This window comes from Hydra vulgaris, chromosome 11 (genome assembly GCF_038396675.1).
Source record: "Hydra vulgaris chromosome 11, alternate assembly HydraT2T_AEP".
NCBI classification, from domain to species: Eukaryota; Metazoa; Cnidaria; class Hydrozoa; order Anthoathecata; family Hydridae; genus Hydra; species Hydra vulgaris.
In genome coordinates, this window is record NC_088930.1 from 26,757,101 (window position 1) to 26,829,189 (window position 72,089).

The 72,089-nt window shown below is 28.4% G+C and overlaps 2 protein-coding genes across 2 annotated transcripts; both read right to left on the reverse strand.

The window, feature by feature from the left end:
- Positions 1–13,370: 13,370 nt before the first annotated feature.
- Positions 13,371–15,908, reverse strand: LOC136086948 (zinc finger MYM-type protein 1-like). The gene has a single exon (XM_065809450.1). The coding sequence runs from the start codon at positions 15,906–15,908 to the stop codon at positions 13,371–13,373; it is 2,538 nt and encodes an 845-aa protein (XP_065665522.1).
- An 8,154-nt stretch (positions 15,909–24,062) lies between these two features.
- On the reverse strand, positions 24,063–55,071 carry LOC100214446 (protein CDV3 homolog B). Its single transcript, XM_065810620.1, has 6 exons — positions 54,889–55,071; positions 50,108–50,187; positions 28,093–28,160; positions 27,947–28,012; positions 24,584–24,752; positions 24,063–24,503 (listed from the first exon to the last, which is right to left on the reverse strand). The coding sequence occupies exons 1-6, from the start codon at positions 55,024–55,026 to the stop codon at positions 24,380–24,382; spliced, it is 645 nt and encodes a 214-aa protein (XP_065666692.1). The 5' UTR covers positions 55,027–55,071; the 3' UTR covers positions 24,063–24,379.
- Between the last annotated feature and the right edge of the window lie 17,018 nt (positions 55,072–72,089).

Genomic DNA, 72,089 nt, shown 5'->3' on the forward strand with positions numbered 1-72,089 from the left:
CAACAATGAATTAGACAGTAAATACGATACATTTTAGGATGATTTTAAATATATAAAATCAATAAAATGTCAATATACAAAGTTGTAAATGTTAAATTTTATTTTCATCAATATGAGACCCCTTGGAGCGTATAACAGCAGCACATAATCTTGGCATTCGGGCTAATAATTTATTCATGGTTTCCGCTGTTATCTCATTCCAAGCTTTTTGCAAACGTTCCCATAGCATTTGCTGATTAATAAAAGATGTTTCACCTGCTTCTCTGATCTTCCGATCCAGTTCATCCCACAACTTTTCGATGGGTGATAGATCTGGTGATTGAGGAGGCCAAGTCATAATTTTGCAAACTTTTCCCCTTTCTTTTAGTTTCAAATAATTTTTGCTTCATCCAGATGCATGTTTTGGATCGTTGTCCTGCTGCATGATGAATCCTTTCCCAATTATACGAATACCAGATGGAATCGCGTGCTTAACCAAAATATTATGGTACATGTGTTTATCCATGGTAGATGTGATTTTAACTAAATCTCCAGTTAACCCATTGTCAAAACATCCCCAAAGCATAATATTACCACCTCCATGTTTTACAGTACTTTGTATACATTGAGGAAGCACTCTTTCATTAGGTAAACGCCTAACATGCACGCGACGTCGGGTACCAAAAAGTTCGAACCTACTCTCGTCTGTCCATAGAACTTTCTTCCAATCTTCTAATCCCCAATTTTTATGCATTTTTGCCCATTCCAATCTTTTCTTCTTATTTACTGCCCTCAACAAAGGTTTACGTGCAGCAACGCGTCCAATTAAGTTGACTGATCTTAGTCTTCTTTTTACAGTATCAGTTGATACTGGCTTTACCCTTGTTTTGTTGAGTTCTGCTGTTAAAATTGTGGCTGGAATTTTTCTATTTCTTTTGCTGGACACAACAATAAACGTATCTTCTTGCCGTGATGTAACTCTTGGTCTTCCAGAACGTGATCTGTCACTGTTGGAACCAATATCATGCAATCGTTGTAGAGCATATCTCACACCTGATTCGGATATTTTTAACCTGGAAGCAATTTTTCTATATGAATAACCTTCTTCACGTAAAATACATATTTTGCCACGAAGTTCTTCACAATATTCTTTCTTTACTTTCACCATTTCTCAAATTCTTTATTAAATTCAAGACATTAAATGCGCACACTAATGCCATTTTCAAGTATAAATATAAACATAAGTCTATTAAAAGCAACCAATTAAAATTACTGAAAACATCCTTACCATGCCGGAAAGTATCATTCAACTGTCAAACCTAAGCTTACAAAAAATATTTTGGTTAAAACTTTTGTGCAGTTTTAAATTTAATAAAGAATACTGAAGAACTTTATATGTATTTTACGTGAAAAAGGTTATTCATATAGAAAAATTTCTGCCATGTTTTTAGCAGCAGAACTCAACAAAACAAAGGTAAACAAAATTATTTGAAACAAAAAGAAAAGGAAAAAGTATGCAAAATTATGATTTGGCCTCATCAACTTTTTATATTAACATTTTATTCTTTTTATATATTTAAAATCATCCTAAAATGTATTGCATTTACTGTTCCTTGCAAATATTACACATGAGCAGAGACTTTTGCACGGTAGTGTATATATATATATATATATATATATATATATATATATATATATATATATATAAATATATATATATGTGTGTGTGTGTGTCTGTGTGTGTGTGTGTCTGTGTGTGTCTGTGTCTGTGTGTGTGTGTGTCTGTGTGTGTGTGTGTCTGTGTGTGTGTGTGTCTGTGTGTGTGTGTGTCTGTGTGTGTGTGTGTCTGTGTGTGTGTGTATGTGAGTCATAGAGAATTATTCATTTCAGAATAAGAAAACGCGTTAAAAAAAATCTTTTAATAAAAATATATTTTGCTTTGTTTCTGTTAATTTCGCTGTTCAAGATGGTTCTCAGAAGTTTCTTGTTCAAGAAGTTTTTAAAATAATATTAGATAACTATGTTAATTCAGTACAAACATTATTTACAGTGTTTAAAAAGTTAGAGAATATTAACGAGCTTGATAAACATTCAGAGTTAGTTTTAACAAATACATTTAGGCAGTTCAACAACCTAAAAAAATCAATGCTCAAGTAAAGCTCAAGTAAAGGAGGTAAATAAAAACTTCAAACATATATGTAAATTAGATAATAAAATGACATAATTATTATAGAATATTTTTCAATTTGTGCAGATATAACTGCATTTATAAACAAAACTCAATTTTGTACGTTAATGACTTTTATTATTAATAATGATATTAATTAAAAAATTTAACGTTGTAATTTCCTATATAGGTTTTGCTGTCATTTAATGAAGATATGATGAACCAAGAAGATGAATACAATTCAGAAGATGATATGCAAAGAAAGAGATAAAAAGGGGGTAGTATTTCTCGAAAGTCAAAACTTTGGAAAGCAGAAGAACTCTGGAAAAATGTAAACAAATTTGCTGAGATCAAGAATATTGATGTGAAAGAGGTTTGTGATTTTTTATTGTCTAGACGTTCATCCTCTAGCTGTGTCATAACTACCCAAATAACAACTGTGACAGCTGTTTCAATCTGCTGGGATTGATTGCTGGGTCTTTCAGCATATAGAAAACTGAGAAAATTTGCTAAGAGCTAACAATATTGATTTTTCCCCATGCTGGAAAGAAGTACAAGACTTCAAAATTCTATTACTCCTCTAAGAACCATTCCCCTACCTAAACCATACATTAGAGTTTACTCTACCTTTACAAAGTCTAACAAAATCACAGTGTCCCAAATTTTTAAGTCTGAAAATGTCCATATTACAAATAAACTAACAAATTTAGTTCTTGAAATCAAGTTTGATTATGATGGCAGTAGAAGACATAAAATGTGTAATCCGCTACGCAATGTAAATACCAATAATATAACCATGACAACTCTAATGCTGATGGAAATAACTTAATATGGGAACAAATATCCCCAAACTCAGATTTTTCTCAGAAGCCTCTGATGTTTCAAATGGGAAAAGAATCACATGAAAACGCACATCTTTTAACCATTTTTAATGCGGAAATCAAAACAATGAAAAATTAAGGTTTCATTACTATCTTCAACGGACAATATTTGAATATTAAAGTAAACATTGCTGCAAATAGTTATGACAGAAAAGCATCATGTATGGTCTGTACAAGTACTCCATGCACTACTCCATGGATTTGAGTACTTCATGAAGATGGTGGTGGTTCATATGGCTGCAGGAGTCCACGCATAGACTTGGAGTCTAAGACAGCCAGTTTTACCAACTTTTTTAAAATAGAGAAAAAATATATACAGGAGTTAATTGGCAAAAGAGAAAGAATCAAGTGGGATTTTTCAGATTCATCAGGTCAAGGGGGTAGTACTACAACTGGAAATGTAGCTAGAAGTCTTCTTAACAATGAGAAGAATTGAAAACTGATTACTGATTACATTTCAAATAAACATGACAGAATATTAGCAGAGCGGTATGGTTTATTGTTGTCTAACATTATTCGTGCTATGTCATCTAGTCAAAAAATAAACATAAAGAAATATAGAGACATATGTAAGGAGACAAACATTTTTCTTCAACAAGAAACCCTCTAGGTTTGACACCGACTATTTATTAGTTATTAGGACATACTTGGGAGCTAAATAAGTTAAATAACAACACAGGTCTTAAATCATGGAATAAAGAAGGCATGGAGGTCAACAACAAACAACTGAGAATATTTAGAAAAATATCAAGAAAAAAAAATCAGTTGCCTAACTTGGAAGATTGTTTTAAAAGACTCTGGGTGGGTTCTGATCTTTTAGTTACCGAGCAACGGAACAAAGGTCGAATACAATGCAAATCGTGTAGTGGATAGGGCATAGTAAAAAAACATGCTTCAAAGTACATGAAAATGACATTGCTAATAATTTGTTAATGTAAAATGAAAAAATAAAACTTGAGCGTTTTTACTTTGTCTTTTTAAAAATTTACATAAAATCTCTAATGCAATATGTTAAAAAAACAATAAAACATAGTTTTTATAACCACAAATAATATTATGTTATTGTATGGCTCTATGATTAGTCATATAATAAAATAATGTTATTCGTGTAAAGTTTTAAAAAAGATATCAAAAGTTTGCTAAGGTGACTACAAGTTTGATGTCATGTGAATGACTCCAACTTTAATCATAACTATGAATTCAAATGTAAGCCTTAATCATGTCATATCACTATTGTTTGTAAACTACTATTAGTTTTCCATAATTACTTTTTATTTACTATTTCAGTTAATCCTGATTGTTAAAATTAAACATTAAGAGTAAAATATTATTTTTTAGGTTCCCCGTAGTAAGCCAATACGTCAAGGGTCAAATACGAATTTGTATTTGAAATTGTATTTGGTATTTATGAGCGTAAATTGTATTTGTATTGTATATTTCTTAAATATTTGTATTTGGTTGACATGTATTTCAAACGGTGATTAAATCCAGGAAATAATGTGTAATTATTTTCGTTATATAGTGTCCAAGGTTGTATAACAGAGTTGGTATTTACAGAAGAATTGTATGCACCATACATGCGTAATCTTGATTCCCACCAATTTCCAGATCCACCAATAATATGCATTCTAGTATATTTAAGATAAACACCATTACTAGCACTAGTGCTTGTAGTGTCTAATAATATATATTCTTTACCATAAGTTGTGTTCATATATCTAAATTTTGATGAGAATAATTTAAGAGATAAAATTGATGGGGGTATTGATGAAAATCTTGTAATAAAAAGTTGTTACCAATAATTAACTACATTACTAGTTTTATTGAATTACTAGACTAGTATCAAATGGTAAATCAAGTGTAAAGTATCCTCCTAAATCATTAGCAGTATATGCATTATAATCTTTTAAAGAGTTTGCATAAAATGGTCCACCAAGTGGAGAAAGTAAAAGATCACAGGCTAAACCTATATCATTTATTCCAGTTCTATCTGTAGAAGTAAAATAATCTCCTATGCAAAGTGTATGATCTGCAAATATTTAAAAAAATACGTGACTTGGTGTATTTTTATTATGATCTGTTCCATCAAGTGCTAACCATAGTTTTCTGAGAATACCAGGACCGGAAGACTGAACAAAAATTGTTGTTGCATCAACACCTGTATTTGGTGCAACAGTCAGTGATTTTACTCCAAGACACGTTAAACTTGAATCTTGTATTATTCCTAAACTGCTAAAATTAGGTGATTTATTATCAACATAACTTTTTGAAGCAGCATCATGTGAGTTAGTAGGTTCTGCTACATTTATTAATTTATTAGAATTCATATTAATATTAATAGTTGCATGATTTTGTCCATCTCTCCTAATAAACAAACTATTAGCTTGAGACGTTGTTAATCCATTTGTTATTTGTTTTGTAGTTGAACCAGTAGTGCGTCTGAATTTATCAACAGGCATTTTATTAAATATAGAAAATTTTTTTAACTATATTTAAAAAAAAATTACCATAGATTATTAATAATATTCTGAAAATCATATTCTTTATCTAGTTTTTTTTTAAATATATAGGCACAAATGTCCACAGAATAAGGTATTTCCAAACTGAACTCTGTCACTATTATAATAAAAGAGACTTTTTAAATAATTTCAATTGGTGGTGGTGGAAATCCCTGCGTATTTGAACCTCCTGTATTTAATATTCCACATTCTTTTTTTGTGTGTATTTTTAGGTAATTCATCTCTTACAAATACACCTTTAAAATGTTTTATTTTTAGTTTTTTTGCTGCATTGATCAATTGAAAATTTGTTAGTAGTTCATTTGGTAAAATTATTCCTTCAACATTGATAAGTTTATGATAATTGTTATTAACCGTTTCCATTTTTTAATTGTAACTTTTTTTTTCTAAAATAACTCTTTGACCTCTTTGACCTCTTTATTAACTTCTTTGACCTATTTGACCTATAAATTATTTTTTTTCTTCTTCTTTTAGTTTGTAGTGTCTATATGTTAATGTGTATGCCATCTTCTAAAATAACTCTTTTATTGTTTTCTGCGCTTAATGCTAATTTATTGATCTCTTCTGTGTAAATTTCATGTAAATGGGATCTTATTACATTCATTTTCCTAATATGATTCCTCATACTTAACAAACAATCTTTGTAATCTTCATGTGTTATATATTTTTTAACAACATTTTTCTTTACCCCCTTACATTTTTTGTTATCTTTTCCGTGTACTTTGTAAGAATACAACTTTGATCTGAGTTCTACAAATTCTTCAATTTTCCTGCTGATTCATCTTTAAACATTCCTATTCCTTTTTTATTAACACCAACTTTAGAATCGACATTATTAATTGCTGGGTGCTTTGAGTCAAATTCACTTGTATCAAATTTGCTTTCAATATCTTTAGAAATATCTGCGAAAAAGTCTTCTGTTTTAATTTTGTATGCTAATGAATCTGTATCTGTGAATAATAGTTTTGCTTTATCAGAATATTTATTCTTTATTTTTTGCTTTATCAGAATATTTATTATTTATATTTTTTTGGTGGTAGTTATGTCTCAGAAAATTTATTTATAGAATCAACCCAATCATATGGGTACACACCTTTTCTTAGTAACAAATCTAATTTTTTACCTGAATATAATTTTCCTACATTTTTACATTGATTTTTTGTTAAATTCTTTAATAAACTATCTAAATTAGAAGGCATAAATCTATAACTATCTAATAAACGGAGTTCACGCTTAATTTTTACTTTTTTACCATCTTCATGAAAAAACTCACCAACTTTAATTTCTCTAGAAAAGCTAATATACTTTTCTTCATTATTTGGTATACAACTCAATTTTTCTCCTAATAATTTCTTTATAAACAAGTGAGAATAATGACCAGATAAATTTTGAAATATAACTGAAAAAGAAATTTGGAATTTTATATTTTTTATAACAACTTTGATGAGCAGTACCTCTATATTTTCCAGTAAAATGACAGTGGTCGTTTACTTTATCTTTTTCAAGATCTTCTCCACAAATGTGACATGATATTGCCGCATTAAAATCATGTTTGTTTTTAGGAGTAAATATCTTTCTTTTCGGAAATTTAATCTTGTTATAAATTTTCTTAATATCTTCTTCTAATCGATCAGCAAAAACTTGTGCAACATCATCCGTTTCATTACTCAAATACATGTAACTGGACTGCTATAATATAATAGCAGAATGAACTTGGAATATGTCTTTGATATTGCTTAGTATATGAATCATTCGGATTTGGTTCACAAGTGTTAATTGGTTTGATAAAACTTTCAAAGTCGGCATATACTACAAACGGTACTCTCATAGGTTTGTTATGATTATTGAACTGCATTGTTGAATTTGGTGGTGGAAGTTCAATACGTACTGAATCATATGTGTCACAATACAATTTATGATGAGATAAAGATTCTTCAGTATTAAATCCTAATAAGCAATTCCTACAATAGTATATATTATACTTTTTTTTAGATGTTTGAGAAGAAAGTAATCTGCTAAAACTTTTTATTAAACAATAATGATTAGTAACACCATTTGAGATTAATAATAAATCTATTAAATGGTTCACGATTATTATTTTTCGACACACACAAAATATTGACTGATAAATCTTCATATCCAAATACATTGACATTGATATCTGTATTATTCTCAAATTATGTAATTTGTTTTAATGATACTAGAAATTCTATTTTATCCCAATTATTTTTTTTAGCTTGATTTTTAAATTCCTGATCTACTCTTACAGGATGATTATCTGTTGGATTTAATGCTCTTGCAATACACCACACTTGCAATATACCACACTTGCAATACACCACACTTGCAATATACCACATTTGCAATACACCACACTTGCAATACACCACTTAAAACACTTTTTATCTTTATTTTTTTATATTAATTATTGCCTTTTTAGTTGCTAAATTTTTATCAAGTGGAATGTATGATTTAATTTTAATAGGATTACTCAATAATATTTATATCCATCTCTTTAATTGAAACAAACCTCCACTTTGATCCTACCTGTTTAAATGATGATAATGATTTTAAAATTTTGTGCTCAGCTCTTTCATATAATTCATTCAAATCTGTTGATTCTAATACAACTTGATTCTTAGTTTTAAATAGAGCAGTTGAGATTATAGTTTCTCCTGTTTTAATATCAGTACGCTCCATTTCACAATGGAAAACTATATAAACTTTTGATTTTCTATTTTTATTTAGTATTTTAATCGCACTATTTTTTACATGATTCATAAATTATAAAGCATCATAACCTTTTTCACCCATAACAGTAAATTGTTTTGTCACATTTTTAACAGATGATTGCATTAATTTAAATTTTATTGGTTTTCTTTCTTCAACTTTATTATCCGGTTCATTTTTACTTCTAACTTCCAATTTATTGTATAAATTTTTTAATGAGTTGATGTTTTGATTGACTTTATTCTAAATTGTATTAGGCACATATGACACTATCCAATCTGCAATAGAATTAAATTTACTTTTTTCAGTTGATTCTTTTTTTAATTTCAATGTATTCACTGTATTTTTATTTGTATTAGGCACATATGACATAAGCCAATTTGCAGTAGATTGCATTGGTTTTTGTTCAGTTGGTATGTTCCCAACTGGTGTAAATTGCGTTTAAGTGTGCTCAACAGGTGTGTGCTCAACAGATGTGTGCACTAACGCTTCTAATAATTCACTTTTTCGCATTCTATAATAATATTTAATTTTTCGCTCAGAAGAGAATTCGTTCATCAACAGTTGGGATTTCTGTAAAATACTTCAGAAGTTGTCATTTTGTTTTTTTATATGCAATATAAAAATATTTTTTTATTAGACAATTCTAAAAGACTAATAATTGTATAAAAAATTACGCAAGTCAAAGACCGCGTCCTTTTTATACTAAATCTTCTTACTTTTCATTTGATAAAGTTTTTTACTAATCTTATTGCAGACCCCATCATTATTTTATTTGCTGTTGCTTCATCAGCTCCATTATTTATCAAATTTGAAATTATTTCTTCAATTTTTTTATTAATAGGTGTATTTGGTTGTGAAACCACTTTTGAAGATGCTTTATCAATTAATTATTTTCCTTTTTCAACTGCAGCATTTCTAGCAGCTTTTATTGCTGATGTTGAAAGTTCTTTTCCTGCTGATAAAGCATCAGTTATTGCAGTTTTTCCTAAATTGCTAGCAGCCAACTGCTTCAACATAGCTGATGATACTCTTGTTACTTTTGATGCCGCAATACGTTTAATTTTTCATAGAATCAAATATTTCACTCCAACAAATATTTTTTCACATATTTCTTATTATGAATAATTAGTATTTTCTATGTGTTATATATTTTTTTTTATATGCATTAAGATATAATTATAAATTATTTTGTATTGCTGTATACTGTGCACTATTCTTGCAACAGCTTTATTTTTTGAACTAATTTACCTGCTTTCAATGCAGCTATACGTAATTCAAGCATTTCAATTAGCTCATTAGGGTTGCTCGGAAGAATTATCGCTTGTAATCCTGTTCCTTTTGATTCATGATTTCAAATTTTCTTTATATTTCTCCAAATTGGAGCTATTATTACTCTGTATTTTCCACTCCTAGATGACTTTGGTTTGTATTGGTTTTCAGTAGTAATTGCATCTGTTTGTATTAATATGTTTTTATAATTTTTAAGATCATTTTCTGTATATATCGCCTTATTAAGATTAAACTTTGTTATCAACTCCCAAAGACCAGGAGTAATATAATATGTTTTACTATCAATAGTTATATCATCATCATTAATATATATTTGTTTTTTTCCAATGTATAACTTGTCATCCTTAGAATGTATTCCAAATGTAGTATCTGTAGACTTTTTAATATTTGTATACACTCTTAGATAATCTGTTGCAATTTTTCCGAGCCTCAAGTCCTTAGTTTTTTTATAAGAAGGAGTTGGTTCTTTATATGCATGCTCAGACATTATTTCAGGATAAACATTTAAAAAAGTGAGTGCAAATTCATTAGCTTGATCGTGCAATTTAGATATGTTTTCTTTTATTCCATCTTGACTATCAATTAATGGCTTGTACAATTTTGTCAAGTCTAACTGTAAATTAGCTTCACCCATCTTTTCATATAAATTATTCTGCTGTATTCGTTTTTTACTATCTAAGAATTCTTTAACAATTTGATCTCTATTTTCAGAATTTTCAATTTTTAGAAATGACATTTTGCTTTTTTTATAAAAAATAAATAAAAAAAATGAATCGTTATGTTGTTTTTTATGTTTTACGTTTTATGTTTTACGTTTTATGTTAAACGTTTTATGTTTTATTTTAATAAATTATTTTGTGTTTTTACGTTTACATTTTTACTAAATCTACTTTGGAGTATATTAATTGTCTCATCTCTTCCTTGTTTAATTATTGATTCCTTAGTTTTTTCATCAATTTCTGTTTTTGTTTTTGTTCTAATTTGTTCAAGAATGACTTGAATTTTTTCAAGTTCACCAAGTATTAATTCACATTCATTGTCATTTATATGTCCATCTACTAAAGCTTTAGAAATATAATCACTTATTGTATTTAGTTTTGAATCAGCAAGTACCTTAATCTTTTCATGCTTTTCTGCTTTTAAATTTAATTTTTTAATAACTTGTCCACCTATTATTGATAAAACACCTGCTCCTAATGCTACACCCTCACATGCTATAACTACTGGAGCTGCAATTATTGTTGCTAAAAAACCAATTCCAATAGCTCCAAGTATAATAGTGCTTGCTAGTAATGCATTATCAATTGTTGAAATTATTTTTACAGCTCTATGATACTTTTTACTTAACATAGTTCTGTTTTCTCTCTCACGCTCTATTTCTTTTTGAATCTCATTAATTTTTTGTAGACGATATATATGTCCACTAATCACCTAATTTTTAGCAGGCGCATCTGAAAGAGTTGGGTATATTTTATATTCGGTTTTTAATAAGGTAAAAAAATTTTTTTTTCCAAATATTTACAATAAATTAATAAAACATCTCCTTTTTTAATTAATACATCATAATCAGAATTACTAACAACATTTACTACAATATCATCAACAGACTCTGTGATTACAGAATCTTATAAACTTAACATTTTTAATTTAAGTTCTTATTTTAGTGAAACTAACGCAACACCTTCATTAATTGTTGCACCAAACATTAAAAGAATATTTTGATGTGATAGAGATTTTATTGTAATGTCATGTTGCGCAAATATCTTATATCTATTCTCATATATTCATACTGAAGGGTGTTCTAAATCTTTATGTGGCTTAAAAAGCATTTATGTACTGGCAGATTATATCTTGACATTTTATATATGTAAGAAAGATTTTCAAAAAATATTCAGAAAGTCATATTTAAAAATGGAATATTAGCAAATGGTGAATTTGGTCCTAATAATAAACCTGATCCTGTTACTGTATATCCATTTCCACTACGTAAGTAGAATCCATCACCTGCAGAACCTCCCTTACTCCATGGTCTCAAATATAAACCAGATCCTGCAGCTGTCACTTTAACTCCTGAGATATTACTACCGTTTTCTGACATAATCAATTAAATATATTCATTCATATCAGTAATTTCATAACACCCTTCTGGTATGTTTATATCATGCCAAGTTGATATATATCTGCGCTATATTTAAAATTGTTGTTTGAAGAATCAGTATTAGGAAAACTGTAATATGTCTCTAAACTAACTAGAGCCATTTGATATTCTTTATCCTTGCCAAGTTGAATAATAGGAGCAAACGTAGTTTTTATGTTATTGCCACTTATTATTATACAAGGCATTTTGTTTTTTTATATTCAAGATAATATTTCAAAACTCACAAGTTGGTATATAAAAACAATTTAATCCACTTCTATATTTTCCATAATCTCTTTTAGAAGATAGATCTATAATAACAAATCCATATGGCTTTGACCAAGCTTTCTTACAAAATCTTATAAACTCGTCTTTTGTCATATCACTTGAAACATGATCTTTATAAATATGATATAATTTCTTTGAGTCTTGTGGAAATAAGCAAATAAAATTTGTATTTTCTCTTAAAAGCTTTTCTAGGTAACATAAAATAATTTTGCGCAAGATCGAAACAATTATCATTACTATGTCTTCCTCTTATATAATAATGTACTAATTTAGATGAAAGATTAACTTCTACTGATGCATATAAAGAATGGAGTAAACCTGTAGATAGAGTTGATAATGCAGCTTACCATTATGATCTTGCGTATAAATATTTTCAAGACACTGCAATAAGAAATCAAGCTGATAAAATTATGCTCGAAGAAATGGGTTCCATAAAAAATCTAACAATACGTGAAAGAATTGAACGAGGTATTATAAAACCAATTATTCAACTAAAACAAAGTTTGGGTTGGGTGTTCAAAAAAACTACCAACGATCTGTAAAAAAGATGAGGATAAAGAATTAAAGTGGAGTGACAAACTTGCAAACGAACTTCATAGACCGGTTGTAAAACATTTCAGAAAAAGAAAAGTTATTGTAAATGGAATCGATGAAATATGGGCTGCTGATTTAGTTGACATGCAATCTTTTTCCAAATTCAATGACAGTATAAAATACTTATTAATGATGATATATGTTTTTCAAAGTACGGATGGATTGTTCCATTGAAGAGTAAAACTGGAGTTGATGTTGCTAATGCATTAAATAAAATCTTTAAAGAAAGAAGGTGTCAAAAAATGTGGGTGGATAAAGGCTTAGAATTTTATAATAAGCATGATAAAGCGCTGGGGGCTTAGTTATATTCAACTGAAAATGAAGAAATACATTGTGTAGTTGAACGTTGGAATAGAACAATGAAAGAGAAAATGTTGAAAGTACTTTTCAGCTAATTCTACTAGAAAATATATTGACGTTTTAGATGAAATGGTAAATAAATACAACAACACAAGACACTCTTCAATTAAAATGACACAGTTGAAGCTAGCGATAAAAAGAATGAAAATATTGTTTGGTTAAATCTAAAGAGAAATGCACAATCAGAGCCTATTAAACCAAAGTTTTCAATTAGTGATAGAGTCAGGATTGCTAAAAAGAAGGTAACATTTGAAAAAAGATACACACCGAGATGGACTGAGAAAGTTTTTACTGTGTCACCAGGGCCGTCTTAAGGCCATCGGGGGCCCTAGGCTAGACTTAATTTGGGGCCCCCTTTTTCCTTAGTAAAAAATTAAATCAAATACTAAAATAGGAAACATTTATTAAAGCAATGATAAAATTTACATGTGACGTTTACGTGATTTTTTTCTTGAAAATTCTTTAATAATATCATCAAAATCAATGGTTAAAAGAACATCTGGTTCAATTGACATTAACGACAAACAGTTCAATCTTTCTTGCAGCATGGTTGAGCGGAGTTCATTTTTTATAAGTTTTAGTTTTGAAAATGATCGCTCGCCAGTGCAATTTGAGACCATCATTGACAGAAAAATTCTAAGGGAAATTTCAATATTTGGAAAAGTTGATTCCAAGTGGTCTCTTTTTAATGTTGAGTAAAATTCTGTAAATGAATGTTCATCTTTTGAAATGTAATATTTAAATTGCTGGCACTCAAAAAAAAGTTCATTTTCATTTATGTCCTTCTTATAAACTTGTGCTAGGTTTGAACAATGGTCTTTTAGTTCAACATTGGCAATTGTTTGAATGTTTACTTGAAATCCGAAATTGTCATTGATCTTCTCATATGCTGATGTTCTTTTTTTTAAATTTGATGTTAGTGAATCAATAACAGGAAGGTATGTTTCAATTTTGAATTTATAACTTCCCTGAAATTCCAATTCTTCAGCCTCACCATCAAAGAAGGCCATACGTCGGCTTCTTTTTTTTGTTCTTTTTGAAGAATCTCTGTAGTCAGTGTTTGGAAGCAAGATTTTGGCTTTTTCCTGGTAATTCTCAAATTGACTCCTCAAATCTTTAATGAAATGCAACAATGACTTTAGAATCCGAACTGCAACATCCAGGTTTAAATTTTCTTTCTGTAAAATCTTCGATGTTTCATTAAAATGACAAAGAATATCATTCCAGAAAATTTTCGTGATGAGATTTTGAGCATCATTTTGAGTTTTTTTTGACTGACTTATGTCCTTGATCAAAAATTCAAGTGCTTTTTTAATCTCATCATAACTGTCATGCAGACAAGTCACAGCATCTGCACGTGATGACCATCGAGTTCCAGAAAACTGTTTGACAATTTTTTTGCCTTTGCCAACAAAAGACAGAAGCACTTGCCAACGATGAGTTGATGCAGAAAAAAAGTTGTAGAGGCATTGAACAAAGTCAAAAAAAATAATTGCTTCTAAACAACATCCAGCTGCACTGTTGCCAACCAGATTTAAAGAATGTCCAGCACAAGGAATAAACAATGCTGATTCACTTTTGTCTTTAATCTTCTTTTGTCGGCCTGAGTACTGTCCTGCCATATTTGATGCATTATCGTATGACTGCCCACGACAGTCAGATATTGAAATTTCATTTTCTTGTAAAAAATTCAAAACCACTGTTTCTAAATGTTCAGCTCCATGCCCGTGAATAGGAACAAATTGCAAAAAACGCTCAACTGGTGCCAAGTCTTTAACATATCGAACTGTAAAAGTTAATTGATCTACATGTGACAAGTCTGGAGTTGAGTCAACGCTGATTGAGTAGTATTTTGCTTTTTTTAATTCAGAAATTATTTCGCTCAAAACTTTATTTCCCATTAGGCATATAAACTCCTCACAGATATTGGCGGAGAGGTATGAAGTATTACCTTTTCCAGAATTTCCATGTTTTTTCATGTGTTCATGTAGGAATGGGTCAAACTGGCTAAGTAACTCAAGAGTTCCTAAATAATTACCATTTTGCTCTGAACCAATGGTTTCATTGTTTCCACGAAATGGCAATCCTCTTGATGACAAGAACTTTACAACTGCAACAATTCTTTTCAGCACATTTTGCCAGTACAATTGTTCGTTATGTAACTGTTTTAATAATACAGAGTCAAGCTGGCCACTTTCTCTCTGCCGACTGGAGTAAGTAAGCATATTTTTGTGATGTTCAGAACCATTCTCGTGTCCAGATATACATTTTAAGGCATTTTTCCAATTGTCATCAAATTTAGTTGTGGAAAAATTAGAGTGTTTGCTGGAGAATAAGGTACAAGCAAAGCAAAAAACAGAACCTGTTGAAGGTGAGTATAATAGCCATTCACGATTGACAAATTCGCCATTGTGTAGTTCACGTCTAAAGCAAGATTTTGATAAGTACTTTTTTTGTCCGCAACTCAACCTTTCCGAATTTTTGAAGCTCCCATCATTGTTCTGGCACATGGACGGGCCATTAGAAATCCAAAATGATTTAGCTTCTTGGGATAACTGATGCCACAATGCTGGGTCAGTTTCTTGAGTAGTTTTTGTTGTTGCGTTTGGATAAGTTTTAATTTGATTTGATTCTGGCTCCTGTGCTGGTTCTGGCTCCTGTACTGGTTCTGGCACCTGTGCTGGTTCTGACTCTTGCTCTGGTTCTGGCTCCTGCTCTGGTTCTGGCTCCTGTTCTGGTTCCAGTTCCTGTTGAATTTCTAGAGTTTCATTTGGCAACAAAGCACTATCAATGCTTACGAAATTTGAAGTTGGACAAAGAAATACATCTTCAGACACAACAGGCTTTGACTTTTGTACCAAAAGAAATGATGTCAAAGGAAGATATTTTGAAATGTCTTCTTTTGCTTTAGCGGCTTTTTTCCTCTTTGCAGCACCACTTTGATAAGTCCGATTAGACATGTTAAATGACTTTTTTTCAAAACAGATGTTTTAAGTTGATCACAGCAATTTCAAATTCAATCTAATGGGATATTTTAAGTGCTTGTATTTAACACTTCTTATCGGAAAATTTATGTTTATTTTCGGACGCATACATGCATTTTTGCTTATCAAGAAAAAAAAAATTCCCTAGGGGGCCCCCACACTGAAAAACTGATACCTTTCTAAAAATAATTAAAAAAAATCTTATCAAGAAAAAAATTATTCCCGAGGGGCCCCCAAACCATGATTTCTTCAAAAAATTTAGAAGTATAATTTTTTATTTATATAAATTTGAAAAAAAATCCAGACACATTTTGGGGACCCCTAAAAATCGGGGGCCCTAGGCTGCAGCCTACCTAGCCTATGCGTTAAGACGGCACTGTGTGTCACAGATTCAGTTCACAGACCCACCGACGTATAAAATAACAGACGATAATGGTGAAGAAATAAAAGGTACTTTTTATGAACAAGAACTGCAAAAAACTAATCAAGAAATATTTAGGATTGAAAAAGTTATTCATAAACTCAAAAACAAATCATTAGTAAAGTGGTACGGGTACCATGAGACGTCAACTCATGGGTTGACAATAAAGAACTGATAAGTCTGTAAAATCAGTTATTTAATAAGAGTACTTTACTATTATGCGTAGCTATATTACATTTACTTTTGAGCTCACCTTATAATTATTATTTCTTTGTTGAAATAATAATTATATTAATATCATATCATGCTGGTTGAAGAGATCTATAATGTACATGTTGAAAAATAGTTGAGACGCATCATACTTTCTAAGCCACACACATGGTTTTTATTACTTTTGATAAACTCGACAAAAATTACAACAACCACTATTTATATTTAGCTACATAATAATGAGTGAAGCTTTGCTACTTTTTGTTCGTTCATCTTGTGAAAAAAATTTGTCATTACGTCTTGCTTCACTTGGCAGTATGGCAAAATATTTCTTTGCATTCGAATAGATAAACTACGCTCGGATTACTCCATTGTATTTGGCAACAATGATTGAACTTGAGTCTAATAATTTACAATCTTAGAACTATCTAAGAGAACTTTTCAATCAGTAAAAGTAAAATACCATTCACAAGCATTGGTTTTGATCCCACATTCAAAATCCTTCTGGTTTGCAACGCTTTTTGCAGTCTTACTGCAACAGTACTAAATACGTTGTCTAAATATTTCTGTAATAAAACTAGCATTAGTTCTTAAAGTCAATTTTTCAGTTTTAACTAACTGGATTCACTTGTAACAGGTTTCTTCTAAATGTTCAAAAATTATTGGATGCATTTAAAACGTTTGATGTCAGTTTTCAAGGAAATGAATCAGTGATGAACATTATTTCTAAAACAGTATTACCTATAGAGTATACAAAAAAGTTGTTTTAACATACAAAGATTGGAAATTATTTCTACCAGAATTTCATTAAAGAGCGTTTAATTCAATCTGAATCAATTCGGTCACCAATTAAGAAGTGTGCGCTGCCAACATTTAAAACACAAGGAAAAGAGATTACTATTAGTGTTGAGAAGAATCTTGTTCAACTAAAAGAGATAAAAACATTACTTTCACAATTTCTTGTTACGGCATGGAAACGACCAGAGCTAGAATTGGAGCATAATATTGGCAACTACAAGTTTCTGCTGTACCAAAATCAATTTTTACAGATGATGGAGAGCCCCTACTTTCCACAGATAAATAGATAATACAAAATGAGATAGAATCTTTATCAAAATAAAAGCATTCAGTAGTACCTAACCATAATTTGACTAGCAATACTCAGAGAGTAATCATTATTGACGGAATGGCGCTGGTAAACATAGTTCATAAAGGTGCTGAAATAAAAATGTGCAAGGCAGAGTTTTTTATTCTAAAAATAACATTAATAACAAAAAAGACAGTACTTACTAAAATATTTAAACATAAAAGAATTATTCAAGATTAAAACATTAAAAGGGAAGTTGTTAATTATAATTTTTCTTTAGGGCATTGCCAAACATTTTGTTATATCACTTTTAAAATTGCAAATAGTTACAACGAAATTTGACTTGTTTTTGATTACTATATCGGTCAGTCTCTTAAAATATTGAAGCCAACATCTGGAACCAATATAAAGTACAAGGTTTCCGATAAAGAAGATATTATCAGTTTGTCATTAAAGCATTTTTTATCTAATATAGAAACTAAGCAAGACATATCTATATACCTATCAGAGTATACTTATGATGCACTATAAGATCAAAGAAAATATTTTTCAATTACATATGAATTAAAAAACAGTTACAAATATATCCAGTTTTGATATTAGGTTGCTTAGCCATAATCAAAAAGAGGCGGACACTCTTCTCGTGCTCCATGCTATTGATATTGCAAGATGTAATTCGTTTTTAGAATGCTATGTTTTCTCCCCAGATACAGACGTACTTTTGTTGCTAATATTTTACTGTAAATATCTATCTCTTGTAACAAACTTACGAATTGGAAAAGGATTAGAAGAATGCGACATCAGTATCAAGAATTATTTTGAGGCACTTGATTCCAAACTTTCAAAAGCTTTATTGGGTTTCCATGTTTCCAGGATGTAACTAGACCAACCGCTTCTATGAAAAATCTAAACTAACACAGTGAAAGTCATTCATGGTTGCTGATGACAAGATTCTGTATGCATTATCAATTTTAGGCAATACTGAGTCATTGCAGAACCAGGTTACTTTTCAAGGTATTGAGCGTTTCGCCGTCAACACCTATAAATTTGAAAAATATATCCGATAACATATCAACCTTAACAAAGCTAAGGTTTTTTTTCTCAAAGTATCATCAAGATGTTGCTCAGTTACCATCTACCATGAGCGCTCTAAAATACAAAATATTTAGAACTCAGTCATAAGAAGATCTCACAAACCTTCCTACAAAATCACAAACCTACCTTACAGTTTCTTCCTTCTCCTGAAGGCTTTTGCTGGGAGATCAATGGTGAATTCCTTGATCCAATATTAACAGATTGTCTTCCTGCTCCATTGGCTTTAATTTAATTGAGTGTTTGCGTTGTGTTATTTAAATGATTTTTTTATAAAAAATATAGTTTATTTATACCTAAGTTGTAAAAATGTTTTTTGTTTTACTGGAGGAATTCATTCAAATTACATTTGTCTGAATAGGGAAGGAAGGGGGAGGGGTATATGGTTTTTCTTTTTTGATAAATATGCAGAAGTGATACCATCGTGGTATCCATGCCAATACAGTACCGAGCTTTTTTAAAAAAGATATACAATTTTAACTTTTTAATAAAAAACATTTAAAATGACATTTGTTAATAGGAAAAATTGAACGAATAATACAAAATCAAATTCAATTAAAACAATCCTTCATACATATATTCAGTAGGTAATTTCTTTGAACATAAATTAACATTAATAAAAATTCTCTAAGTAAAACTCATCTGGATATATAACAAATTGTAAATTCTGGGTCTGTAAATTCTGGGTCTGTAATTTATATACTCTGTAAGGTATTGTATCTTGAGAAGGAAACGTTTTCAGCATATGATTTTTACATATTGTTCCGCTTTATAAGGTCTTCTGTATAACATATACTTTTTAAATTTAAACATTTTTTTTTGTTGACTCTAATAAGTTTGACGTCATAGGTCCCGGCCCCAAATGTAAAAATATTTTGTACCCATGTTTTTCTTCTTAGTTTTAATCTTAAAAACAAGTTAAAAGCAAAAAATTGCTTCTAACACGCCTGTGCACACAAAGTTCACAGTGACACTCACTATTTTTTCTAAACCTAACAAACAAATTTCTTTATTTGTATTTGTTAAATTCTGATACATACATTTGTTTTTAAATTTGTATTTGGAAATCTGAAATTAACATATTTGTATTTGTATTTGATCAAATGTATTTCACCCCAACCCTGGTGTAGATTGCATAGATAATTGTACATTTGTTATTGTAATATTGTATTAATAATCATAGTTTTATTTATAATAATAAAAAAATTACCTTCAACAAAGAATACATTTTATTGTTTACGTTGTGTTTGAGAAATTTTTTACGTTGACTTTGAGAAATTTTTTATATAAGAGCTTTAATAGTATCTATGTTTTGTTTTTAGAGTTGCTTTGTGTTGATTAATGACTACCAACAGAAAACATATTACTTTAACAAACTTTAATTAAAAATTATAGCATTATGTGATTTTGATAAATCTAAGGTAAAATGGTTGACTGGGGTGATCACATAAACTTCATTTAGTAATTACATTTTTTAAAACAATTTTTATTTACATATTTATTTATCAGTTGATTAATAGAATAATATATACATATTTTTCTATTTAATATGTATATATTAAATAGAAAAATATGTATATATTATATATATAGATTTCTATCAATAATGCATATATGGTAAAGCATGTATGTTATACAAGCAATATCATTTCAATGAATTTATTAAATAGTGTATTGTAGCATGTATTTTGTCAACCACACTGTTGTAAAGTTTCAAAGTTATCTATAATGATTTTTTTAATTAATTTATTACAGGGTGTTAAGTTTTTTTTTTTAATTTGCTGTAAAATAAATTCCAAATACAATCATAAAATGTATCTTAAGTGCAACATGAAATTAAAAAAGAAGTTTTGGTCCAAAATAATTGAAAATTCTTATGTTTGAATATAATTGTAAGTAGATTTTCATTGTGATAAGTTTACAAATTTCTTATTGTGATATAAGTCAAAACTACAGTTGTTTTTAATTTTTCTAAATATGTTTAGGTTGTAACAAATAATTACATTTAAGTTATAATATTGTTTAATTAGCTAATTAATCTAATTAAGCTCATTATCTGATTCTCTAATTAAGCAGTTATGACGCAGTGATTAGAGTTCTGACTCAGAACCAAGAGGTTCGTCAGTAAGCATTTAACTAGGAAGAAGGCATGAACTTCCTTGTTAAATGCTCTTCTGCAGTGCTCTGTGATTAGACCGTAAGGACTAATCACAGAGCACTGCAAAAAAAAAAAAAAAAAAAATATATATATATATATATATATATATATATATATATATATATATATATATATATATATATATATATATATATATATTCAAAACGTTATTGATATTGGCTATTCTTAAATTTACAAATTTATAAAAAAAATATCAAGCCAAGTTGACTAAGGATTTGATGTCATGTTAATTTGAGTCAAGACTTAAAAATTTAAATGTTTACATGGTAGTCTTGCTATACCATCATCGTTTACAAGTCTATGTCATGTCAATCCTAACAACATCAAACATTAACCTTAAAATAACATTGTTTTAGATTCCTTGCAAATTGAACGTCATCACTTGATGAATGTCATCACTTGATGAATTTTATCACTTGATGAATGTCATCACTTGATGAATGTCATCACTTGATGAATGTCATCACTTGCAATTGCGTCTTATAATAGCAACTGAAGAAGTTGAAACAATAAATTGCGTCATAATGAGGCTTCAGTTCTCTAATATTTATTTTTTAATTTTTATTAATGTTTTCTTTTAAGCTATTCTAATAAATTATTTGTTTAAAAGATATAAAGGTATTAATATTTTGTTTTTAAAGTTGCTTTGAACTGATTAATGCGTAACAATAAACTATAGTAATGAATAGTTTTTCTTGCCTGGGTTTCTACTTGAGTATATTGAGTTAGCTTGTGTTTTTTACTCGTGTTTTAGGTTGTCTAATGCTTTTTATGTGCAAGATATGGAACACTGCATGGTCTGTCCTAATTAATGTTGTTAATAAATATTTCTAATCTATCTTTCTTTGGAAATATATATTCTAAGAATTATTATATTACTCAAACTTTTATTTTTATTTAACAAAATAAAAAAAAAGTAAAAATGGATGAAAGCACTAAAGAAAGAAAACGATACAAATTAAATCAAGGCGATATGACAAACATGGTGGCGTAATGAGAGAACTACTGAGGCAGAATATAACAATTGCCAAACAGTTTTGAATTAAATCAGTACATAATAATAGTTTTTGTTGCTTAAAAATATTATGAAGTTCAAATCTGTTTTTTAAACTGATTTATATAAATGTAAGACCAAATATTCATGCGCCTAATACAGCTCTTTGCCTTTACAGGGAATTTAGTATAAATATTACCTTAACTTTTTATGTTAAATAGAAAATGCGACCCTCGAATCTGCGAAAAACAAACTTTAAATAATTAAGAAAACGCGCACTAAACGGAATAAATATCTGGGTTCAAAATGGGATTTCCCATCAAAAACCGAGAATAATTCCAGCATTTTCGGTTGCACCGGGTGGTATATTTTTTCAAAATAATTGATAAAACTTCCAAACTTAATAATACAAAATTTTTAAGACCCGAAAGATTTCGCAGAATCCGCTCTAACAAAAAAAAAAAAAGCAGCTCTACCCCGCAATCCCGATTGGATGCCTCTTTGAAAAACGGTTAAATAAGCACAAGTTTTCAACAGGGCTGGACAAAGTGAGTTTTTTAAAAAAACCCAATGAAATAGAATTTTTTGAAATGACAAATAATTTTGAAATAGAAATTTTTTGAAATGATAAAATTTTTGATTTTCTTTTTATATTAAAACTTATATTTATAATAAAAAATTTCTTTTTATATTAAGTTTTATTTACAAAAAACATTTTGAGTTGCTTTCGAAAAGATTCTCGTTCAGCTTCATTTTGATAATGATATCTAGCATTTAAAAATAAAACCCAAAAAACTCTTTAAGAGCCCAAAAACTTTGAAATAATATAAAGTGAGTTTTTTCCTGCTCTGATTTTCAACAGCACCATGAAATCATGACAGAATTGCTAAATCTTGAAAAATGGCTGAAATTATGGATGAACATATAACAAGATTATTGTTACATGTATATAGCGAGTTGATAGAGTAAAGAAGTGCTACTCAATATTTCTTGAGTCACCCGGAAGTACCTGATTGGTACTCGTTGAAAATTAAGACTTTAAAACTGAGCAGTATTTTTTGGACTTTTTTAGTTGATATGACCACAAAAGGCTTAGCAGAAGTATTGAAAAAAGAAACCCAAAATCAAGAACTAAAACTATTTGATTGCTGAGGAAAAGACAATGGAGCTAATATAAAATGTCAGGGAGTTAAAGCACTAAATTTACGAGAAAATCCACAATCATTTTGTGTACCTTGCGATTGTCACTACCCGAACTTGGTACTCGGTGACACTTGTTATTCAAAATTGAATACTTATTAGTAATCGTTGATAACACCCTCATTTCTCACTCAATGCATCCGTTTAATAAAATCATTGTTTACAGCTGATATGATTAAACGGTGCATTTCCTTTTTTTTTGTTGCAATTGCCTTGTTGGTTTAAGTGTCATACTTCAAATTCATTTTATCACCAATACTTTTTTGTTCCATCTTAGTTTCATTGTTCTAAACTCGATTTATAATAACTTAAAAATAAAAGTAAAACCTTAGAATTTTGTTTTCAACTTTTCAAAGAGATATTTAAACATAACAAATTTAAACATCTAAAATATCAACTTTATTGGAACAAATTTTAAGTTCAGTTTAACACTTAATTTAGCTTTAAAATATAACACTATTTCGCATATTCTTCTCAAATTTGTTAACATTAATATTAGATTAGGTAGGGCAAACAGAATAGAAAAAGAAAATTAGTGTACAAATTCTTTTAAGTAAAAAGTTATAAAAAAAACAACATGCGTGCTTAAAAATTACTCTTTTTTTTGGGAGGGGGGGGGGAAGAAGGAGGAGAGTGAGGTAGGGGATGGAAACAGAATGTGTAAGAAATAAAAAGTGACTAACCTGTCTATATTACCTATGCAAGTTCGAAACTGCATCATATTGATAAAGAAATAAAAATTGCAAGAAAATATATTTAAAAAAAAACAACAAAAACGAACTGGCAATAAATGTAATATTAATTGCAATAATAATAATAGAAAATGAAGCAAAGATCTTCCTCCTTGATATAATAAGAAAACATCTTTAATAAAACTACCACAAACTTTGAGCAAAAACAAATTAAAGAAGATTTTAGTTTCATTACGCGACTTTAACGCCAAATAGTGTTATTATTTATATCTATATCAAATAAGTCGAGCTTTAAAAAAAAATATACAAAAAAATACTAGAAAAAATTTAAACCTAGTCAAATTTGATCATAACCATAACAAATGTTACATATTTTTTTCAAAAATATTTAACAATAAAATAGTTTCTTAATAAAAATTACTTAAATTATTAAGCTGTCAAAATTCTGTTTTAAAAGATAACCGTAATACGAAAATTAATTTCTGTTGTGATTTTCTTCAATTGTTACTGATGGTCAATTCTTGTACTACTTTCGGCTAAATTATTTTAGCCCAACATATAGTTCAAAATGATTAGTTTCGAAGACCGTCGTATCTATTACCTAAGTCTAAACCTGGTCTATTGTCAACCACATGAGCATCATTGGAGCGAGTTCCTCGCTTAACTACTTCAAAATCATTAGGAGTTCTTTCAGATCTACAATATAAAAAAACAATTTAAAAATAAAATTAAAAACCAAAAATAAAACAAAGAATTAAATAATAACATCAACTAACGTTTGGCTAGCAGCACTAAGCGAAGGAAAAAGAGCTTGATTGGATAGATCTGGCGGAGCACCATTTCTTAATCTAGGATTTTTTTGACTTTCTTGCATTCTTTTTATCATGCTTGGAGGAATATATTTACCATCTTCACGAGTTGCTTTAGTTGCATTATCATTAAACACTAAAATTGTAAAAAATGTAAAAAAAAGTTACCAACCACAGCTTTTTCCGCATTATGTTTATATAATTATAATTCAAACGACTGAATCAAGAAACCATAACAATTAACAAATTCAGAAAAAAATATTTTAAGTTAAAGAGTAATTAAAGAAGAACAATTGAACAAAATATTAAACTTTTTTTTTAATATAACTTTTTTTAACTTGTTCTGATTTAATAATACAAAAGTAATATTAACTTATTGTTTTGTTATTTTAATTAAAAAACTATTTTTTTTTTTAATATAGTAAATTCACTTGCATTAACAAGGCCATGAGAAATTTTGGAGTTGCAAGAAAGTAAAATAAAAAGAATTAAGGACCATGAAAACTTCAGAATAAAAAATATATGAATTGCGTGAAAATTTGAAAAGTTAAAAGAATTTCAAAGCATTGATGTCCGAGGAAAAAAACTAGACAAATCAGAATTTCATGAGCAAGAAGGAACTGTTACGGTAAAAGATAACTCAGGTATCATTATAGTATTTGTAGAATAAAAAAAAGAGACACCACCTCACAATGATGGGACAGAGGCTAAAGCTCGGCAGCCTCTTCTTCCTTTAGACAATGTCAAAAAAAATATGCATTTTTGGACATTGTCTAAAAGAGAAAGAGCATCATTTAAAGGAATAGTGCAAATATGATAACAGTATTCCATACAAAGACGGATAAGATATTCATAATGATAAATATTGAAATCAGGAGCAAGCACGATAAAGAGAGTTGATAAAGACCGTAAAACATTGCAACCTTTGCAGATGCTAACTTTGAAATGGAATGGATATATGGTTTCCATACTCTTATGGAATCATATACTTCTTTCACTAATGACCTCTGTCAATAATGAAAGAAGAAAAAAGGTCAAGCAGAGGACTCAGTAAGAATGTTCATTTTATCAATGAAGAATGTTACACAGATCAATACAAAAAACAACTGAATTTTGTTTGAATTAATATAATCAATGCACTGAGCACCAGCCCCAAACTGTCACAAAAAAAAGATCACATTTAAAATCAGCTACCTGTTTTTAGCAATCAAAAAATGATGACATTTTGTCAAGGTTGGAGAGTATATTTTCATCGGAAAATAGAGCACTTCAAAAGTAAGGTCATCAGAAAGACCATTATTACAGATGAGAAACAACACATGAACATTGACAGAACCTCATGGTACTTAAGAGATAATAGGAAATGAAGGAGAATTTTGTCCATTAAATAGGACATAAATCATGACTCAATACTTACTAATAAAAGTAAAAAGACTAATTGAAAAATAGTTAGAGTGGTTAGAGCAATCTACAGAATTTTCAAAAATTAGAATGACAGATGCCATTTTCCAGCAGGTAGGTCAATGAAATTCAGTTAATCCCTTTATTTTTAAGCAATAGTTTAGAGAATATTGAGTTAAACAGTTTAGAGATTGTTTTGTACGATTATGACAGGAATGTTTTCAAGACAACAAGCTGTAGAAAAGTTCAAGAAAGATTTAAGTTTAGCAACGAAAACATGAGTGACTTGGATGTCTAACAAGGGATTAATCTGTTTCTCTAGGATACCCATAAAAAAAAACACATACAAAAACCTTTTAACCCCTGTGAAACATTTATTTCTGGCTGTCTTGCAAAATTCACTTTTTTTATGCCAAAGCTATGTAAAAACAACTCTGAAATAAAACCCTCCCCTGCATCAAAGTAATTGGTTAATAAAAGTTGACTTATACCAACTTAAACTCGTAAATTTAAATAAATTTTTTTTTTCCATTTAATTTTATTTTCTCCAAAATTCACAAGATTTAATTGTTAATAAATTTGCAGTAATTTGTTGCACTAAAACAAAACAGTGATTTGTACCAGCAATATGTTCAAGTCATTTGGTTCAAGTAATGTTGTCATAATATATTGCAGTTACATGTTCATTAACCAATTCCAGTAATTTATTCAACTTTTCAATACCTTATATACCTTCCAATAAATCATTCTAGTAAATCAAATTTCAATATGTTAAATTATTTAAAGTAATTTTTCATCTGTTCAATTGTTCTTTATAAAAGCTTATTTAAATTTTGCTGTTTTATTAATCCATTAATAATTTAATTAATCGATCTTTGAATCTTAGCATTGATGCCTATAATAAGCACATGTTTGGTCTTAGCAAATACTTGCTTATTCACCTTTATATCCTAAAATCAAGTTTGAACCCTTTAACTTTATGCACTTTTTTTTTAGTACCACATCACTCAATCTTTCTTTATTTTTTATTTTCTTTCTTTTCAACACTGCACTCCATCAGCCAAATACTGTTAAGGTGACTTTACTGATCATTGAATAACTTGGCTGAAAGAACTCTGCTAAATAGTGTCAAATCCTATTTCTTGTTATATAACTGCATTATATAAAGCTGTTGAGAAACAAGTTAAGTGCGGTACTACTAGGGATGTGGTGGGGATTGAACTCAGAACTTCTTGCTTATGAAGCAAGCGCTCTACCACTACACCATTACCGCAACTATACTAAGAAGCAAATTTTAGTGATAAAGTTAAATTGGTTATTTCACTTTTATGGACCAATTTTAAAAAAAAAAGGACTGAGTTTTTACACCACCTTATCTCGTGATTTTGGAGTTTTTGTGAGGTGATTCTTGCATTGGATTACTAGCAGTTAGATAAGCATACTTTTTCTGAGAAAAATGTTTTTTATTGAATTTAAAGAAACGTTTTTCTCAGTTTTCATTAAAAGTCAGATTTGAATCTTGAATTTAGTTTATATTTATAAAACTATTCTTATGAATCATAGTTTTGAAATATAAATAAACTGTTGTTTTTTTATATTGAATTACCTGGTTTAGTCTTTTTATTGAGAGGAACAAATGTTATTGAGAGGAACAAACAAGTGTTATTGAGAGAAACAAAAAAATATTAAGAAAACCATAACAATTGGTTTGAAAAGACAAAATAGCAAATAATTTAAAATGTGCACAACATTTTTATTACTAAGAAACTTCATATGCACTTAATAAAACTTAAAAAAAAAAGGAAAAAATTTACAAAATATTGACAAATTTTGTCAAAAAATATTTAATAAAACAAATTCAAAATGTAGACCCAAAAAATAAAGAGCACTGATTCTTTTTGAAACCACTATACTTATTTACTTTTATACCTGGTTGCGGTAATGCTTGAGTTTCTCCCCATTTAGAACTACCTTTTTCAGATTTTATTTTCTTTACTAAAAATAAAAAAAAATAAAAATTAGAATTTCTATCAAAAAATGTTAACTAACATGAAAAAAATTAAATAAAAACTAACTTCCTCCTTCAATATCTTCGATATCATTATTTTCATCGCTCTCTGTATCTACTTTATTCACTTCTTCGCTAGCATATAATAATAACAAATAAAATACAAAATCCTTTTAATGAAATAAAAACTTAAAATATTTAAATTGTTTATCTTTAAATACTGAGAACTTGAAAAGGTAAAATCAAAATTTGCTTGGTTGCTTGGTAATCTTTATCTGCTTCATTTGTAATACTCAAAAGTTTAAAGCTCATATAAGTACACAATTCAATGAAGCTCAAATGAAAATACAAATCGCTATTTGTAAATACCAAATACTTAAAAAAATATCAATAAACATAATTTTAACATAAGGAGTTATGACTGTGAGTTAACCAGCAAGAATAAAGCAATTGCATAGCATTTTGTTTAGGAAAAGGTTAGTGTTATATCAATGTTTGCTTAGGAAAAGGAAGTTTCATGTATGCTTTGCTCAAGAAAATAAAGTTCTATTTATGTTTGAATAAATTTCTCCCTAATAATTTAAATGCTGACTATACCAATTATAGATGATTTTTTTATGTTCAACATAAAAAAATCATCATTACCATTATATTGCTTCAATATTTTACAAATATTTGAGACCTTCAAAGTTCCTTTTTATTTGTTGAATTTTAGCTTTTGCAAAATTTACCAGACTTGGGATTTTTGTGAACAAATCTAAATTCTGTTTCATCTTTGAATTTCAGTGTTGATGGTTATTATCTAATGATTCCCAAAGACTCCAATAGTCTAAAAACACTAATAGTCCCATGCTTGGCCTGAGTATCTTCTTATGTATCAATTCACCTATCATGTATGATTTTATATATCAATTCACCTATTATATAATCAGGTTTGATTCCTATGAGTATTCTTGATAATAATACTAATGACCACACTTATCCTGTTATCCCAAAGAAACAGATTAATCTACTGTTAGACATTGAAAATACTCCTGCTTACTCTCTGACAACTAATATGGATTTCCAACCTTTCATTATATTGCTGACATGTTAATTGTAATATCAGAAAGGTTTCAACATGCATTAGATGTAAGCAAGGAAGCAAGGGCTATTGCTCTAGACATATCAAGGCTTTTTATTAAGTCTAGCATGCTGGTTTCTACATAAACACGCTTCTGGCATCTGGTGAATCCAGGAAAAATTTTTAAAATATTGAACTAATTCTATCGAATTGCAATATTAGAGTTGTCCTTGATAGGCAACACTTTCCTTGATTTCCAGTAACCTCAAGAGTGCTACGAGGTTTCAACCTTAGTCCTGCATTGTTTCTCATCTATGTTAATGTGGAAATCTGGAGTCGTCTGAGATATTAAAAAATATATATGTATTAAATATGAGATATTAAAAAATATATATGTATATCTACATAAACACGCTTCTGGCATCTGGTGAATCCAGGAAAAATTTAAAATTATTGAATTAATTCTTTCGAATTGCAATATTAGAGTTGTCCATGATAGACAACACTTTCCTCCATTTCCAGTAACCTTTAGAGTGCTACGAGGTTTCAACCTTAGTCCTGCATTGTTTCTCATCTATGTTAATGCGGAAATCTGGAGTCGTCTGAGATATTAAAAATTATATATGTATTGAATGCACTATGCCTCTAAAGTGTTGTGTTACTTCATGCTTGTCTAACTATGACTAAAGAAATAAAAAATATGTATCCGTTTATTGTTTACCAAAGGACAAAGATGGACGTTTACAATGGATAACTGTAATTCCAAGAAATAATATCCCTGATTCAAAATATACCATAAAGATGCTCTAAAGATTGGCCTGAAAATGTTAACTTGATAATAATTAATAGTAAGAAACAAATAAATGTACCTCCAACAATATTTCATAACATTAATTTTAGTCGAATTCCAACAGCACCAGCAAAACCACATACAACAACACAAACAAGTTTATCAGTAAGAAACATTCAAGAGATGAAATTAACAGTTTTACTGATGCTGATAACTTAGAACTCAGTGACTTTATAATGAAGGTTGAAACTGAACAACTACCAGTTCTAAGTAACAATTGTAATGATGAAATAGTCTAACAATCAAAAGATTTTATTCAAGGAACTGGAGTGGTGAAGGCCATGGTGAGGAACAGTCTCATTATCTAATCTTTTAGTTTTTATAATTTTTGATGCAGAAATGATAATATATTCTTGTTTTTATTATAATAAATTCTACTTTAAGACATAAAAAACATTGTTTTTCATGTCATTAAGTAAGATGAAATGAAAAGTCTTATATAATATATATCAAAATAATAATATTAATACTGTAATAGCAATCATTACAGTATTACTATTATTACATTTTCATGAATTAAAGACTTTTTATTTTATTCTACTTTATGTTGTAACAATGTGGCTAATTTTATATTCATAAAACAATTTTAGAATTCTTCAAATTAAAAGTGATTTAACATATACAGCATTTCATATTCATAGTATTTTATTTAACACTTTCACAGAATCGAATAAAAGTAATAGACAAATTTTCTATTTTAACGGGTAGTAACTAAAAAATGAGAATAATTCTAGCCCTCTCATATCGAAGGACAAAAGGAAAAAAAAAGAAAAGTACGCCTATGTGAAACTATTCTTTCTGTTTGCAAATTAATCAAATGTTTTGTTTCGCATCAGCTAATTAAATTGTGCTTAAAATGCAATCAAAACAAGATGTACTTCGCAAGTGCATTGTAAAGTTCTATCAAATGCACGAAAATATCAGAAAAAAAGTTTACTGAAAAAGAAAAACAGGCAATTTAAGAGTAAATTCTCCTAACACTTGAGAACAAAACTACACTTTTCAGATGGTAAACAGTTATTAATAAAGCAATTTACAAAAAAACTACAAAGCTCTGAGGTGAATAAAAAACTATTTACCAAGTTAATATGTAAATTAATTAGTTCTTATTTGGTTTCATATGAAATATTCAGCTTTTGGCAAGAACAGAAAAGATGATGATTAGATGTATATGAGGTGTGACTTAAAAAAGACAATAAAAGTGATGATTTAAGAAAAAGATAAGGTGTTGTGAGTATGTCTGATTGGGTGCATTCCCTGATTCAGGGAAGATTGAGGTGTTTTGGGGATGTAAAGCGTAAGGGCTGTCCAAATAATATGTGACAGTCTTAGGGGGGGAAGGGGGTATTGGAAAGTGTCACCAAATATCACATGGGAGAGGGGAGGGTGGTTTGCTACTGTGTGACGTGATAAATAACTTTTTAAATTAAATTTTTTATCACTACGTAATTTTTTAAAATTGCAAACTCCGAGATAATTATATATAATACGAAAATTATCAAGAAAAATGCTATGCAACGACTTCACAAGTAGCTAGCGTTTGTTTAACGAAATCATAACAAATGAAAATAAAAGATTTAAATTTTTTTCAAGTTACTTGTGGTAATCGCAGACATAAAAAGAAATTTTGATTCTACAAACATAAAAAAACCAGATAGTGGGCGATTATTTAAAAGCAATTTATGTTACTGTTAAAAATATAATTTTATTTTTAATGAATATTTGTATAAATATACTAAAAATTTTAGTATTAATAGTTGTTTAAAATTTGATCTTTAAACATAAATATTATTCTTGATCGTCATCTGATCTATAAATATTTTAGTTTTACAATACTTTAATTTTTCATGTTATTGTTATTATTACTTTTAATGTTTTGTGTCACTCTAATGAATTTGTCGAACTACTTTAGTTACGTTATCATTTTTATTATATATTAAGTTATTTAGTTACTATGATATAACATTTTAGTAATAATAGTACTATTATTAATGCTATTATTAAATCTTTACTATATACTTATTTATCGTAATGATTGTAAGGAAAATTAAATTCTTGTTGTTGATGTTGTTATAGATTAAAAATGTCTAGTGAAAAAGAAAAACTTTACAAATCTATTTATGAAGGATATTTAAAAGCATTTGCAAACAAACCAAAGCAAAAGTCTCAAGAAGAAACAAATAAAATCTGGTATGAGATTAAAACAAAGGGCAAAACATTATCTGAGTTAAATGTAGAAGTTTTAAAAAAATTAAAAGAGCTAAAACAAATTGAACTCCGAAATAAAGTTGGTATTTTATCTTACTGGACAAAATTACTGAACCAAGTACCAAATACACTAAAAAATAGTGTGTGGTTGAATCTAAAATCACTTTTGATGGCGTGACTGACGCGACCCCATCAATTACAACAAGTGAAGAGTGTGAAAAAGAAAATTCCAACTTCTCAAAAGTTTTAACAAAACAAGCCCTGAAACAAGATCTGTTAAAAAAGGAAATTTTTATTTTACAAAAAGATATTGCATATCTCACTGAAAAAAGAAATTGCAACTTGTTGTCACAAGAAGACTACCAAATACTAGGGCAAAAGCAAAAACTTTTGGTAAAAAAAACCCGAGATCTTGTACTTCGTCAAAAAGCCACTGAACCCCAGACAGCAACCAGACTAAAAAGAAAAAAAGCTATAGAAGCATTAGATCCAGATATTAGAAAAAAGTTGTGTGTAATTAAAAATTCAGTACCAAAAGGTCGACCGCTAGCCTGTGATCAGGACAGTTTAATAAAAGCAATTGTAGATATTGCCATGAAAGGGTCTGCTTCTGATGATAGGAGAAGAACTGAAATGGTTCGAACTGTAAAAACATTAAATGACTTGGTTGAAGAATTGAAAAATCATGGTTACAATCTCTCGAGATCAGGAGTTTACTTAAGATTACTTCCAAGCAGATCATTGAGCGCAGAAGGAAAAAGACATGTTAAAACTGTACCTGTCCGGTTAATAAGAGCACAAAATTCTGAGCATAAATATCATGCAGACACAAAATTTGCCAAATCATGCATTAGTGCCCTTGAAGAACTTGCGTCAGTTTTGGGTGCTAAAGAAGTGACGTTTCACTCCCAGGATGATAAAGCCAGGGTGCCAATTGGATTGACAGCTGCAAGTAAACAAGCATCAATGATGATGCATATGGAGTACAAGGTAACTTTAGCTGATCATGATTTTGTAATTACTCCTCAACACAAACTTATTCCTTCAGTAATTGCAGCCATAGAAATTAAAAAGGATTGCATGGAAAAACAAGCAGTCATATACTCTGGCCCAACATACATAGCAATCAGAAGTGCAAAACATGATTCATCAACAGCACTTAGTCACTTAAAAGACATGAACAGAATAAACCATCTTTCTGCATTTAAAAGCAGCTTATTTACTGAAGATGGAGTTAGCAAACCAGTCATGATTATAACTGTTGATGGTGGGTCAGATGAAAATCCAAGATATGAAAAAACAATTCATTGTGCCAAGACTTATTTCAAAGAGACTTATTTCAATAACCAAGACTTATTTCAATAACCTTGATAGATAATGTTTCTGTAATGCTCCTGGCAGAAGTGCCTTTAACAGGGTAGAGAGAAGAATGGCTCCGCTAAGCCATGACCAGGCAGGAATTATACTACTATTTGATCATTTTGGAAGCCATCTTAATTCAAGAGGAGAAACAACAGACAAAGTTATGGAGAAGGCAAACTTTGACAAAGCAGGTGAAGTTCTTGCACAAATTTGGTCTAGCACAGTCATTGTTGGATTTGAAACTAAAGTCGAGTACATAAAACCAAGCAGTGAAAAATGTGTACAGTTAAAACATTTCGGAGCAGAGTGGGATGCTAAACATGTCAGAGAAAGTCAATACTTCCTTCAAATTGTAAAATGTAATGATCAAAAATGCTGTGGTCATCATCACAGCTCACTGTTTCATCTTATTCCAACTCTTCCACAACCAATTTCTTTGTTCCAAGGAGAAGATGGTTTTGAATGAAATAATACAAAGAATAACTTTGCATCTCTATTTTTAAACTTATCACTTTGCATAACAATTTTGCCCTCGACAGTTACAAAAAAGTATCCCAATGGATTGCCATACGACTACTCATGTCCAAGCATTCAAAATTCCTTACCAAAAAGAATTTGTACCAACTGCAGTTTATATTTTGAAACTATCAAGTCAATGAAAAAACACAAAACAGTTTGCTCAAGTATTGGATATTTGAATGAGATTCAAAAAATTAGACCTCAACACCTAGTTGCTCAACGTCTATCTGAACTCATGTGTGTCTTTTTAAATTCGGACAAAGAAACAATTAAGTGGTATGATCAAGACATCAAGTTGATATCTTTGACCTCAACTGGCCTTCAAAAATTATTGAAGAGCATGGAACTCCAATACTTGAAGGTCAAAGTCCGATTTGGGAACAAATTTAGTTTTTAGACATATTCATCAAATGTATTTTTTTATAAAAATAAACTATTACAATTAAAATATACACTTATAAATTTTTTTTTTGTCTTTGTCACGTCACACAGGGAGGGAGGGGGGGGGGGGGGGTTCATCAAAATGCTACAAAATGTCACATAGGGGAGGGGGTATTAGAAAAACGACAAAAAATGTATTATTTGAATAATAATACATTTTTTGTCATAGGGCTTGTCAAATAATCACGTGTTATTTGAACAGCCCCTAACGATGCAGATGACTGTTATAAGCATGTAGTGAGTTCCAAGTTTCAGTAGAAAAAGTTTGAAGCAGAAAAACTTGGAAAGAATGTGTTTCAGGTGATTTGAAAAAGCTACATTTAAGGAAAGAAGAAGTTCAAGACCATATATGTTAGAGAAACAGCATTATGAGAAAAGTCCAACCCGTGCACGCACAGAAACGAAGAAGCTAAAACGATGATGCTAATGATGAAGATGATGATGACAATGATGTTGACGATGATAATAACAATGATGATGATTCCTAATTTAGCCAAGGCTGCAATAAGATTTAAGATAATGCTGCTGCTACAGCTGCAATAGCAACAGCTACTTAAACTGGCAATGTAGTAGTAAATAAGAATAACCAATCTCAGATAATAACAGAATATAAGGTGTTTTGTTAAAAAGAAAGTGGCTAGTTCAATTGAAACTAAGCATTGTCCATAGGTTTCATAGCTAAAATTAATCGTTGCAGATGGCAAGAATAACAAAAATTCGTTAGTCTATGTGATAAAATACAAGAGTAATGGGTATTGTATAGAACAACTCAAGATGAACATCACATAAATTTTACTTGTTATGTTGAAGTTAAAGTAGACTTTTCTGGAAAATATCTGAAACAATATGTTGAAGTAGAAAATGGTACAGTAAACAGTATGGCTTCAACAACACTAAATGGTTAGAAGCATAGATAATACAAATTCCAAAACTGGTGTTAACAATGGTTTAGTTATCCGATTAGAAAAGATTTTTAAAGATGGCATTCATATAGTGGTTTGCTTACTTCACTATGATGAGTTACCTCTTCATCGTGTTATATTGGAAATAGAAAAATTAATGATCCAAAAAACTATAAAGAAATTGAAATTTTCATGTATGAACAACCTTTTAGTAGTTCAAAAATTGTAATTAAAAATCTTCAGGGTTACTCCTGCTGCTTTATTCAATAAAAAATTTCTTAATGCTATGCTGCAAGATGATGAGAAAGTTGTAAGAGCCTGTGCTCTGAATCAAATTCTTCAAATTATGCTATTCAAGAAAATCAATCGGGATTTCAAACAAAAAATCAAAGCTACACCCTTAAACTTCAAAGCTGAAGTTTGGAGCAACTATTTTAGGGAAATCAATCCGCATTTCAAGCCAAAAATCAAAGCTAAGGCAGTTATACCCTTGAACTCTAAAGTTGAAAAAAAAAAGATGAAAATTTTTTCCAGAAAAATTTACATAACCATATATGTGTATCTCGTAAATCCCAAGGTGAGCCAATGTGTTCAGAAAAAAAAGCATGTTTAGACAGTGGCTTAATGGTCATGCTCAGGATAACCCAGAGAAGCATGCCAGAACACTCTTTTCTGTAATGGTTAAATACTTATTTGCAGGACCTACATTTATTGTCAGCATGGTACCGGTTTCTAATTTGGTTTCTGATTTCCAATGCAGTGTTGTTGCTAATATAATTGAATCTATTGAACAATCCAGTGGAAAAGTTGATTGTTATTGCAAATTATTTCCATAATTTGCAATAACAATCAAGTAAATAGATATATTTTTACTTTTTTGGATACCATTTAAAATAAACCTTGAAGAACTAAATCAAATATAGTTTTCATTATATGATTACGTCAATTTATGGAAGAATATACATAACAATTAGCTTACCAAAAAGACAAAATATTAAAATTAAATGGTATTATACAAGATTAAACTTCAACTTGGTGAAGCTGAGTTAGTTGCTGATTGGAAAGATCTTGGGAAATTAAGATTGTTAGAATTAAAGTCGCTTATCACATTATCTTGCCTAAATGAGTAAACCATATCTCCAAAGCCTATAGAAAGGCAAAATGTGAAACTAGTAAAGCATGTTTTATGTGAAGAAACCCTGACAGACAACAGAAAACAAACCCAGTTACAAATCAAGAGCAAGTTAAAGGTACTGTTGCTTTTCTGCAAATTTTTATTGAAACATAAAAAATTATAAATGTATGAAGAATGTCTGATGATGTAAGATTGCAAGATCTATTGTGAGCTGTCAATTAAAGTGCTGAAGATCATCTGCAACATTTATCAATAGCAGGAATGTGCAAAAATATTGATGCAAAAAGCGGTACAAATGTAATAAAAACTTTAACTTTTAAAACAGTAGATGCTATAAGAGGTTTAATAGACTTAACTAGCTTTTTACTTAAAACTAGTCAAGATGATCAATTTATTAGGCTTGATGATTTTCAACGATCCTTTAGAGAAAACCTTTGGTAAATTAGGACAGGGTGCAGGCAGTGTTTACTTTATTTCTGCTCATCAAGCTGTTGAGAAAATTTTATATTCATCATACTTTACTACTATACTACAACTATGTTTTGATGCAGACTTTTATGATTGCTCAGAGCATCATTCTTGTGATGGATATATTGACAGCTAACTGAAAAAGAGTGAGATTTTTGACATACTGAATGACTTAAAAAAGTCTATGAAAAAAGACAGCTGAGGGATGAAAAATGGGATGAGTTTATATTGCTGGATACATTGTTCATAAAACCAAACAGTATAATATTAAAGATACTTTTATTTATTATAAAACGTATGGCAGTTACTTGAAAGAACTAAAAAGGGGAGGTTTAAAACATCCTGGTGATACTCTGTGTTAGTGGGTGTTTTTCTGTTACATTTTATTTAAGAAACTAAATATTTTCTGTTATGGTTTGTTGAAAATCAGTATCTAAATATTTTAATTTGATTAATCAAATTTATTTTTATTGTGCTCTTCCAAAAGTTAACATTTGTAGTCGAATCTTATCTGATATACTTTTAAATAACTATACAAAACAGGCTACTCCACATTCTAAGAAAAAACCTGCATAAAAAGTATTGAAACTGCAACTAGAATAAAGAAAATTAAGAATAAAATTAATATGATACAATTATTTTGTGTTTTTTTTTTCCGCAGAAAAAATAGTGTTTTTTTAAATTAGCCTTCAGTCTTTCCATTCGGTTGTGCGATTGCAAGGGCTGTTGTTAAGATAGCCTTGTCTCAAAATATCAATTCTGGCTGATAAAATTTGATTGACAAGATTTTGAGGCAAACTTAATTATAAAAAATTTAAAAAAACACCTTTTTAATTATTAAGTTAGCAACTAAATGTTTTTGATTATTGGAATAAAAACAATTCTGAGATGATCACAATCTTTAGCTTACAAAAAAGCACAAAATTTTTTAATGAATAAGCAAAAACACAGAATGATAAAAAATACCAAATGTTGATTGGTGGAATAAACACAGTTTGAGATTTTTTTTGACTTTAATTCAAAAGCTAATTCAATGTTAATAATTTTATATGAATGAACTGAATTTCTTTGCATGAAATAAATTGGAAAAAATAACTAGAAATTTTAACATTTCCTTTAAACTTTAATAGGTGGGAAAAAAATTGTTTGAGATAATAAGAGCTTAAGTGAATAACAATTTAATTTTGTTTTAATGATCTCAAAAGTTTGATATCATTAAACATTTAAATGATGTAATAGTTTTCGCTATAAGTATTGAAATAGATTAAATAGAAAGTATAAAATTATCATAATCATAAAAAGGAGGGGAAAAAAATTTCATTTAATTAGAAATCAGTATTTGAACTACCCGCCTAGAAAAAACTTACTTTTTTCTTTGAGTAAACAGTTTATTCTTTACCTTTTTTGTTAAGGAAAAATGTTTTGATAAGAAAAAGTAAAACTTTAGCGGGTGGTTCAGATAATGATTTCTTATCGAAAACTTCACTTTTTATCTAGTGAGTCTTTTCTTTACGATAGAAAGAAAATAATTAAAGACAGCTTTTATATATTGCATACAAATAATTTTAAATGTATTCTACAAAATAGAGTGTTCAATGTTCTTAAAAGAACAGAGCAATAATTAATTAGTATAATTAGTAGAAAATCACTTATCAAACTTTTTTCATTTTACACTGAGTTTCATCAAGAAAGACTCATCAGCAATGCCTTTCTGATATCTGATGAGTCAGAAATCTTTCTTAATTAATGAAACACAGTGTTAAATGAGAAAAATTTGATAAGCGATTTTCTACTAATTTATATATATATATATATATATATATATATATATATATATATATATATATATATATATATATATATATATATATATATATATATATATATTTGTATATATATACTTGTATATACATATTTTCATATATATATTTAATTTAGATGAAAAATCTTTAAAAAGGTGAACAATTAATTATTTGTATCAACTTTGAATAGAATTTTAATTGCAACTTTTTTGTTTTGTAACTTAAAAAGTAAGATACTCAACCACCAATATTAATGATTTTAAACTTCTAACAACTGCTAATAAACATATTTTTATATATAAAACAAAAGCATATATGTAAAACAAATGTTTATATTTCAAGGCAATTTAAATAAATGTCAAACTTTCTGGGCTCATAGAGTTGCATATCTAAATTAGACCAATTGCTCTTGATCTGGCCTTGGAAATTAACTAAAATTCTCTCATACACTATAAAAAGGAAAAACTTATGCATTAAATACAAAGACTCATGAACAATATCTCACCACTTCAGCTGACATATAATGAGCGATAGCCTCACATAGTTTTACTGAACTTACTAATAACCTAATATGGGCTCGGCTACTTTTTCATTCGCAACAAGCAATAAACTGATTTTCTATAAATTATTAGCTTGCCAATATTTTTTGTGCAGAGATATGAGCTAATTTTGGTAGAAATCCTACTTAATAAACAAAAAAGTTAGTGATGCAACCTCAAAACAAAACGTTTTCTTGAGTAGGTTACTATTATTGGATTTCTTTTTTTTTTTTTAATGACTATTGAATTCACAACACCATGTCAAAAGTTTCAATATGATTCACAATACTGATTCGTAGAAATCCAACCTAAAAGTTGAAATATTTTTTTACTTGTTTTTCTGAGTAACATAAGTTAAACAATATTTTCAGTTCTAAATTTTATTCGCGATGGTTATTGGTAAAAAATTTTCATCATCCTGCTGACAAAATGTGCTTCTTATGTAACTTCTTGGATTCAGGCTGACATGGAATCTTTTATTCCCTCTCGAAGATTGTAAATCAAGCCTCACTCTTCTCCAAGGCTCTCCTCACATTGTGCTGCTGCAATTTCCAATCGAAACCATTACTTCTATATCTATCAGCAAAACAATTCTACAGAAAACAGACATCTGTTTACTTTTGCTAGAAACCATTGTAAAAAGGTTTTGTCAATTGCCAAAGCCTATTCTTAGATCATAAAATCTCATATTTAATCTCAAAAATTAGGCCCTTGTAATTTCTGAAGAACCTTTAACAGTATCAATAATAAGGGCAAATCTGTTAATCCACCTCTCTTGTATGGTTCAGATTTTGTCACCTCACCTAAAGACAAAACTGAATTGTTTGCTAAGAACTTTTCATCAATATTATCTCTTGATTCCACTAGCTGCATTCTACCTGATATAGCTGACAAACAGGTTGATCCATTGCTTAACATTCATATCACTCCAGCTTTTGTATCTAAAGCAATTTCCTGCTAAGACTTCTACTTATTGTGGTATAACACTTAAATTAATAATCTGCTAAGTGATTGTAAAATTAGCATCTGCTAAGGTTGCATCTCTTTATCGTGCTTGCCTTTTTCTTACTCCGGATTCTATTTTTTATCTCTATTAATATCAAATCCGCCCTTGTATGGAATACTGTTGCCATATCTGGGGCAGATCTTCCAAAGATGCCCTTTCTCTTTTAAACAAGGTGCAAAAACAAATTGTAAATACAGTTGGACCTGCTCTTACAGCCAACCTCCAACCATTATCACATCATTTTAAAGAGCTATATATACATTTTTTATTTAGATGAATAAAAACAACTGATTAGCGGGATTTAAAGTTTCATGCTCGAAAGCAATCATCAGCCGTTAATACAAACAAAAAATGTAATCAGTTATAAAAACGTAAAAATTACTTTAGATTGAGTTCTGATGTGATAAACAAATCTAAGTAAAAAACAAATAACCGTTATAGTTTACTAGTCTCCTGTATCAAATAAAGATAATAAGAATTTTTTTGAATGCCAACACTCAGATACAACTTCGTTTTGTTTTTATTTAGTATATTTTTACCATTATGAGATAAGATAACATATTTTTAGTAGAGACAAAGGTGGCATATTTTTGTTGTTAGATTGTAAGCTTTGCAACATTTGACAATTTTCCATTTTGTTAGATTGTAAGGTTTGCAACGTTTGACAATTTTCAATTTTTAATAGGCTTTATGTCTTTTAAGCTCCATATTTTTGAGAAAATAACTTATAAGAATAGAGAGAATTAGAGAGAATAACTGATAACTTATGAGAATGTTATTATTTCTGATAAGAAAAAAAATATATACCTCTATTTTTTAATAATATTGAGCACTGTAACACATACAAGAGTCTTCGTATTATTACATCAAAATACTTAACCTCGAATCTATTTTATATATCTATATACAGGGCTTAAAATAAAGAACTTTTTTGTTGAGACAATTTGTCTGATAAATACTCAAGTTTGACAGACGTGTCTGATATAAATAAAAAATTGCGATTGAACGCCATTTCTGGCCATGCATAAAATATTTTGTTTTTACAACTTGACCACGCAATTTGTTTTGACAACTCTAGATATTTCATATGCGCTGAAAATAAAAAGAAAATTTGTAAGATAAATTATCTTACAAAAAGAAAATCTTAAAGAAATAGAAAAAATCTAATCTCAAAAAACTAAAATTTGAAAAGGAAAATATATCATGTTTTTTAAAAATTACTATACTATGCGAAATGCTTTGTAAATTGTTAAATACATAAATTATTATGTAAATATATTAAATACATAAATTATGTATTAAATAAAAGTACTAAATACATAATTAAACTTATAATAAAAATACAAAATTATTTAATACATAAATTACTATGTAAACAAATTAAATAAATAAATTATTAAGTTTACTTATTATTATATCAAACAAATTAATTATGTTTACAATAAACCCATTTTATTTAAATTATCAAAAAATTATACGTTTATATATATATATATATATATATATATATATATATATATATATATATATATATATATATATATATATATAAACGTATGTTTTTGTCTAAGTTTCTTATTAGGGGTCATTAAGTACGTCACGCAAAATTTATCGTTTGAATAGATCTTTTGTCATGCTAAAGTTATCATTTGATATGATCTTTGCTCTCTTGCCCGGATCTTTGCTCTCTTGTCAGGTTTTCCTTTCAAATCTCTTTGCTCCATTGATCTTTGCTCTCTTGCCCGGTTATTTAACATGGAGCGCTTTTTTTTAATAATATAAATTACTTTAAATCTCTGCGTAGAAGCCAATAAAGTTTTAAGTTAAGTTTACTGGAAGGATAAAGTTCATCGCAGTAAATTTATCTTTGAACTAAATCAAAACAACCAGTTAAATTACTACAGTAACTTACAGTTACTTGCACATTAAATTTACTTAATATACTCAAAGACTCGCAAAAGTTAGCCATACAAATGTTTCTCTTTGTATCTCATATGTTGATAACACATAATAAAAACTTCTAACTAAAGATTATTTTAACAAGAAATCTCGAATAGAATATGAAAAACCCAATACCATTTTTTTATATAATTTAATAATATTTTTTTTTAAAATAATTTTGCGATTGAAATTTGAAATTAAAAAAAAAATTTGAAAACTTTAAAATAATTTTAACACTCAATAATTATAAACTTAATTGTAGCGGCGCCCGAAATACCCAAAGTTAAACGTTTATCTACCTGCAGTAACAATATTAGATTTAAAACATAGTGCAAGTGAGAATAGTTTTATTTAAATCAAAGTTTTATTTAAATCAAAGACATTTTGAATAGTCTTTTTTTGTTTTTTTTGTTTCTTGAAAATAGTTTTCGCTGTTGCTCGCGCAACGGTACCGTCGCTTTAATTTTTTTCTTAAAGTCACGGTTGTGATTTCTGATTAGTTGATTTTTTTTTCTTTTATTTAAAGAATGCATGCCCAAACCACTATCCCTAAATTCAGTTAAATATTTTAATGAGTAAATATTTTTCAGTCAATGTATGTGCATCTTAAAAACTGTCTCAAAGATTTTTTATTAAAAAAAATATATATACTTATTTAAATATTTAACTGAATTTAAATAAGTTTTAATGATGACGACAACAAAAACCGATTTGCGTAGTTAATAATAATAATAATAGTTCATTTCGTGCTTTTTAGGTAAAAGTTCATCAAACTACAGTACAGGAGCATGGGGTTCAAAAAAAGTCAAAACCTTTATGTACACTCACTGCGCCTAACCCTATATCAGTCGATGTATGTAAATAATAAAAATCAATGTAACTTTCAATGTACAACAATAATAACTTTCAATAAAAAATAGTTAAAAACATTTTCTTGGTGAAGCACTCGATCCCTGATCACCGTGGAAGATAAACCAAAGGAGATACCACAACGCTAAACGCACAATGTAGAGTTGCAATTCTTTTTAAATTTCTGCAAATAAAACTTTCAAAATCAACCAATAATGTTCGCAGCTGTGACTTAAAATAAACCAATCAAACTTTACTACCATGACTTTAAGATAAAAAATTAAAGCAACAGTACCGTTGCGCCTCAATGAATAGTTTTCAATGTAGAAACATTCTATTGCAAACGTTAAACCAAAAAATAAATTATAAAAAATTCAAATTAATAAAATAAATTATTCTACTAAAGAAATTTTTTTCTAAAAAAAATAATTTAAGCGTATATTTAAACTTAAGGAAATATTTTATTAAACCAAATTTTTTTTAGTTTTTTTTATTAAACAACTTTTTTTGATTTATTAAACCAAATTTTTTCGTTTATTGAAAAACAATTTGAATGAAAACATCAACTTGAAAAACTTTCACTTTTTATTGAAAAACAATTTGAATGAAAAAATTAATTATACTTAAATTTTTGACAGTACGCTAAAATCAAGAAACAATAAATTATAAAAAACGTGGTATCTAATGTTTTTTTTCTTTGTTTGGTCAATAGATTCATAGTCTTTAGGCATGTTTTTGCGCATATATGAAATTTAAAGTTTTACGACGATATTGTTTTAATTTAGTATATATACTACTAAATTAAAACAGTATCGTCCCAACCGGGGCATTTGCCCCCTCCCCCCAATAATTTTTCAAATAAATAATTTTGAAGAAATTGACTGAAACATGACTTTAAAAAAAAAAATAGCCTTAAAACTATTTCAGGGTCTACGGGCCTGTAATATAAATAATATATATAAAACGAAGTAATTAAATAGACTTGTTCTAATTATATATAATACATATATACAACTTTATTAATTATATTATATATAATACAATTCTATTTATTTACTTTGTTTTATTTTAAACCCTTTTAAAACTTTATATGTTATAATATTATAAACTGCATTAAACAGCGTCGCGAAAATATTTTCCATTAACACAAGCTAGGGGTGAGCAAAACCGGATATCTGGAATTGACTAATTGAAATAAGCCCTAGTTAAAACTTCCAACTTAGAAGTTTGAACTAGGGGTGAGCAAAACCGGATATCAGATCCGGTTCATAAAAATCTAAATCTGATTTCAGCAAACCGGACCGGATATCCGGTTTTGCTCACCCCTAACACAAGCTATTCATATTGTTAAAAAAACTTTGCAGCTTGTGTTATTGGTGTTTTATAGCTTTTTACGTGTTTTATCGTCAGCATGAATGTATTTAAATAGTTTTCTATAACTAAATAAAGTGGTTTATATATTTTTATATTTGCGTTTTTACTTTAACTTTTTTACTTTTGCTTTTTTAAGTATCATGCTAAGTAAAAAAATTATTAAAAGTCATATCGTACTAGTATTAAATGCGTTACTTGCTTATTACATTATAACTTGATCATTACGCTATAACTGCAATATACTTTAAATTCTAACTTAATCTGTAAATTATAACAGTTTCTTACGCTATTTTAAGCTCCACCAAATGAGGAAACTATAATATAATTTTAAATATGAAAGAAATTATGTTAAAAAATAACAATTACCAACTAATGTAGAAAAAGATACAATTTTATACTAAGGACCTCGCCTCCCCTCCCCCCCTCTCCTCCTAAGCGATGCCAGTAATAAGGGGGGGGGGGGGGAATTTTTTTTTTCCGCGATTAGATTTTTTGCGTTAATTCGAGCCCTGTATAAATAAATGTAATATATTACATTTATATAAATATGTATTTTTTTATAAATCTTTTTAAACTTTTTCTAGGATTTATTTTATAAACACTTTTAATAGAGAAAATTTTTAGCGTAAAAACAAACATTAAGTAACAACTCAAACTTAATAAAGTAATAAAAAGTAGCGGTTTCTATAAGCATTAAATAGTTACTACGTTAAAATTTTTATAAAATAAATTTAAAAGGAGTTTTAAAAGCGAAAATATTTGTTTGAAATTTATAAAAACCTCGGACAAAAATTAAAATTAATACTAAACTATAAATTTAAATTAATATATAATTGCAACATTTTAATTAAATGATAAATCCAAGCTACTTAATTCATAAAAATGTAATGCTTTGGCATCTTTAAAAAAATAAACTCAAAAAAATTACACATTTTATTAATGTAGCTGTGTGTTTAACTTTAATTTTTGTTTTGTATAAAAAAAAGTTCAAAAAATAAAGTTTATATACAAAACTGAATTTATTAATAATTTTGGAACAACTAAAATAATTAGAAAATAAATGCACATAAAACATTGGTTGGACAAAATGATCAATAGATATTGTTTTTTACCGGACAAGCGCCAGACAATGTCCGACGCTTATTTCAAGCCCTGTCTATATCTATACAATTATTTGCTCTGTAAAGTTGAGCAATATACTTAAGTAGTCAACACAATGGAAAAAATAAACTTTGACTATTCAATAAAAAACATTTCAATACCTAATTTAATTAAATCAATAACGTTTCAAGACATATGCAACACTTTTCAAAATGATATGTAAAAAGACATTAAAACTATAGGTATATCTCATGAAACCCTAATACAAGCTGAAAAAACATCAAATATGTATAAACTGTCCAAAGAGGATAACAATAATCTGCTAACAAATGCTATTACCACCACCTACAAAAAAGAAAATCTAAAATTAAGAGACCATATAAACAAAGAAGGAAAACAAATTTTAACCAACCAGGAGGTATATAAAAAAATTGAAATAAACGGATCCTCTAGCTGCTTCTTCACTTTGAAAGACCACAAGGAAAACTTCGTAACAACTCATCGTGCACCTTTTAAACACTTCAAAAAATGAGGTAAGACAATTTACGTAATTTTCACAAAAATCAATTGTGAGCTTAAAAATAAACTTTTTTTGAATCAATGGTAAAGTATGCAAAATGTTGTAGGCTGGTTTAATAATATAAATATACAATGAGCACCTATACAAATTTCAAGTTTTTTAAGTTACTGATTTTTACCTTTCCATAAATGAAAACACCTTCAACAATGCTATGAATTTTGCTGATCATCATATTGCTACTAAAAGCGAAGACAAAGAACTAATAAAGAATGCAAGAAAACCCCTTATCTTCAACAACAACGAAGTATGGATTAAAAAAAGAGGCGGATTGTTCAATGTCGCAATGGGCCCATTTGTTGGTGCAGAAGTTTGCGAATTAATAGGTATTTTCATATTATATCAAATTTAACAGCATTATAACAAAGAATTCAGCTTATATTGTAACGACAGTCTTGCCATATTTAAGAAGAAAAAACGGTCAACAAATAGATAAAATCTATTATAAAAAATAACACATATTTTTTAAAGAAACGATCTTCGAATCACCATTCAATTTAATTTAAAAATTGTTAACTACCTTGATGTTACATTAAACCTAAATGATACATTCCATACAATACATACCATATTGTATATATTGACAATACATACCATATTATAAACCTGATAATCAAATAAGGTACATCCACTTTAATTCTAACCACCCTCCAAGCATAATAAAAGCAACCCCTTGCAATATTGAACAAAGATCTCTCATGTTAATTAATGAAACTGTCTTTAAATATGCTACTACTGTATGAAGAAGCTTTTAAAAAAACCAGGATACAAGACAAAGCTTACCTACCAACCACAATTAATTCCAAATCAAAATCAACAGAAAACGCATTGTAAACATAATATCATTTGGTATAGCCCTCCATTCAGCTTGAATGTCAAAACAAAAATAGGAAACTGTTTTCTAGCCCTTATTGACTTACATTTTCCAGCTGGCCACAAGCTACATAAAATATTCAACTGAAATTTTATTAAGATCAGCTACAGTTACATGCCAAAACCTTAAGTTTTGTCTTTTAAACAACCAGTGTTTGTCTAACAATATTGTCTACCAAGCAACCGTAAATTACAGTCATCATGATCATAATAAAAAAGTATACTTTGACATTTGTCATACACCATTTAAATTAAGATACAAAAACCATTTCAAATCATTTACATCAGATATAGAAGTATAGAAATGACACAGAACTCTCTAAAGAAATATGGAGCTTAAAAGACCAAAACATAAAGCCTATTATAAAATGGAAAATTGTCAAACATTGCAAACCTTTCAATCTAACAACAAAAATATGCCACCTTTGTCTCTACTAAAAATATGTTATCTTATCACATAATGGTAAAAACCTACTAAATAAAAAAAACAAAATTGTATCTGAGTGATGGCATTCAAAAAATTCTTATTATCTTTATTTGACACAGGAGACTAGTAAACTATAACAGTGTTTTGTTTTTTACTTAGATTTGTTTATCATATCAGAACTCAATCTACGGTAATTTTTACATTTTTGTAACAGTTTGTTTACGTTTTTTGTTTGTATTAACAGCTGATGATTGCCTTCGGGCATGAAACTTTAAATCCCCCTAATCAGTTATTTTTATTCATGTAAATATATATATCAGGCCTTGTTACGAGATTTTGCTGCGTAGCGAAAACGCGTAACGCATTTCTAAGTAATTCAACTCAGCAAGTATATTTTGCATTGTTAGAAGTTATATTGCATCACTCGCATCTTTTCAAGTACCGCATTGTAATTAAAGTTATTTTATTAACGCGTTAAAAATCATACAAACAGTTTGTTTTTTTCTCACAACAACAGTTACAAATATATATATATATATATATATATATATACAGTCTTTCACAGGAAGATGTGCAATCGCACACCTTTATATGACCAGGCAAATTACATTTTGCTTTGACGATTTGACCACGGCTTTTGACATATTTTTAAAATATAAAAATGTGCTATAAAAACTTAAACATATCTAAATAAAAACTTTAAAAAAGAAAAGAAAATCTTAACGAAAGAGAAAAGAAAAAAATTCTTAACTAAAGCTCTATATATATATATATATATATATATATATATATATATATATATATATATATATATATATATATATATATATATATATATATATATATAAATATATAACCCAACTAAAACAAAACTCATCAAACTAAAATGCTTTGTCTATTTAATTTATGCATTAAAAAAAATCTCATTCTTTGTTTTAACATTTGTACTTTGTTTTTTGTTTTTTTAAACATGTTTCAAAAGATAAACATTTATCATAAAAATACATAATTATATAAGTAAAAAAAAAAGACAACAGTTTATTAATACTTGATATAAAAATTCATTTTAAGTGCTTTGTTACTCCATTAAAAAGCGTTTTGATAATATAAAAGCATTTTAGATCTTATTTAATTGTAACAGCTTTCTAAAACATTTGTCTTTTTTTTTTTTTCAACAAAATTTTGTTTATCTTTTCAAATGTATTAACTTTAATTATTATTATATTAAAATTTCGTTAAAGAGACTTTCGTTGTCGTAGAATGTCATCGTTTATACAAACAATTTTTTATTTTTTAATAATGATTATTATAAAAAATGCTTTAAACAATTTATATATTATATAATTATATATTTAATTTATATATTATAAATTAAAAAAATATATACAACTGTCAATTATACTTAAAAAAACAAACCATTATCAGTAAACTGTTTAAAAAAAGCATTTTGCTGATATAATAACATTTGTTAAGAAGTTTTGATGTAATTTATTTCACTTAAGGTATAATTCAGAATATTTTTCATTCAGTGCGTTTTTAAAATATTTTTTGAAATAGCCATGGTCAAATTGTCAAAGCAAAATGTAATTTGCCTGGTCATGTAAAGACGTGCGATCGCACATCTTCCTGTGAAAGACTGATATATATATGTATATATATATATATATATATATATATAAATATATATATATATATATATATATATATATATATATATATATATATATATATATATATATATATATACATGTGTGTGTGTTTCAAGGTAAGTAATACTTTTTATCTAATGGCTATTTTTTTGTGCTATTGCATTCTGTTTGTTTTACCTATACTTTAATAAGTTTCTCATTATTGATGACTATGCTATGTGTATAAGCTTTTTAATTGTTGTTTTATTGATAACAATAAAATTATTGTGTTCCTCTGTGGGCTTTCATTTCATATTCCTCTGTAGGTTTTCCTTTCATATTTCTCTGTAGGCTTTCATTGTTCAGTCTATTTTAAGAATTGCAGATTACCTGCATCAAATTTTTTTTTTTTTTTGTTATTCACCTCCTCAAGGCTGAGACTACAGATGAGGAAGCTAATTAATAGTGGTTATAACCCTCTCTCAACTCTATAACTCCGAAACATGAGCCTTGATGAACAAGGCCTATGAGTGGAGAAACAAGTTGAGCGCGGTACAACCAGGGATGTGGTGGGGATCGAACTCAGAACCTCTTGCTTATGAAGCAAGTGCTTTACCACTACCGCATATAACAATACTAGCAAATATAACAATACTAGGTGAAATTGTTGATAATAAATTTAATAAAATTTTCAAATCAACTTCTGACACCGAGCATTTTTAATAAATCATTTTTTTATACACAAAATTAATAGTTCCACTTGCATTCTGCATCTTAAATTAATTAGCTAACTCTTGTATTTTATTATTTAAATTGTTTCCAAGAAATTTTATCAGTTGAAAAATTTTTCTGAGATGTTTGATTACAATCATAGAGAAAAAATATGTTTTAATTTAATTTATAAAACAGGGTAAATAAAAAATTCTTATTTAAAAAATTTTGGAAAAAAAAAAGTGAAATTACATATAAAAAAAAGAAAGAAAGAAAGGAAACAAAAAGCTTTTTTAAATTACTTACGATACTTGAAGATCTTGAATTTTAAGACTAGAATAATCTTTTTGCTTTTTTTCCTCAAAATCTTTCCATTCATCTTTAACCTAAAACATAGACATTTGTGTTAGCTTTTCAAAAAAAAAAGATCTATTTTAATAACAAAATTTTTATGGCCAAGTTTAATTTTTTTTTTAATTTACTTTTACAATTTTGCTCAGGATTAACCTCTATTTCTACGATTTAATTCTATAATAGAGAAAATATTCTGAATTAAAAGTAAATATTTTTATAATATATTAAACTTTTAAGAATAATCTTTATTTCCCTTTTAGTGTTCAGTTTTATGACCCTGTAATGTTTACAGCCCCCTCAAATTGAGAGGGGAGAAAAATTTATATGATCATAGTTTTTGAAAAATAAGAGATTATTGCATGAAATTTGAAATTTGTTGATGAATATAAATTTAGATAAAAATAAAGTAAAGAAAAGAAAATATTTTATAAACTCGTTGCTACCACGTTAAGGGCTGGGTGGGCCCAAAAATTAGGGTTTTTTTTGTTCCCAAGCTCTAATCACCCCATTTCTTTGCAAAACAATCTTTTTTGATATAAGCATAAACATACAAAAGTTTAGAGTTTGCACAATGCCTGTATGTGTCAAAACTCAAACATCTAAAAATTCAGTGTACACAACTATATGTGTATGTATATATATATATATATATATATATATATATATATATATATATATATATATATATATATATATATATATATATATATATATGTAAATTATGTTAGTGTATTTTAAAAATAGAGTGCTCAATGTTCTTAAAGAACAGAGCAATAATAAAAGTACCAACCATCAGGAACTCTTCCTGATGATCCAGCAATGGTGAAACTTCAAGTAGAAGAAAAAGTTAGATAAGTGCTTTTTACTAATTTTTATATATATATATATATATATATATATATATATATATATATATATATATATATATATATATATATATATATATATAAATATAAATATATATATATATATATATATATATAAATATAAATATAAATATATATATATATATATATATATATATATATATATATATATATATATATATATATATATATATGTATATATATATATAAACATTAATCTTTTTATATAGTTTTTCATTTTTATTTTTGTGCATTTCATCTGTTACAAACAACAGCCGAAGAACTAGCTATTTTACTATAAAACTTAAGGGCTTTTTTTTTTATAGTTTTAAAAACAGAGCAGTTTCCTTAGATTTTTAAAAAGAATTTCAAATAAGGTAAGCCCGCATAAATTTTATAAAATTTACTCGTATAGTAATTTTTCCAGATATAAATGTATTATTGAGAATTCCAAGCATTAGATTAATTTTATATATTCATTTGATTTATACTTGATCATAAAATATAAGATCAGTTGATAATAATGTACTCGAATCTTGTTTAACAGATGTTACCCTAAACTTATTTCTGTGGGGCATAATGAGGTCATTCATATAATAATTAAAATTTAGTAAATTGGAATTCCTTTTAACACGCATTGAGTTGCATTTGCCATATTTTTGTCCATTCTGTGATCTGATTGATACCACTTTATAGTCATTATGGAAGCATTATTATAGTTTTTAAAAACACTTTACCAGCCAGATCATTAACATATATAATATATAGAGTAGGTCCCAAAACAAAATTGGGTGGAATACAGTTCGTGACAGAAACTCAATCAAATACACCCTTTAAAATAATGCATTAGAAATGGTGCGGAAGAATTGAGTTTATAACAAAATAAGTACACAGTATATACCACTGTATAATCTTAGACAAACCTTTTACTTTAATGTGGGTGGGGCAACATGTCTTAGTCAATTATTATTATAAAAACAGCATATTCAGGACGGGAGCATGCTTTCCCTAATTTTAACTAATCAATATTAGAATTAATTTTTTTTAAACTAATAGACATAAAATGATGGTCCTTGTGACAGATTCTACCAGTAAATATCTTTTCTTTTTAAAACGCGTGCAGTTTGCCAAAGCTGCAGGTCCTGAAAAATATAAAAAATAATAATAAAATAAAAATGTAAATATAAATATTAGTTTAAAATGCAAATTCTCTTGGTGAGAAAAAGCTAAAAGTATATTTTTTTAATATACCCAAGATAAATGAAAAAAAAAAAAACTTTAAACCCAGAGTATTCTAGTGACAACCTTTCTTTAAGCACTATATTACTTTAAGGAAATTTGTAATAAATTTATTTGTTTAATATTTTTGTATTATTTCTTAAAAATAGACTACAAGTTAGGTAAATACAACAAATCCTAAAATGTTAGGGTGACATTGTTTGCTCTATTTCTCAAGACATAACTTTTATAGCAAGTAATTAGATTTCTAACCTCTATTTTTTTTTTTAAATTTGATCTTGTTTTGAAATGGCACACACAAAAATCAAAAAATCATTCGGTTCATTTCAAACTATTCACAGATAAATTTCACACATTTAACAAGTATAATATATCAATGTTTTGTTGGCATAAATGTGCCTTTTATCTAACCTCCTGGATCCAAGCAAGTATAAAACCTTTTATTCCTTCTCTTTGGTTTTAAACCAAGTCTCATTCTAATTCACATTTTTCACCTTCTTGTGTGTTGCTATATTAAACCATAATAATTTATACGGTAGTGGTGTAGTGGTAATGCGCTCGCTTCATAAGCGAGAGGTTCCGAGTTTGATCCCCACCACGTCCCTGGTAGTACTGCGCTCAACTTGTTTTTCCGCGCAGCGGCCTTGTTCGTCAAGGTTCGTGTTTCGGAGTTATAGAGTTGGGAGAGGGTTATAAACCACTATTAAGTAGCCTCCTCATCTGTAGTGGCCTTCTCGGCCTTGAGGAGGTTAATAACAAACAAAACAAAAACAAACAAAAAAATCATTTTTTAAATCTTTTTTACAATAACCTCTTTTGAGAACAAATGTCTTTTTATTATTGCAAAAAGTCAATGTTTACTTCTAAACGGAATAAGGCAGAGTTATTTTCAAAAAAGTTTTCCTCTAATTTGAGTCTTGAATTTAAGAATCTAATGCTCTTCCTGTCATTCCAGTTAACAGATTAACTCATTGTTCAACATCTAAATCACTTCAGCTTCCGATGCTGAAGTTAATTCTCAATTTTAATATTTTATGGCTTGTGGTTCACATAGTATTAACATCATAGTATTACAAAAATGTTCACCAGAATTCTCTTCAAATCTATAAACTATAAAGTGCTATATAAGTGGTTCCAATTTTTAAAAAACTTTAGAAAACACTCTCCAACTATCCAAGGATTAATCTTCTCTAATAGTATTTTCTTTTCTAATAGTATTAGTTTCTTCATATAAAAGTTTTAATATTATTAAATCATTTTTTCTAACCGCACTATTAAAAATGTTTTTGAAGGCCTACACTCTTAATTTCCAGTAACTCAGGATTACTGGAAATGAAGAGTTCTCCTGTATTTTTTTCTTCTCTACAATAATCTTTCTGACAATCTTACATCTAAAGTGGCTCTATTTGCAGACAACTTGACTTTATACTTACATCTTAACAAAAAGTGTTCACTTTTTAAATGCTTAAAACAAGCAGCCGCTCTTTAATCTGATCTCTTTTCTGTAACAGCTTAAGACTTGCAGTGGGTTGTGGATTTTAACTCTAACCAAACTCAGTTATTTACTGCAAACAACTATTGCAATAGTATATGTCGATATTCCTATATTTATGAATACCAACCCTCTCATTCTCAGACAAGGTCCAAAAGTACATTGTAAATGTAGTTGGACTTGCTTTATCTGCCAAACTCTCTCATCATTGTAAGGTTGCATCTATTTCTTTTTCCTAGAAATAATACCATGGTTGCTGCTCAAGTGAGTTGTTATCTCTAGTTCAACCAGTAAAAACTCATTCTTGCTTAGCTCCTCATTCAGCAAAGCTGCACCCTTTTACATCCAAAATCTTTATTCATCTAGTTTATTTCCTTGCACATCAACAAAATCTCAAAGCGCTCACTCATTTATATGTTTTCCTTAGTCATACAACCTACAACTTTTTAAGTCTTTAGTAAATCATTTCCTTTCTCTTTAATCCTATCTTCTATTAACTCATAACTTAACAGTGGTTGCTTTGTCAGAAGTGAATTAGTTTGAATATATATATATATATATATATATATATATATATATATATATATATATATATATATATATATATATATATATATATATATATTGTGGCATATTTATATATTTATATATGCCAGTATGTAAATATACTGGCATATATATATATATATATATATATATACATATATATATATATATATATATATATATATATATATATATATATATATATACATATATATATATATATATATATATATATATATATATATATATATATATATATATATATATATATATATATATATATATATATATATATATAAATATGCCAGTATATTTACATATACATGCCAGTATATTACATCATACATAGATATTTGCCTCTTAGTATAATAGCAGTAAAAATATAATTTAAATATGAGAATTATACAACTTATATATTATATATTTGAATACTATTATATTTGCATATGAAAATTATATACTAATTATATAAAAACTAATTATATAAAAAAACTAATTATATAAAAAACTAATTATAAAAAAACTAATTATATAAAAAAATATAAGGTTTTTTTTTTTTTGCATTTCGCTTAAATATTACTTAAATTTACCTGTTTGGATTCTGTATCAGCAGGATTTGATTCCACAACTATTTCACTAATTGATTTAACTTTTTTTGTTTTTTTTGCTTTTTTGCCTTTATCTTTCTTTGCAAAAAAATCACCTAAGGACTGTTCTTCATCACACATTTTAAAATATGAACTAACTAGATTACAAAATCGCAATGTTATTTATAGATATATGAATCAGAGACTAAAATAAACACACATGCATTTTTTTGGTTGTTATAATATAACTTATAATATAATTTTGTCAGTTAGACATAAAAGTTCTTTACATAATAGATAGCATAAAAATGATATCTGTCATGTTAACCTTAAGACAAAATATCAAGTTCTATAATTAGCATTTTTTTTTGTCAAATATAACTTATATATATAGTATTTTATTTTGCAGCATTCTATACTACTATAATTAGCATTTTATTTTGTCAAATATAACTTATATTTGACAAAATAAAATGCTTATTACAGAACATGACATTTTGTCTTATGGTTAACATGACAGATATAATTTTTATCTACTATTATGTAAACAACTTTTATGTTTAACTAACAAAAATATTTTTCTAATTTTTAATAAAATATAATTTTTAATTGTCATTGTTATTATTTTACTTTTATCTAAAATAAAAATATATATTATACTTATGTTAAACAACCAAGTCATAATGACTGCGTTTAGCCTAATTATATATATTCTTGTTTTACAGGATGAGACTATTTTAAAAATTTAATTTTTGTATTTTTTTTTAACATTGTGATTTATGAATAAATCTTGATTATCGTTTTATATTTATATATAGCTGGTTCAAACATTGTTTAGCAGCAATGGCATGTCCCTTTTTACTAATAAAGAAATTGGCCACGTTCAATAACAGTATAAACACATAGACGGTAGATAATTTATTTCTATGAAATACATTTATATTCAAAACCATCGCGACAGAACCGTGCAACGACATATACACCAAAAAAGAAGTTTTGAAGTTTTTAAATCTTTAAAAAAAGTTTTTAAGCACAACCGCAATTCTTTTATCATCATTGTACTCGAATCCAGGGGGGGGGGGTGTTTTTGTTATAAACCCCCCCCCCCCCCCTTCCCTCCACTAAATTCTAAAAAACTAAATTATCCTAGAAATTGAAAACTTTTTTTTTTTTTAGGAGACGCAAATTTGGTACAAAATTACAAAAGTATTTCAACATCAAAACCCCCCAAAAAATCCTCGATCCATCAATGGTCAATGTCACAGTAAAAATAGACTTTCAGTCTCAGTAACTTTTATTATAAACAATATAAAAACTAAGTGACTTTTTGATATAATAAAGCGTCTAAATTATGACTAAGTTTTGGAACTCAATAAATTTTTTCTTTTCATTATTATTTTATCAATATTATAAGCTATTGCGTGCTCTTTTTACTTGGTTCTGAAGGACTTTTTAGTGGCAAAGCTTTCATTGGTAAAGATTAAGTTAGAAATCTTGGTAGTTATGGTATTAGTTTTTGAGCTAGTGAAGTTGTTGGTCTTAATGTAGTTAAAATACTGCTTGATGTATTTCCAATACCTGCATTTTGCTATTGTTTTCTCTTCATTATAGGATATATACCCTAAACATAAGCATTTGTATAAAACAGCGCATGCTTTATGTTGCATTGATTATTTAGAACCACCTGATTTATAGTTATCCAGTGATTTAATTAAATGATTTAGAAATGATTGGCTATTCAAATCAGTAGTTGAATTGAAACCTATTTTACAACAGGATATTTCCTATCTCTTAAACTAGGTATATGGTTATAACCCCCGTAATTATTTATGTTGGTAAGAAAAAATTGTTAAGAAAAATCATTTTTAGGAAGAGACTTTTCTTTTCTCTCTATTACCATAATGTTTTGCAAACTTTTACATTTTGTATTGCATTACTAATACATAATCTTTTTTTTTTATCAGTACAGCTCATCAACTACAATGATATCTACAAATAATCAATTAAACAATTTTATGACACCAACAAAACTTTTAAAAGTTTTTTTTTTCATACACGGGGTGACTTTAGACAGGGCTTAAGTCACTCCGTGAATTGGGACAAAAAACCTCATCTTTTTGAGCCCCGATTATAAAAAAATTTTAAACCATTAAACTTTTAAAAGTTTTGTTGGTTTACATTTAATATATGCATGATAAGTTTTACTCCACATACTATAACTTATATAATATTTTTATTTGAAAAGTGCAGAATAGAACCTGTTATATTTGACACATCATCTAATGAACAGAGTGTTATTTCAAATATGAGCTCAGATAAGACATCTTTTATACCATCATTATTTTATCATCAGACCATCATTGTTTTATCATCAGACCATCATTGTTGAGGAATTATGTTTTTTCCGCTTAGTTATTAAATTAAGGTTTTCCACAAATTTTATAAATATAATATAATTTTTTTATATATAATAATCTATCTCGTTCCGCACGAAGGTTTGAAACATTTATGTCACAAGGGCCCAAGTTTTGGAAAAGCTTAAAAAATCAAACTTTAAAATACTTAAAGAGACTATCATTGTTTAATAGGTAAACGAAATTGCATATTCTTCATAAATTCATATAGGGCTTATTGGGGAATCTATGAAGAGAATAATTTTCGAAGTTACAAAAAAATGCCAAATCTTCTTTGGTTTGCTTCTTTAGTTATCATCACAAGTATGGTTATTTTTGAAAAATTAAATATTACAATATAAAATTTCTAATTGAAAAATTATTTTGGCTATATACTTTTATAATCTTGTATGTTTGACCATATACTTATATATTGTTATTATATATTTCACGATTAAAAATACATTTAAATATGTATATGCAGCCTTGGATTAATCTATAAGCAAAATAGGCACAAGCTTCGGGCAGCATTATGGAGTGCGGTTTCGGTGTATGATTTTTTGTAGGGGATAAATTAACAAAATGGCAACTTTGTTTAGGTTGTTTTTAAGGCATTTTTAATGAATATATTTATTTTTAAATGATTTAGTTAGTCGATTATTTGATACTTTTAAACAAAACTATATTACATTGTTAAATATTAATAAGTTTTTTTGTAGATATCAAGTAAAAAATAATAAACTTAATAAGCTTGCGGTTGGAGGGAAAAATTTCCGAAAATTAATAAACGTCTTCTCCCGTGTATTAAACACCTAGGAGGAGTAAAAGCGAGCTTCAAGCAAAAAAAGTATGAATTTTTAATACTTCAAAATTTTACGAGACGGTCTTGGTTTTGTATGTAGAGGTAGAATGGGTCTTTAAGAAAAAAATGCTTTGTACAAAAAAAGGATGGAGAGGTTAGTCTATATAGTGGTTTAGGGCGTACTCACTGGAAACATGAAAGTCCTCTACTATAATATAGTATACTTATAGTATATATTATAATTGAATATTATAATTTTTTGTAGGGAAGGGGAATGGAGCTTTTTGAGCTTGAAAGAAATCATAAACAACCTTGCAGAACTCTCTTTTTTCATTTTTAATTAAAAAATGTCATTTTATGAGCAGTAAAAACAGTTTTTATATATATATTAGGGACCTGTTAAACATTTTAGGGTTTTGAGGGAGTTCTAGAATAGTTACTAAAGTTTAGTAAAATTTTTTTTTACATTGTAAACAAACATTAGAATGGAAAAAAATATTCAATTTGATTGGTTTTAGAATTTTTTTGCATAGTGGACACCCCTTATCCTTTTTATAGAGCAATACATTTTTTTTCAAAAGACTAAAATATATAAAATTTTTTAATTTTTTAATATTGTTATCAAATTTACAATAGGAATTTTACGTACCAATTTATTAGTAATAATGCGTAGTGGTTTAATACTTTCAAAATTAGGAATTTGACAAAGCTTTTTCTTTTCTAAAGTTGCAAATAACTTGCACTCTTTATGTGGGCAGTCTGATATTGCTGTGTTTAAACGGATACTGTCTATTAAAAATTTTACTACATCCCACAAAATGTTGCTTTTCTGGATCAGGAAATACTTTGCTGATTTTAATTCAGGATGATAGAGCATGAGAAAGCAGTAACTTGATTGTGTTTATGACATTCGAGATTGTGTTTGAATAAAATAGGAAGGTGACTTAGATAAGTTTGACAATAGTTCATTTGAACTTTCTCCTCTGACTTTTATTCCAAGTAACAAGTTTGGAGCTACCAAGGGATCAAGACTAAAACCATATGAGTCATCTTTTGTAAAAGTATAGAAACCACATGGCATAGCATTTGATAAAGACTGGTTACAAAGCGATTGTTTTTTTTTTGAAAGTGATGACGAAGACAGGAACTTTTAGAACTTTAGATTTCTTTTTACCATATACGCCTAACAATGCTGGAAGTCGACTACCAGTTATTTAGTTATTTTTTTTATGTTTAGTCATAAATCTGTGTTCTGCTCAAAATTTTTTTATAACTTTATAGGAAATCTGATTTAATGATCCTAAATTTGATCCTATTAAGATCATTAGGGTACATGTTCTGAATATGAATGTTTATTTCTGCAATTTTTCTACTAAATGTTGTTGAATACTATTATTTTCATCACTTACAGATATATTGTTATTATTTATATTTGTTTTAAGAACAGCATTTTCTTTAGTAGATTTTGTAGAGACAAATTTTTTGTTTTTTGAAGTACTTGTTGAATCATTATCTAAATTAATTTTAGAAATAGCATAAATTTTTCATTCCACAACACAATTAATTTTATACTTTATTATAGTTAACTTTTTAAGATCAGGAGAAACAAGGGAAGCATTGTAAGCTTGGTTTTTTTTGACATAATCATGAACAACAATCAACAAGCAGCCATTTTTGTAAAGCGATAGCTGAGGTGGTCAAATAACGATGAAGGTTTTACACTTGACTTTAATAAAACTTTGTAACAATATGACTCAAAAGGAATTTTAAATAAGTTTAAACTGTACCAAAATGCCTAACTGGCCATGTTTTATCTACAAGTGGCACCTTACATGAGTTACGTATTAGCCATCTTATACAACCGTTTTTTTTTATTCAAAGTATCATCCATCGTTTTTAAATTAAAAAAAGATTTCATATAATATTTTGTTATAACTGTTTGATTCATTTATCCCCAATAAAGATGGCACCGAAATCTCATACCCACCCATGTACGAAAGTCCCTAATAGATGGGATTTTTTTTAACTCTTTTTTTACATATCAAATAAGTCAATATCCTACTATCCATACTATATGAAATATTAATTACTGCTTTAAATCTCACCATTTAATTCAGGGTATAATGCAAATTATCTATGGTCTCATCTACATTACATCTATTACCGCCCTTTTTTTTTAGTTTTTTATAATTTTTTTTTGTTCTTTCTTTAAATGTTTTACAATATTAGTCGTTTTATAATTATAATAATTTCAATAATATAATAGAATGATTAAAAGATTAATTAAGTTTGTAAGAGGAAGAACGCGGAATCTCGTTGAAGACCTTAAGGTCTTGTCATCGAGAACCGCTTTGATTTTCATCTGCGTCGTTACATTTATTGTGTTAAATATATATCCTCATTGAAAGTAAAAATAAATAAACATAAAAGATATATAACATTCATATATGTAAATACTAAGAATTTAATTTTAAAAATTTTAATTTATAAAATTAAAAATATAAAAGTATATTATCGATAGATAAAATTATCTGTTTAAGTTTTCCTTTGAATGTGTTGTAATTCCTCTCTTGAGTAAAATCAAAATATTTCAAAACTATTTTGTTCCATAGAAAAGCTCCTCTATAAGAGAACAAGATCTACTAAAATTTGTATTCGTAAAAGGTTGTTGGATAAAATTTTCATTTCGAAGATAGTATTTATGTGAATATAAGTTATAAAAAGGATAAGGGGAAGAGTTCGTTTTACATTTATACATAAAGCAAAGAATATTATTGACATTAAGTTTATGTATACTAACAATATTTATTCTAAGTAAAAGAGCCTTGGAATGAGTAAAAAGGTCTTTAAAGTTTATAAGACGTACAATATGCTTATTTGACGATAAAGACGTTCTAGTATACTATTATTTACACTAGCCCATGCAGTATTAGCATAATTAATTTGACAATGACAGGGCCGGATTAGGACATTTTTAGGCCTGGGGCTGTAAGTATAGGAGGGCCTGATGTGGCGGTAAGGTAAAAATGCCGAGCGTTAGCGAGGCTAAACCCGGGGGTCAGTGGGCCGGAGGCCCCCAGCCGGGGGGGGGGGTTGGGGCCCCCAGACCCCCCAAGTAGGAGGGTCAAGGGAGCAGCCCCCCAGAATTTTTTTTTTCAGTCTTGCTAATAAAAGGACACAATCTAGGTATGTTTTAAAACCCATCTGCACTTTTGCTGAAATACTCACGCAGGTCGTTGGTTATAATCCACTCAGCCACATCGGTGTTAACAGTGTGGGTCGTCAGAGCCAGGGGTAACACTGCTGAGATAGTTGAGACGCTTGAACTTGCTGTAGCTGAGTCTGCTGAGACACTATTAGAATTACCTGGAACTGGTGCTGACATAGTTAGTGAGTTTGAACTCGCTGAACTACCTGGAACTGGTGCTGACATAAATGAGTTTGAACTCGCTGTAGCTGAGTCTGCTGAGACACTATTAGAATTACCTGGAACTGGTGCTGACATAAATGAGTTTGAACTCGCTGAACTATCTGGAACTGGTGCTGACATAAATGAGTTTGAACTCGCTGAACTATCTGGAACTGGTGCTGACATAAATGAGTTTGAACTCGCTGTAGCTGAGTCTGCAGGGACACTATTAGCACTACCTGGAACTGGTGCTGACATTATTGACATAGTTAGTGAACTTGAACTCGCTCTCGCTGTAGCTGATACCGAGACACTACTTGCAGTATTACAAAACTCAGTAATTTTTTTATTTTTGTTCAATAATTCATTTAATTGAATCTCATTCTTCTTCTTTTTTTGCATTTTGTCCCAACCGCTCAGGCCGCTCTTTTTCATTTTTTATTTTAATTTTGTAAACGAATGAGCAATGCTGTAATTTTCTGCGGTAACGGAAGTGATCATAAAATAAAATAAAATAAATTTTGATGTTTTAATGTTTGAGAACATTCAAGTTTATTTATGTTTCCATCTATGTCCGCACAACTATTAGTTTTTTAAATACACGCTAAAAAATGAACTTCGTGACATATAAATTTTCTAATCAAATAGGTTTTATAAGAGAGTGCTTTAAAATCATTCACTAATATAATTGTTTTTCCTTTAAAAGGTTTTTACATCAACGAATGTTTTAAAAGCATTCTCTTATAAAACCTATTTAATTAAAAAATTTATGTCACGAAGTTAATTTTAATAGCGTGTTTTTTCAAAACTGATAGTTGTGCGGACATAGATGGAAACATAAATAACTTGAATGTTCTCAAAACATCTTTATGCGGAAAGATAATTTAAAAAATATTTGCGAATACCAAAATTCCGCCAAATATACGAAGATAGAGATATAGTATATCTCTATTCATTTATTTATTCACAACGCCTCCGCAGCTCCCAATAAATTGATTTAAAAAAACTGAGAAACATAGGAATATTTATCTGCTTCCCTAAAAAAAAAAAAAAAGTAAAAAAAAAAAAAAGTCACGGGCCTAAGGGCCTATTTTTTTATAAGGGCCTGGGGCTGCAGCCTCATCCGCCCCCGCCTTAATACGGCCATCGACAATGAATAAATGAGTAATATAGTTTAATTTAATTATATTTACTTAAAAAAAGTTTTTGATTTGATTTCACGATTTCAGATTAGAGAGTCTTATCGTTTCAAATGGTATCATAAAGTTGCCTGTTGCTCTTGTATTGTATTGTATTTATTTTGTTTTTAAAAAAGTGTGCAGTAAAATGTTCTGGAACCAGGCTTAGTTTATATTTAAACATGAAAAGTATATTTTGATAAATATTTATTGAAAATATTTCTAGCGCATTCATTTGTTCGAGTAAGGATTGAGAATGAGTACACTTATTTTTGTTGTACACTATCTTGAAGTTTTTGACGTAAGTAAAGTGGTTCTTATTTAGATTTGTGGGTACTGCTCCATGCTATATTGGTATACATAAGATAGTTTACTAGCGTGCTATATTAGCACACATAAGATGTATGAATGAAAAGTAAACAAGTTATGTATGAATGAAAGCTAAAAGCTAAAGATGTATGAATGAAAAGTAAACAAGCTATGTATGAATGAAAAGTAAACAAGTTTAACACTTTTTTGTGACAAAAATGGTCTTGCCTTGCAGAGTAAACCTGTGTTCTTTTATATTTTTGTATTTATGTAGTTTATGTGGGGTTTCCAGAAAATGTTTTCATCAATTAGAACCCCTAAAAATTTTGTATTTAGACCTCTTTCGATGGTTATATTTTCTATAATAGTTGTTGGTAGGTTCAAGGGTATTTTTTTAATTTGATGATTAGAGTGGAATAGTATATATTTAGTTTTTCTATATTAAGTGATAGTTTGTTTGATTTAAACCATATATTCATTTTTTTTTAGTTCAACATTTGTTTTTTTAAAGAGGACTTCGATATTCTTTGATGAGTAAAATAAATTTGTATAATCGGCAAACATTATAGTTTTAAAGATATTAGAGGCATTTGGAAGATTTTTTACATAAATAAGAAACAAAAAAGCAAGAATAGAACCTTGAGGCACACCACATTTTGTTTTTAGTAAATTTAAGTTGCTTTTTGTATCTACAATAACACACTGTTGTCTGTTATTAAGGTAGTTTTTAAACCATTTTAAAGCCTGATTTTTTATGCCATAGTTTTTTATTTGTGTCTGTAATATCTCATGGTTGACGTAATTTCGTAGCTATTTCAAGTTCGTCTTGATTTAGTTCATTGAAATTTAAAGAGCAGTAAGAGCCAGTTAAGTAATTTTCAAATGTATTATTTGGACATCAAATTTTTGATGCGAGATCAGCAAGAATGTTTGCAAAGTAGTTGTAAAATTCGTTAGAAATATCTCGCTTATTGTTTTCATTCACTTTCATTAATTATTACTCTAGAAGGCATTTTGTCAGAATTAGATTTACTTCATGGCCTACTTAAATACACGGCCTTCTATTCTGCTTTAACCGGAAAAAAATAGAAGGCCAGTTAAAAAAACGCTTATTTTGTCGGATGGACAATCTTTCTCAAAATATTTTAATTATTGAGCTATAAATTTCAAGTAAGTAAATCTGGCACAGGATAAAAAATTTTGCGTTGACTTAATCGAAGTATATACTATACTTAACTAAACTTTGTAAAATTTTAGGCTTTTTTTTAGGTTTCTTTTCAGTAATAAATAGTAATCATGATTAATAAATGTTTTTATTGTAAAAAACACAACATTTATTAACCTTTATAATTATATATTACTTAAGTGATTATAGAAAGACATGGGTTATATTTATCAGTAGAATTTTTAAGATATTCAAGGACTGTACAAGAAATAAGAATACACAAATTCTCGAAAGTAAGCTTTGAAAGTATTTAAAAAATTTTTACACAAACTGTTTAAAAATGTGAAACAAAAGATTCTTATTTTTTTCATTGTTGTCTTTTTTTAAAGGCAACAATGTTATCTGAAACAATGGAATCACTGACTCTCTTTCTGATGTTATTAAAATAAATATTTGAAATAATAGTGTGTATAATTTCCTTTCCACAATTTTGGTGATTTGAACATAAAAATGGTTGGTAACTTTCTCTACTGCCAACTAACTTTGCTGCTTTACAGTGTTGCATTTGAGATCGATAAATAATATCAAATACATGATCTAACATAGCAAAACTATCACAGACATATTCTAAAAGGACTAGTGATGGAGTTGTTAGCCCACCTCTGGACAATTTATTTAAATAACTATAGTCATTCGACTCCTGTTGACAATGTTGACTACAAAGCAACTTGCAACATATTTTAAACTTCTTAATCAGTTTTTTGGCAATAAAACCAGCAATATAAGTAGCAACTTCACGCGAATCATCTGATAAAATCACACAATCATAATCTCTTTCTTTCATCTGATCCATCAAGGATCTAGCATGTTGTGTATCTTGAACATCATTAATATAATTTTCAAATATTTTAATTCCTTCCTTTATTAGACTTTTTATTTGGATTATCTTCTCACTATAGATAACATCTTTCAAACTGACAAGAAACCTGCCACCACTCATTTGGCGGTACTGTCCAAATCTTCTTTCTAACGGATCACTTTGAAAATGAGCAGTCAATATAAATTTATAATTATCTTCCAATAGATCTTCTATTAAAGAAGCTTGACATAATAAAGTTCTTTGTAGTGCTGATGATGTTTGAGGAGATAATGTATATTTCTCAAAATTTGGGATTTTGGTGTTTTTCCATTTATTTAACCATTCAGCGAAAGCTCGAAAAAACTCAGGTTTTTTATCATTAATAATAGCAGCATTTCCAAGACAGTTATTAGAAAACTGATTTTTCGAACTTGTAATTGTCCACCATTTATTAAAAAGAGTTAGGAAAGATGCAATATCTAAATGGTTGGGAAAATATGATTTTATTGCTGCTGCTGTAGTTTCATGGAAGATACCTAAAGCAACAGTGACATTTTGCTTGTAGTTTCCAGGATGGAAAACTTTGCTATTTATTTTTGGTGCTTTTTTTAAACTTGCATCCAACAGGCTGTCATTTTCTAATAAATCATGAAATATTTTCCACGATATTTCTCCTGGTTGAACGTGAATTTCATCTTTAAAAGCTTAAAAATGAAATTCTGGAAAAATAAACCTTTTTTTATTTAGTAAGTTGTTTCAAATGTTTTTAATCAGATGCACTGTGTCAAAGAATAGGTAAATTTTTTGTGATTGTACATTAATAAACAAATCATCTGGTTTTTTACCATATGCATCAAGCAATTTTGTAAAAGAGGAAACATTTGAAGTATGATTGTCACAAACAACACCTTGAACATTAAAACTATATTTTATTAAAGATTGAATCAAGCTGAGAATTTCAGTTTTCAACCAATCACTGTTTAATTTTATAATTGGAATTGCTTTGATGACACAAGAGGTATTTTCTTTTAAACCAACTACCATGAAAGAAACAATGCTTCTATAACATTCATTTTCTTCACTAATCCCAATTACATCTCCACCAGAATATTCTGCACATTTTTGTAAAATACATTTCATCAAAAAATATTATAAGATCATTTGATAAGCTTCCATTTTCATGTAACAATTTCAAAACTTTAATAGAATCAATTTCACCTGCTTTAAGCTTGCCTAACAGTGATATAGATGTAAGAGGGAATTCCTTCAGCAGTAAATGATAAGTTTGCAATGATGTGTAACGCAACATCAAGGCAAATTGAAGCATATTTGAAGAATAAATTTGATTTTTTTTTATTTGGTGACTTTTATGTTCTTCAAGAATGGAAGACAACTTTTCTTCTTCGATGCTAAAATGTGAATCAAAGTTTTCCAGCATACTCTTTCTTTTTAACATACATTGACGGGTTACTCTGAGCCAAGGTGGCTAAGAAACTGGAAGATTTTTGTAAAAAAGTTTGACATGAAGATTTTTGTCAATACGAATACATTCAGCAACTTCAGGTATGTGTAGTTCATTTTGAATAATTTTATGGAACACGACACAATCATCGAATTTGGAAAATGAATATCCTGTTGGTGAATCAGCAACTGTAAGAGAATTAAGATCTTCAATAATATCATTTGATAAAAACTTCTGATATTCATTTTCTTGAAAAATTCTTTTAGTTGGTGATTTTCTTGGTATAAACATAGCTGGAAGTGAAGCTGTTGCAATGCTGGTCGGGTATATTGTAGAAACAGGCTTCAAATTATACAACAAACGAAATCGTTTTTCTGATGCTCCTTTGTATACTAAACTTTCATCAAAATGTTTAAAGCAGATCACAGATGATTTAGTAACAGTCCAACAATTTCTATTTACAAATCTAACCCATAACTTTCTCAAGTCATCATCTTTTGGAAAACCAAAGACTGGTATTACTTCACACCATTATAATTGGAGGTACAACCAACAACACAGCATTTATTAACCATTATTATTATTAACAATTAAAAAGTAGCCACAAATAACAATACTAAGTTGTTGAAGTTTAGTAGAGATGTCAATTAATCTAACGCGAAAATTTTTATCCTGTTCCAGATATACTTACTTAACATTGATAGCGCAATATTTAAAATATTTTGAGAAAGTTAGTCCATATAATGGAATATTCGTTTTTTCAACTGGCCTTCTATTTTTTTTCGATTTAAGCAGAATAGAAGGCCGTGTATTTAATTAGGCCATGATTTACTTTAACCAATTATTTCCTTCATAATGTTCCATGTATGAAAAAAATAATTGGTAAATAATAATAAATAAATATATTATTATTTATAATGTGTAGAATCTTTGATAGTTAATTTGATATTTAACTTAAGTTATTATGTACTAGTTGTTCACATAAATTGCTTTTCTGCATTTAAAATTTTGCTAATGTATCTGAATATGAAAAATATAATCAAAACGTACTCAATTTTTGATCGGTATCAGTGTAAATGTTAAATAAATCTCCTATGGGGCCGCGGCCAATGCAAGTCACAGCATGTAAGTATGTTAAAAAATCTAATATATATTCAACATACTAAACTTACGTGCTAATTATATTCAACATACTAAACTTACATGCTGATAATGAAAAAGTTATTTTTCTTGCCTTTAAATTAATTATAAAATTAGCTGCAAAACATTCTGAAAATATTTTAACGCGTTTTAAATTTAATTGAGCTGCTATTTCTACTTCAATTGTTTATGGTCAGAGGTGCACTCATATAAAACATGTTGCGAAAAAAACGTGTTTTTCGCGACATGTTTTTGAAAAACATGCCGTCGACCCAAAGAAATAAAACGATTTATTCGATAAAAGCTTTTCGCAATATGGATGTGGTTATATGTCTTTTGTTGAATATAAAAAGGACATATGTCTTTTCCGAAGAGTTTTTCGATTTTATGTTGTTTCGTGAACTCTTAGTTCTTTATTATCATTTGTATTTCAGATATAATTGAAAATAAAATAATATTCATTTTCCTCAATAAAGATGCCTCGTAAAGCAGATCCAGTCAAGAAGCTCTTTCTAAAAACCTTAGGTAAAACAACCAACTCCTACAGTTGCAAATATTGTTGAAAAAGTTATTCAAAGAAAACACATAACTTGCCTGTTCATGTTCATAAGTGCAGCAAAATACCAGAAGAGTTAAGAAATGCTGTTGTGAAAGAAAAAATGGAAAAAACAAACCATTAAAAACATTAAGTAAGACCCCATCAAGAAAAGTTAGAGTTTTCAAAATTGTTTTTATTATTATTTTGTTATTAGTTATTATAATGAAAAAGTTTCTTTATTGTACAGAAATTATGAGATCAAGTAGTGAAATCATAGAAGCAACAACAATTGATATTACAGAGTTGGAAGAATTGTCTTCATCTCCTGTTCAATCAGTTTATTGTCCAAAAAATCAAAGATTTGATGAAATGTTTATTGCGTTGGAACAAAAACAAGTATGTTTGTTTTTATTAGCTAAACTGAAATGATGAAAATACTTTAATAAATGAAAAACTAATTATATGAGAAATTTTTTTTTTGATAATTTTTTTTTTCAAAAAGCATAATTTATTTTTTCTAAATTAAAGAAGTAAAGAAATATGCAACAAAAGCTCGCTTGTTGCATTACAAACAAGCTTATTGCATACTAACTTTTTGGTGACAAAAATTATATTGTTGTGTCAATTTGTTTAAAAATATCAATAAAATAAATCAATATTACTTTTTCATTTTATTTAATACATGATTTTCACTTTAGGTCTAATTGCCTTAATTGCATTAATTTTTTTCTCATAGGACGCTTTCAAATATGATTTTTCTCGAGTTATTTTTGCATCTTGGTACGCTCTAAACATGATTGAATACCCCATTTTGAAGGAACTTTTTTCAAAGTATCTGCCTGCAATGACTTTGCCCAATCAAAAATCTCTTCCTGAATATTTACTTGATAATGAATATTATAGGATAAAAACGTTAGTTTAAAAAAAAAATTCTGATTCAATTTCTCTTGCAATTCAAGCAGGCGTCAAAGACTTGGTTTGCTTGTAATGCTATAATACTTGGAAATGTATTATCTTTCAAACAAGTGTTTAAACAGATGGCTATTGATATTCATCTAGGAAACCAGAAATTCTCTTTGAAACACGAATCAAAAGAAATAATATTAAAAGATATATTTTGGCAAGACCTTGAGCAGACTTGTAAATTTAAAAAAAAAGATTTTGTATTGGATTACAGTTTTAGAAGCAGAGGAAGCAGTATTGAGTATAGTCTTGGCTATGTCAGATATAAAATTAGCTATTGATAACTTTATATTGGAAGCAGGGTTGACAGACTTAGAAAGTATACAAATTTATAATTGTTTTAAGTTAAGAAAAGACATGGCTGTCACAAACGTTCATTTAGCTGCGAACTTGCTTAATCCATAAATAAAAGGTTCAATCCTATCTGGATCAGAATTTTTGGAAACAATGGAGTATACAGAAATGTTAGCAAAAAATTTGTCTATAAATAACAATGTTGATTTTTCAGCTATTGCAAAAGATATTACTCAGTTTGTAAACTCTACTGGACTATGGTCAAATAGCTATGTTGAGCAACTTGCTAGAAATCAGGATTCTATAACATATTGGCAAGCTTTAAAAAAATTTAGTCCACCAGCTGATTAAGCAATTAAAATTTTATTAATGCTATCTTCTTTAGCTGCTACTGAAAGAACTTTTAGTACTCGAGGCTTTATCCACAGGAAATTGCGAAATTCTCTAACTAATGAAAGAGCTAGTAGATTGACCTACATAAAACAAAACTATACCTTGATGGATTTAAACCTTAAAGGCCAATCGCAAGATTTTAAAAGTTCATTTAACAAGCCAAAGCATAAAAAAACAAGTTTGTCGCTAACCCAACCATGCGTTAAAAATGCAAATAAAGTACTTGATTTGACAATATCTCTTGCAGAATTTTCAAATTCCAATGATTTCTCTGAAAATATTGATGATAGTGATTACGAGGACATATAACACAATCAGAAGGAAAAATCAAGATTGTCCGGGAGATCATGTTCTCCTATCCTTAACTCACGCTTATGCTTTTATACAGGAGGGATTGCTAAAAATATCTGATTGTCAGCCAGCGGTTCTGAATTATTAAACGATGGCTTAAACGCACGGGTCATATTTCCGTGTTAGAATGCCTAAATTGTATTGATTTGCTTAATGGATTTAGAGTCTTAGCATTCTAAGGCCTTCCGTTTAAGATTCAATCATTTTTTAAACGTTACAAGATTGGCTATTAAACTAAAAAAAGTGATTGGTAACATTATTATGCACCATTCGGAAAAATTAAACTCGATCAATTTTAGTTTATAAAGTAAATTATATTAGTTTTCTTTATAACTCTTTATTAATTTTTTCAAACTATCATTGGTTCAGAATTAAAATAAATATTAGACCGTGAAATCCTTCAAACACCCTCGCGCTAATGAATGTCCTCCTTTCTTTCACGCAACCAATTTTTTTTTAATTAGTTATTAAGGTATTCTAAGCTGTCGTAATAGTCTTGTCACAAAAAGAATTTGTGCCACAAGGAGAATTGTGTCGCCGCCACGAGGAGAATATCATTTAGTAAGTTAGCTCTCCGTTTCCAAACTAACCGATTACGCTTATGTGCTTCGAGCGGGGATCGAACTCGCAACCTTTGGATTACGAGTTTAATGTTTCAACTACTGCACTTCGGCTGCTATAAGTGCTCAATTCAAAAAACAGCCAGAGTAATAAATATAAGATTTACTATCACCCATAGGCATCAGTAAACTTCATAATCAATTAATGATTTAATAATTTGGTTAAGCTTAAAACTACTCAAAATTAATATAACATTAGCGTTTTATTTGAAGATTATATGCAATTTCAAACATTAAAAAAGGATAAAGTTGATTATTTCGGTCAGCTTAAGTGTAATATCTTTCAATAACAGAATGTTGCTTGATGATCAGTATTTATTGCTTAGTAAGCAATGTTTGAACACTGCTAGCTAAAGATGCGTTGAAGCAGCAGCCGTGGAGCGCAGTGGTAGCGCGCTTGCCTCAGAAGCAAGCTATTCGTTGTTTCAAATTCACCTCTGCACAGTGGGCCAGAATTCACTTTTACTGGACCAAATTCATAACTAATTTAATATAATGGCTTTATTCACTAAAATTAGAATAATTGTTCATAAGATGTCTGCGTTTCTTATAAAGATGTCATTTTTTTATTTCGTTGCTATGGATACCTAATTTTGTATAGCAACAACCTGTTTATGGTAGTTGCTAATTTTTTACAAGTGCTGTATTAACTATATTTGGCATGAGTACCTATATGAGGTTAAGCAATAAAAGCAATACTTTTTTAAGTGAGTTGCTATGGATACCGACATATACTTAACAACAAGATAGAAATTATGGCTTGGTTATTGCGCTATGTAACCAAAAAAGGTATCTACTTTCCTTGGTTATATAGCGCAATAACCAAGCCATAATTTACTTTTACTGGACAAAATTAATAAAATATAACTCATCATACATATGGATAATATCTGTTGTATTTATTTTATTCCCGTGTTTCAATTTATTTAACAGGTTTGCATTTTCATTGATACAGGTAAACAAACTGTTAAACACCATGCCCAGCCTAAATGTCTTTAAATTTAGGAACCTTTGGCAAAATAAAACTGAATATATCTTAAGTTAAATTATGTTCAAAAATACGAAGATTGTTTTCTCTGAGAAAATTATAAATGTATAAGTTTATTAAAACCATCTATAAAACAAAAAAGTTGTCTTAGTAATAAATATTGTGTACTTGACAGGTTAATATTATAACATATAAACTGCATGTGATAGAGCGCACTTTTTTGGTACTTAAGTAACTTTCAGACATGGAACAAACTTCAAATATTTATATTTATAGGGAAGTTTTTACTAAAAATAGTGCTTAAAATATGCCATGATAAGAAATCAATTTATTTGACATA

What these genes read in the sequence shown, in the direction of transcription:
- LOC100214446 (XM_065810620.1), bottom strand. Translation starts at nt 55,026, where the DNA reads ATGTGTGATGAAGAACAGTCCTTAGGTGATTTTTTTGCAAAGAAAGAT. An exon ending in CTGATACAGAATCCAAACAG is followed by an intron (nt 50,188 to 54,888) that starts GTAAATTTAAGT and finishes TCTATGTTTTAG; the next exon opens with GTTAAAGATGAATGGAAAGA. An exon ending in ATTCAAGATCTTCAAGTATC is followed by an intron (nt 28,161 to 50,107) that starts GTAAGTAATTTA and finishes ATTATATGCTAG; the next exon opens with CGAAGAAGTGAATAAAGTAG.
- LOC136086948 (XM_065809450.1), bottom strand. Translation starts at nt 15,908, where the DNA reads ATGTCTAATCGGACTTATCAAAGTGGTGCTGCAAAGAGGAAAAAAGCC.